The 72,089-nt window shown below is 43.1% G+C and overlaps 1 protein-coding gene across 1 annotated transcript; it reads right to left on the reverse strand.

Moving 5' to 3' along the window:
* Nucleotides 1-27,725: 27,725 nt before the first annotated feature.
* On the reverse strand, nucleotides 27,726-54,801 carry LOC106608084 (E3 ubiquitin-protein ligase pellino homolog 2). Its single transcript, XM_014205786.2, has 7 exons — nucleotides 54,467-54,801; nucleotides 38,372-38,501; nucleotides 38,157-38,258; nucleotides 35,590-35,787; nucleotides 35,167-35,352; nucleotides 33,550-33,755; nucleotides 27,726-30,294 (listed from the first exon to the last, which is right to left on the reverse strand). The coding sequence occupies exons 1-7, from the start codon at nucleotides 54,541-54,543 to the stop codon at nucleotides 29,895-29,897; spliced, it is 1,299 nt and encodes a 432-aa protein (XP_014061261.1). The 5' UTR covers nucleotides 54,544-54,801; the 3' UTR covers nucleotides 27,726-29,894.
* Nucleotides 54,802-72,089: the final 17,288 nt, after the last annotated feature.

Below are 72,089 nucleotides of genomic sequence, written 5' to 3' on the forward strand. Positions count from 1 at the left end.
ACTAGGAAATGTCAATATGACTCAGTCAACTTTTATGGGTTGACTTAGAGAATTTGTTAATGGTTTTCAAAATAAAGAAAAATCTCAAAGTTCTTATATTTTATCGATTTTCTGCTGCAGTCACCTCCCCTATAAGCCATAATACTGTAGCGTCTTCTGTCATTTGAAATTGACCAGTTCCAAGCAAACGCAGGTGTCTACAAGACCACCGTTAAAAATATACAAGTGTTCTTTTATAAAGAATAGAACCTCTTTATAAAATAAACCAACGGCCATGTTGTTTGTGAGAACTAAACTAAAGACTACTGTGTATTGTTATGCAAAAGGATGCTGTCCTACATTCCCAGGGATACAGGCAGTGACAGCAGTGTCTCTATCACATATCAACACAACAACACATACATAATTCATCTACATCACCAAACATGGAATCTCATTTGACTTGAGGAAACAATAGTTTTTCTGTGTTATATAAAGGACGTAGTTTTTGACGGTTGGGGAATATGGTAAATGGTTAATAACCATGGTACACACACACTGACACCCCCCCCCCCACACGCACACACCCACCCACACACACACACACCCACACACTGACACCCCCCCACACACGCACACACCCACCCACCCACACACACACACCCACACACTGACACCCCCCCCACACGCACACACCCACCCACACACACACACACACACACACACACCACACACTGACACCCCCCCACACACGCACACACCCACCCCACACACACACACCCACACACTGACACCCCCCCACACGCACACACACCCACCCACACACACACACACACCCGCACACTGACACCCCCCCACACACGCACACACACACACACACACACCCACACACACACACACACACACACACCCGCACACTGACACCCCCCACACACGCACACACCCACCCACACACACACACACACACACACCCACACACTGACACCCCCCCACACACACACACACTAACACCCACACACACACCCACCCACCCACACCCCCTCCACACACACACACACACACACACACACACACACACACACACACACACCCCATATACGAGTCAAACCATTTCATGTTTAGTGTGATTTCATCCAATGGATTACATGATTTTATGAGATTAAATGTACACTTTAATATGGTGTTTTAATGATGCAGAATGTGTCCTGATGTATTAATTAGACAAAGTGCTTAGGGAAAATGAGGACCAAAACAGCAATTGCAAAAAACAAAGAAGAATGCTTGGTTAGGTTGGTTATCATTGATGGTGAAGGAAATGCCTTCTACATTACACATTCACCAAGTAAGTATCTTTGTACATATGAGTGACATAAAACAAGGTACCATAGATTATATATAGTATAAGAGGCAGATGTACTGTCATATTATGGTGTGACATGACTGAAACTACATTTCAAACAATATTCCTCCAACAGGTCTGATAGGCTACACACAAAACCGACCCATAGTTTGGGTTGATTGGCGCTACAGGGGTGTTACTTAGTCACGTTTTCTCCCCTTGACTGTGACTTGGTTCTGATCCATTACAATTAATGGAATATTGCTGCCCATTCTATAAGGGTCCCAGGCTTCCAACATGGACCTCCTCAGTGCACTTCCAATAATAGCAGCGCACACCAAGGACGCTAACTGTTAGCGGCTCTGGATAAGAGTGACGGCTAACTAAATTGTAAATATGTACCATGTTGGGTGTAAAAAATAAAAACACCTCTAATACTATCATGTTAAACTGATGCTTGTTGTTTTCATTTCCCTTTGCGTTTGTCTGTGGTGATTTTGGTTACACTTTTTACATGAGAAAAAGGAATACTCTTAGTCCATTGATTTTCTTGGACATATAATATACTGTATACTCTTTCAATTCATAGAAAACTATGGTTTATATCATATTCTGTACATACATTTCGCCAATAATTATTCATTTTATATACATATAAGTAAATAGTGTACAAGTACAGAGAATTCTGACTGTAAATTGGAATGACTTTAGTTTAGGATTTGGTCTGTGTGGCGTTTTGAATCATATTGATGGGGTTACACATGTGAGCCAAATAAATCAACATCGTCTTCTTTATTCCAGAAATAAAAGACACAAAGCTGAAAGCTTATTACAGGTTTTTAACGTTCGGACATATGTAAAAAAATAAATACAAATAAAATACCATTTGAGTATCAGAATGGCTTTTGGGTGATGTTAATGGCTAGTTATTGTTCCTCATGCAGCTTCCATTTAGCTTGGAGACCTTTCAACCTGGATTATATAGACAGACTACAGGACAACCAGCCAACAAAACACTCCAGTCTTTATACCAATGCACCATTAGCATGAAAAAACACAAAGCTCCTTAAGAGCAAAATGGAGATGCTCTAATAACAGATTACATACATCTAATGGCACAATTTGAATTAGTTCATAAGCTTGTTGTGAGGCTAAAAGCATTTGGAACGGAATCTGAAAAGGCTGATAGACTGGTGGTGTGTTGTCAGGCACACTGTCCCTAGAAGGGTACACAGAACATCTCTATATGGTCTCTGGGACATATGATGGAGACTCATTGGCCCACCGCTCAGGTGTTTGAGTCTGATGATGTCAGTGAATATCCAACAGGCTCTCACCTGACCCAGTTAAGAGTGGGCTTTTTAAAGGCACCCTATTCAAAGCGGTGTCTAAAAAGGCACATTATAGAGTGGGCTGTGCTTTTAAAGGCACCTTATTCAAAGCTGTGTCTCAAAAGGCACCTTATAGAGTGGGCTGTGTTTTTAAAGGCACCCTATTCAAAGCTGTGTCTCAAAAGGAACCTTATTTAAAGAGTGGGCTATATAAGGAATAACAAGCTATTCGGGGCCCAGACAGAGAGAAAGAGACAGGAAAAGATGGAAAGGGAGAGAATAGAAAACAGTTTCTTTGTTCACACAGCAGTTTATTTGTTCAAACAACTACAATTAGTCCTGAGGGACAGTGACTAAAGTCTGAAGTCTCTTTACTTTAACTAGTGTTTGTTATCATTCTGGGTCAGATTTATGGTAGATCAGTGTCTAGGGGAAACAGACTCTGTTTTAATCATTCTCCAGAGCAAGGGTTAGGGTTAAAGATCAAAGGTCAGAGGGCCATCCCAGCTGTCAGCTGCCAGTCGTCTCCTACCATCAGCTAACTACTATAAGACTGGATCAGGCAGAGCAGGGACACGGGGTATCATCCACACCAGCACTGTAATGTCCCCCATCAACTAGATGTGGTACAATCAACCTCTGTTTACATGGCATCCATCTCTATGAGGGACAGCTGGGACCATCTCACCCTGAGTCCGCAAAGGGACACAAAGGAACGGCACATTTCAAACCTAGCTGCTCACGCTAATGACCTGTACACCATCTCTCATCTGACTCTAGACTCTAGAACAATGTGTCTAGAACACTCTACTAGAACACTATTCATGGATTGCACGTTTTGTCACAATATTGTTTTGAACATTGGACTGATGCCCAAATCAGCATTCTACTCAATGCATTGTCATTGAGTGCTGATGAAGATTTAATCAAAAGTGCATTACAGTGGCTTGGAAATACAATGCCATTTCAAAAGGAGGCAAATAATTAGTAGGTAAACCTTTTGTCATCATTTTGGTGCCGACAAATTGACTTTAGATGCAGTATACATTTAGCTAGCTAGCTAAGATTGAGGGGAGACCACCAGATTTAGCTAGCTAATGTTATTATGGCTAGCTATTTTTTACTAACTTTTCTAGGTAATGACAACATTGACATCTGTCTAAAGTAGGAATTTGACGACATGATAATGATGGATAATGAAGTTGTTTCCTACTAAATAGTTGCCTACTTTAGCAACATAATCGTACTTCCAGGACACTATAGTGTAATTTAGAATAAACAGTCATTAGCCTCCGTCTAGAATGACTGGGCTTATCACGACTTTTGGGCACCACTATGGCGCCGATGGCAGAGGGCGGCTTGAGAACGTTTATAACAATGGTACGACACGACCGAGTGATGGAGGTGCAACCTATGAATAGCCTGCATCCATCAAGGACACCTGACCAGTCTGGATGATATAGGCTGAATGAAGACACCTGATCAGGCTGGATGATATAGGCTGTATGAAGACACCTGATCAGGCTGGATGATATAGGCTGTATGAAGGACACCTGATCAGGCTGGATGATATAGGCTGTATGAAGACACCTGACCAGTCTGGATGAAATAGGCTGAATGAAGACACCTAACCAGTCTGGATGATATAGGCTGAATGAAGACACCTGATCAGGCTGGATGATATAGGCTGTATGAAGACACCTGACCAGTCTGGATTGTATAGGCTGTATTAATTAAGACACCTGACCAGTCTGGATGATATAGGCTGTATGAAAACACCTGACCAGTCTGGATGATATAGACTGTATGAAGGACACCTGACCAATCTGGATGACATACTGTAGGCTGTATTAAGACACCTGACCAGTCATACTGGCTGTATTATGACACCTGACCAGTCTGGATGATATAGGCTGTATTATGACACCTGACCAGTCTGGATGATATAGGCTGTATTATGACACCTGACCAGTCTGGATGATATAGGCTGTATTTTGACACCTGACCAGTATGGATGATATAGGCTGTATTATGACACCTGACCAGTCTGGATGATATAGGCTGTATTATGACACCTGACCAGTCTGGATGATATAGGCTGTATTATGACACCTGACCAGTCTGGATGATATAGGCTGTATGAAGGACAGCTGACCAGTCTGGATGATATAGGCTGTATGAAGTACCAGATGGCGAGGTGGTCGAGGAGGATGCTAGTTATTTGACAGATGCCCTCCCTCCCTCCCCCACCCTGCCCTGAGTCATGGGCCTGGCCCACCTGTTTAGGCCAGCAGATAGGCCCTGAAGCGTGCATGGCTGTGTGGATACACACAAGGAGAGGTGGAAGGGGAGCTGGGGTATATCAATTCTGGCACGTGCGAGTCTTTGGAATAGTGTGTATATCTATTTGTGTGTGTGTGTGTTTGTATGAATGTGTGTTTTTTGTGTGTCCAGTCCTTGTCTCAAGGCTCAGTCACAAAGTGGAGCACTTGTGTGTGTGTGTGTGTGTGTGTGTGTGTGTGTGTGTGTGTGTGTGTGTGTGAGTGTATGTGTTTGTGTGTATTTGTGTTTGTGTGTGCATACGTGTGTTTGTGCGTGTGTATGTATGTGTTTGTGTGTGTGTGTGTGTGTGTGTGTGTGGTGTGTGGTGTGTGGTGTGTGTGTGTGTTAGGCGAGGCAGGAGGAGTGTGCCTTCTCTGCACCCCCACGGACACCACACGCCAGGCCACCTGCTCGTGGATTAGGGAGCATGCGGATTACACACGTCACAATGGAGACACACTAACACAAATTCACCAAACACCACACACCACCCGCACAACAAAGGATACACAGCATCGCCTGTCAACATGACCCCACAACAACTATAGCTTTTGGCATTTTCATTAGTTTTAAATAAGGAGACATTTCATTGGTCTATTGTATTGAACTGGAGAGAGGATTCTCTAATCCATAGCATATGTCCCCACATGCTTCAAGAGGGCCACCATTGTCCTGTTCCCAAGAAAGCTAAGGTAACTGAGCTAAATGACTACCGCCCTGTAGCACTCACTTCCGTCATCATGAAGTGCTTTGAGAGACTAGTCAAGGACTATATCACCTCCACCCTACCTGACACCCTAGACCCACTCCAATTTGCTTACCGCCCCAATAGGTCCACAGACGACGCAATCGCCATCACACTGCACACTGCCCTAACCCATCTGGACAAGAGGAATACCTATGAAAGAATGCTGTTCATCGATTACAGCTCAGCATTTAACACCATAGTACCCTCCAAACTCGTCATTAAGCTCGAGACCCTTGGTCTCAACCCCACTCTGTGCAACTGGGTCCTGGACTTCCTGGCGGGCCGCCCCCAGGTGGTGAGAGTAGGTAACAACATCTCCACCCCGCTGATCCTCAACACTGGGTCCCCACAAGGGTGTGTTCTCAGCCCTCTTCTGTACTCCCTATTCACCCACGACTGCGTGGCCATGCACGCATCCAACTCAATCATCAAGTTTGCAGACGACACTACAGTGGTAGGCTTGATTACCAACAACAACGAGATGGCCTACAGGGAGGAGGTGAGGGCCCTCGGAGTGTGGTGTCAGGAAAATAACCTCACACTCAATGTCAACAAAACAAAAGAGATGATCGTGGACTTTAGGTGTCACGTCCTGACCCTAGTAAGATGTCATTTTCTATAGTAGTGTAGGGCAGGGCGTGACAGGGGGTGTTTTTGGGCTGATCTATGTTTTCTAGTTCTATGTTTAAATTCTAGTTTTCTATTTCTATGTTGGATTGTTTGGGGTTGATCTCTAATTGGAGGCAGCTGATCCTCATTTGCCTCTGATTAGAGATCATATTTAAGTAGGTTTTTTTTCTCATTGTGGTTTGTGGGTTATTGTCTTTTGAGGAGTGTGTTGTCCTCTCTGCGTCACAGTTTGTTGTTTTGTATTTTCAAGTATTTCTGTGTATTGCACTCAGTTTCACTTTTAATAAATATGTGGAACTACGAAAACGCTGCATCTTGGTCCACTCCTTTGAACAGCCGTGACATCAGGAAACAGCAGAGGGATCAGCCCCCTATCTACATTGACGGGACAGTAGTGGAGAGGGTGGAGAGTTTTAAGTTCCTCGGCGTACACATCACGGACAAACTGAAACGGTCCACCCACACAGACAGCGTGGTGAAGAAGGCGCAGCAGCGCCTCTTCAAACTCAGGAGGGTGAAGAAATTTGGCTTGTCACCAAAAACACTCACAAACTTTTACAGATGCACAATCGAGAGCATCCTGTCGGGCTGTATCACCGCCTGGTACGGCAGCTGCTCCGCCCATAACCGGAAGGCTCTCCAGAGGGTAGTGAGGTCTGCACAACACATCACCGGGTGCAAACTACCTGCCCTCCAGGACACCTACACCACCCGATGTTACAGGAAGGCCAAAAATATCATCAAGGACAGCAACCACCCGAGCCACTGCCTGTTCACCCCGCTATCATCCAGAAGGCGAGGTCAGTACAGGTGCATCAAAGCTGGAACCGAGAGACTGAAAAACAGCTTCTATCTCAAGGCCATCAGACTGTTAAACAGCCATCACTAACATTGAGTGGCTGCTGCCAACATACTGACTCAACTCAAGCCACTTTAGTAATGGGAAAATTGATGTAATCAATTTATCACTTGCCACTTTATATTATTTATATTAGATAATGTTTACATAACCTACATTATTAATCTCATATGTATATACTGTACGCTATACCATCTACTGCATCTTGCCATCTTGATGTAATTATATGTATCACTAGCCACTTTAAACAATGCCACTTTATATAATGTTTTCATAACCTACATTACTCATCTCATATGTATATACTGTACTCCATACCATCTACTGCATCTTGCCATCCTGATGTAATTATATGTATCACTAGCCACCTTAAACAATGCTACTTTATATGTTTTCATACCCTACAATACTCATCTCTTATGTATATACTGTACTCCATACCATCTACTACATCTTGCCTATGCTGTTCGGCCATCACTCATTTATATATTTTTATGTACATATTCGTATTCATTCCTTTACACTTGTGTGTACAAGGTAGTTGTTGTGGAATTGGTAGATTACTTGTTAGATATTACTGCATGGTCGGAACTAGAAGCACAAGCATTTCGCTACACATGTATTAACACCTGCTAACCATGTGTATGTGACAAATAAATTTGATTCGATTTTTATAGTGCCAATGTTTGACATTCGATACTGTATGTATGTGTTGACCCAATGTCTTTGTGTAAGGATAGTTGTGGATTGTATTCAAGTATTATGATGGTGTAAATATTTACAGTTCATAGTAACCATGGGAGATGTGGTTTTTATATGTATTGTGTTTTTGTGTTTGTGTATTCCTGTGTTTTAACTTGTCATGTGTTTATCCTATACGATCTGGTGTGTTATCTGGGAAAGAGTGGGATTGTGTTTGTGGGAGTGTGTTGTTACAGGGAGTGTGTTTTCCACGCAGGGAGGGAGGAGATGACGCACTCTGACCCACTACAGCCCCAATGTCCTAGTTTAACCAACAACAACATTGTGATGTCACCATCCTAGATCCCGCAAGCTGGCACGACCCAGGAAAAGAGGGTCAAGTGAAGAAATAAACACAACAACAATAATCCAAAAGACAACAACATACAGTAAGCAACAATGACCATTCAAAACAACAACACCTTTGAATTGCCATGTTTGTCCTTCCATACAAAGCACTTGTTATGGACAATGAGTAGGCCTAGCTAGCCTACTGTGACATGGGGGAGATTCTTTTGTGACCAAATTTTGTTTTGTTATTTTTTTGTTTGGAGGGTTATGATAAATTGTATTACAATCATTTCAAATTGTAATGCGTTTATGTACCTGTAGGCTGCCACTCAAATGAAAGAAAAAAACAGTAAGAAATACATACAGAGTTTAAAAATAAATAATAAAACTATGAGGATAAAAAAAAATAAGTGGACCTCCACCCTCGCATCCCATCCCATTCCACCAACCCCAACCAGCCAACATGTGTCCATCCACATTTTTCTATACTACAAAAGGCCGCCTTTCAGATCGCAAGGCATTATTGTGAAATATTGGACTATGGGCATGCCATTTTGATTCCCAATTATATAGTTTTTCAAATTTGCGTCAAACAGAAATTGCGGGAGCAATTTTTTATTTATTTTTATTTAACCTTTATTTAACTAGGCAAGGCCATATACAGTGCATTCGGAAAGTACTCAGAACCCTTCACCTTTTCCATCTTTTTTTAAGTTACAAAAATGTATTAAATGTATGTTTTTCCTCATCAATCTACACACAATACCCCATAATGACAAAAGCGAAAACAGGTTTTTAGAAATGTTTGCGAATGTATTAAAAATAAAAACAGGAATACCTTATTTACATAAGTATTCAGACCCTTTGCTATGTTTCCATTGATCATCCTTGAGATGTTTCTACAACTTGATTGGAGTCAACCTGTGGTCAATTCAATTGACTGGACAAGATTTGGAAAGGCACACACCTGGCTATATAAGGTCCCACAGTTGACAGTGCATGTCAGAGCAAAAACCAAGCCATGAGTTCGAAGGAATTTTCCGTAGAGCTTCGAGACAGGATTGTGTTAAGGCACACATCTGGGGAAGGGTACCAAAAACTTTTTGCGGCATTGAAGGTCCCCAAGAACACAGTGGCCTCCATCACTCTTAAATGGAAGAGGTTTGGAACCACCAAGACTCTTCCTAGAGTTGGCCGCCCGGCCAAACTGAGCAATCGGGGGAGAAGGGCATTGGTCAAGGAGGTGACCAAGAACCCGATGGTCACTGACAGAGCTCCAGAGTTCCTCTGTGGAGATGGGAGAACCTTCCAGAAGGACAACTATCTCTGCAGGACTTTATGGTAGAGTGGCCAGACTGAAGCCACTCGTCAGCAAAAGACACATGACAGCTCGTTTAGAGTTTGCTGAAAGGCACCTATAGGAGTCTCAGACAATGAGAAACAAGATTCTCTGGTCTGATGAAACCAAGATTGAACTCTTTGGCCTGAATGCCAAGCGTCACATCTGGAGGAAACCTGGCACCATCCCTACGGTGAAGCATGGCGGTGGCAGCATCATGCCTTGGGGATGTTTTTCAGCGGCAGGGACTGGAAGACCAGTCAGGATCGGGGGAAAGATGAACGGACCAAAGAACAGAGAGATCCTTGATGAAAACCTGCTCCAGAGCACTTTGGACCTCAGACTGGGGTGAAGGTTCACCTTCCAACAGGACAACGACCCTAAGCACACAGTCAAGACAATGCAGGAGTGGCTTCGGGACAAGTCTCTGAATGTCTTTGAGTGGCCCAGACAGAGCCCGGACTTGAACCCGATCGAACATCTCTGGAGGGACCTGAAAATAGCTGTGCAGCGACGCCCCCCCATCCAACCTGACAGAGCTTGAGAGGATCTGCAGAGAAGAATGGGAGAAACTCCCCAAATACAGGTGTGCCAAGCTTGTAGCGTCATACCCAAGAAGACTTGAGGTTGTAATTGCTGCCAAAGGTGCTTCAACAAAGTACTGAGTAAAGGGTCTGAATACTTAGGTAAATGTGATATTTTTATTTTTAATAAATATTTTTTAAATTCTAAAAACCAGTTTTTGCTTTGTCATTATGGTGTATTGTGTGTAGGTTGATGAGGGGAAACGATAATTAAATCCATTTTAGAATAAGGCTGTAATGTAACAAAGTCAAGGGGTCTGAATACTTTCCAAATGCACTGTACATACCTTGCCATATACATTTTGAAACCGCACTATGGATTTTATCCCAATAGCCAGAAGGGGGAGACAAGTGAAGCATTGGCTTACCAAAATTCAGCCGTGGCAATGTATTCATTAGATATTTGGCCGGCGAAAGCAAGTGGGACATTAGTCCATCTACTGAGGTCAAATTGAATTGATTTGAGCGTTCTGTTAAAGATTCTGACAATGGTTTTATCAAAGGAAGGAAATATATCTATTTCCAAATATTTTAAATGGGAAACTATTGGGATTCCATAAGTAAATATGGAGTCATCCATCGGGGTCTTGAGAGGAAGTAGGGCAGATTTGGTTAGATTTATTTTATAACTTGATATATAGCTGAATTTGTCTATGATCTTCAAAGATTTTGGGAGGGATTGAGATACATTGTCTAGATATAGTATGATATCGTCGGCCTATAATGAGATGACGTGATCTGTAAAATTGAGAGATATTGGTGTAATTGGGCCTGGGCCAGGGGCAGGGGCTTCATAGACAACAAAAATAGAAGAGGTGAGATGGAATCACCTTGCCTGCTACTTTTAAAAATGTTTATTTAACATTTTTATTTCACCTTTATTTAACCAGGTAAGCTAGTTGAGAACAAGTTCTCATTTACAACTGCAACCTGGCCAAGATAAAGCAAAGCAGTGTGACAGAAACAACAACACAGAGTTACACATGGAATAAACAAGCGTACAGTCAATAACACAATAGAAAAAATAAAGTCTATATATAGTGTGTACAAATGGCATGAGGGGGTATGGCAAGAAAAAGGCCATAGTAGCAAAGTAATTACAATTTAGCAGATTAACACTGGAGTGATAGATGAGCAGATGATGGTGTGTAAGTAGTGATACTGGTGTGCAAAAGAGCAGCAAAGTAAATAAAAACAATATGGGGATGAGGTAGGTAGATTGGGTGGGCTATTTACAGATGGACTATGTACAGCTGCAGCGATCGGTTAGCTGCTCAGATAGCTGATGTTTAAAGTTAGTGAGGGAAATGTAAGTCTCCAGCTTCAGCGATTTTTGCAATTTGTTCCAGTCACTGGCAGCAGAGAACTGGAAGGAAAGGCGGCCAAAGGAAGTGTTGGCTTTGGGGATGACCAGTGAGATATACCTGTTGGAGCGCGTGCTACAGATGGGTGTTGTTATCGTGACCAGTGAGCTGAGATAAGGCGGAGCTTTACCTAGCATAGACTTATAGATGACCTGGAGCCAGTGGGTCTGGTGACAAATATGTAGCGAGGGCCAGCCGACTAGAGCATACAGGTCGCAGTGGTGGGTGGTATAAGGCAATTTGTTAACAAAATGGATGGCACTGTGATAGACTGCATCCAATTTGCTGAGTAGAGTATTGGAAGCTATTTTGTAGATGACATCGTCGAAGTCGAGGATCGGTAGAATAGTCAGTTTTACTAGGGTAAGTTTGGCGGCGTGAGTGGAGGCTTTGTTGCAAAATAGAAAGCCGATTCTAGATTTGATTTTGGATTGGATATGTTTGATATGAGTCTGGAAGGAGAGTTTACAGTCTAGCCAGACACCTAGGTATTTGTAGTTGACCACGTATTCTAGGTCAGAACCGTCCAGAGTAGTGATGCTTGTCGAGCGGGCGGGTGCGGACAGCGAATGGTTGAAAAGCATTCATTTGGTTTTGTTAGCGTTTAAGAGCAGTTGGAGGCCACAGAAGGAGTGTTGCATGGCATTGAAGCGCGTTTGGAGGTTAGTTAACACAGTGTCCAAAGAAGGGCCAGATGTATACAGAATGGTGTCGTCTGCGTAGAGGTGGATCAGGGAATCACCAGCAGCAAGAGCCAAAATCGTTGATATATACAGAGAAAAGAGTCAGCCCGAGAATTGAACCCTGTGGTACCCCCATAGAGACTGCCAGAGGTCCGGACAACAGGCCCTCCGATTTTACACACTGAACTCTGCCTGCGAAGTAGTTGGTGAACCAGGCGAGGCAGTCATTTGAGAAACCAAGGCTATTGAGTCTACCGATAAGAATACGGTGATTGACAGAGTCGAAAGCCTTGGCCAGGTCAATGAAGACGGCTACACAATACTGTCTTTTATCGATGGCGGTTATGATATCGTTTAGTACCTTGAGCGTGGCTGAGGTGCACCCGTGACCAGCTCGGAAACCAGATTGCACAGCGGAGAAGATACGGTGGGATTCGAAATGGTCAGCGATCTGTTTATTAACTTGGTTTTCAAAGACTTTAGAAAGGCAGGGCAGGATGGATATAGGTCTGTAACAGTTTGGGTCTATAGTGTCACCCCCTTTGAAGAGGGGGATGATCGCGGCAGCTTTCCAATCTTTAGGGATCTCAGACGAAACGAAAGAGAGGTTGAACAGACAGGTAATAGGGGTTGCAACAATGGCGGTGGATAATTTTAGAAAGAGAGGGTCCAGATTGTCTAGCCCAGCTGATTTGTACGGGTCCAGGTTTTGCAGCTCTTTCAGAACATCTGCGATCTGGATTTAGGTGAAAGAGAAGCTGGGGAGGCTCGGCAAGTAGTTGCGAGGAGTGCGGAGCTGTTGGCCGGGGTTGGGGTAGCCAGGAGGAAAGCATGGCCAGCCGTAGAGAAATGCTTATTGAAATTTTCGATTATTATGGATTTATCGGTGGTGACCGTGTTGCCTAGCCTCAGTGCAGTGGGCAGCTGGGAGGAGGTGCTCTTGTTCTCCATGGACTTTACAGTGTCCCAACATTTTTGGGAGTTAGAGCTACAGGATGCAAATTTCTGTTTGAAAAAGCTAGCCTTTGCTTTCCTGACTGACTGTGTGTATTGGTTCCTGACTTCCCTGAACAGTTGCATATCGCGGGGACTATTCAATGCTATTGCAGTCCGCCACAGGATGTTTTTGTGCTGGTCAAGGGCAGTCTAACTACTTCTAGTTATTCTGTACGGAACAGAGCATGTATTTTCTGCTATTACTATGGCTGAGGGATTGGTATATAGTATTTTAATTATATCAATGAAATTGGAGCCAAGTCCAATATGTTCCAAAACTTAGCAAAGATATGAACTTTTTAGTCTATCAAAAGCTTTTTCTACATTGAAATATACAACTACCCAAGGAGCTTTAGTTTCTGATGAAGCATCTAAGATAAGTAACAGATGACGGAGATCATCTGAAGATAATCGTCTTTTAATAAACCTACTTTGGTCCAGATGTACCAATTTGGGTACATTTCGAGACTGGATGACAGAATTGTAGAAAATAGTTTATTATCTGTGTTTATCAACAATAGAGGGCGATAGCGAGAGCACTGGGTGGCGTCCTTACCTTTTTTTTTTACAGAAGTGAAATTAGTGCTGTATTTACATCCTTTGTGAACCTCTGTGTTATTAATTTCAATTAACAGTGGATCTAATTGGTTACAATATTTTAAACAGACCTCAGGAGGAGTACTGTCACAACTAGGTGATTCAATGCCGTTTTTTATTCATGGAGAGAGATGTGGGGTTCCAGCAAGCCGGCTTCTTCAGTTGAGAGAAGAGTTCTTATATCTTTAAAAAATGACTTAATCTGACTTGGTGTGGATTTACGATCAGTGGTGTACAATTCTTTATAGAAACGGGAGAATCTTGTGTTGATTAATCTTGGCTCTGATATCAATTTACCTGATTCAGATTCAATAGTTGCAACATCTGCTAAATGATAATTACTGCGAAGCTTGATAGCCAGTCGACGACTGGGTCGATTGTCATGGAAGTAATAGCCGAGTCTAAGTCGATGGATGGCAAATTCTGCTCTCTGTCTTATCAATAGATATAGTTCTGTCTTGACTTTGAAAAGAGTTGTCACTACCTGGTCTGAAAAAAGTGTTTGCTGAGAACGCTCTAATGTCGTTAACAACTTTTCCAATTCTGATATCTTCTTTAATTGTTATTTATTTAGCCCAGATGCAAATGTAGTTGCATTATTTATAATAAAACCTTTAGTGGCCCCCATCAAATCTGATGTTCATCAAATACATTTTTGTTAGTCAATATAAATTAATTCAATTCAGTTTCAAATTATTCACAGAAAGTAGGATTTTGTAGCAAGGAGATATTAAACCACCACCTTGAGGTTCTTTTAGAATATTCTGAAAGTTGTATCTGGCAGTAATAAGCATGATGATCAGATATGCTCATATGTCAAATGTATATTTTCTTGATTATTAAAGAAAATAAAGGAGTAGCTAATAGCACGAAACCGATTAGGGATAATATTTTGTGCCTATTTGAATACTACAGTAATGTCCACAAAACACCAGTAAATACTACAGTATACTACATCTGCAAAAACACTACAGTAATTTCTATAGTATGTACTACTGTTTTTTTTTAATATCCTATAGTAAACTGTAATACTAGAGTATACTACAGTCATGTCTGCAAAACTACAGTGAATACTACAGTATTCACTGTAGTGTTTTGGTGAACTTTAGTCTCTCAAAAACACTACAGTGAATACTACAGTAAAGTCTGCAATAGTATTTAACCATAGTATGTCACGCCCTGATCGTTTTCATCTGTCCTTGTGCTTGTCTCCACCCCCTCCAGGTGTCGCTCATCATCCCCGGTGTATTTATACCTGTGTTTTCTGTCTCTCTGTGCCAGTTCGTCTTGTTTGCCAAGTCAACCAGCGTTTATCTCCTAGCTCTTATTTTCACCAGTCTCCTGGTTTTGACCCTTGTCTGTCCTGACACCAAACCAGCTTGCCTGACCTTTCTTCCTGCCCTGACCTCGAGCCTGCCTAACGCCTTGTACTGTTTGGACTCTGACCTGGTTACTGAACCCCTGCCTGTCCTGACCTCGAGCCTGCCTAACGCCTTGTACTGTTTGGACTCTGACCTGGTTACTGAACCCCTGCCTGTCCTGACCTTGAAACTGTCTAACGCCCGTACTGTTTGGACTCTGACCTGGTTACTGAACCCCTGCCTGTCCTGACCTCGAGACTGTCTAACACCCGTACTGTTTGGACTCTGACCTGGTTACTGAACCCCTGCCTGTCCTGACCTCGAGACTGTCTAACGTCCGTACTGTTTGGACTCTGACCTGGTTTATGAACTCTCGCCTGTACCCAACCTGCCTTTTGCCTAACATTTGTGTTATAATAAATATTGGAGCTCAACCATCTGCCTCCTGTGTCTGCATATGGGTCTCGCCTTGTGCCCTTATATAGTATCCTATAGTATTTTTTCATACGGGGAGGAGAGGAAATGTGGAAACAAATGCACTTGTATGAAATGAGACTCTCCACTCACGTGTCATCAAGCAAATTATGTTTACAGGGTTGCAATCCCAAATGAGTAAAAATACATTTCGATAGTTGTGCTAGACATTTTATGGATAAAAGGATAAGTAGCATATTGTTTTATGCATGCTTTTCTCCTCCGAGTAAACAACAGCTGCTTCAAAGGAGGTGTGTCAGATATCAAAACTATTTGGCGGGGAAAGGCTAGAGGAGGTAGGACACTCCTCCGTTCGCCTACTAACTAATTGACACTCTCCTTGACCACTCAATCACTTATCGGTTTCCGGGTCACGGAGGAGAGATGACGGCGTACGAAGAAGTCGAGGAGAGGATGGTATTTTGCCCAAATGTAAATCTCCCATAGTGTCCCTCATGCTCCACTACCATGTAATGACAAGGGTCATCCCAAGTCCCCAAGCCCATCCAGGGTCTCCTCCAAGGGCCTCTTTGTGGATATGAGAGGTCTTGAGACCAGAGATGACAGGAAGGCAGTGAACCAGGTGGTTCTTCACTTGCTAGACAGACATCATCTGTTAATATGTTAGTGGTGGAGGTGGAAGATAACTATTCCTTTAGCTCTGGTCCAGGGTCAGTTAATGGTTAAATAATGTTGCGTTTAAGGTATTATTACATGGAAGTCAATCTTTTGTCCTCATACTGAACACTGAACCCACCATTATGGTCCATCACAGTGCCACCAAGAGGTTTGAGGATGTAGTGCATGGAAAGGAACTGACGTAAAAGGTGACAAGTACAGTACATTAGCTTAGTTTAGAGATTTTCTTAGAAATCGGAGAAGGGCATTCTTTATAGTGATGTCACACATTTCTATCCTACTAATTAGATGAGGAATCTCACTCAGTAGTGATTATTTCTCCCCCTTTTGGGGCTTGTTGTGTGGGGTTGGGGTCGGCGAGAGCAAAGTTTGGGGGAGTGTGTGAGAGAGGGGAGATTGGGGGAATTGGGGGTAACTCTACTGTCCCCTGCCACCCCTACCCACCTCCTCCTCCAGGGTTTATTTTGTTAATGACATGGTATTACCTCTGTTAATTGGTGGCACACTGACACGATGTTGTCCTCCAGGAGGGCCTACTTCTATCAGTCTCTCACGTCGCTGTGGAAGAAATTCTAACATTTCCTCACAGCGATGTGAGAGACTGATCAACAACCAAAGGAAGCATTTGGTTGGAGCCATTGCAGCTAAAGGTAGCACAACCAGTTAGAGTGTAAGGGGGCAATTCATTTTCTCTGCTTTTGCATATTTGTTTATAGCGAATATTATCAGATCTTCAACCTAAATCTAATATTAGATAAAGGGAACATGAGAAAACAAATAACACAACAATTACATACTTATTTCATTTATTTCCTAAAGAAAGTTATGCAACACCCAATGGCCCTGTGTGAAAAAGGCAAGTACTTTTTCACAGCACTATGTGTCATCTAATGTGGCACAAAATTACCCTCCTGAGGTGTTGAGAGGAGCGCCACCTTGACCAGGAGAAATGTCCACTCTGGCAACCCCTATAATTTTTATAATCTGGCAACCAGGAACATTCCCATCGTTGCCCATCTTCCTCTGAAAGCAGGCAGAAATATTATTGTTAGAAACGCCCGTGGCCGTCTATGGCCATGTGTCTGTTTACACTCCATTACTCAAATGGGTCTAGGGTGTGTCTGTACGAGAGACGGGGGAGAGAGAGAAAGACACGGGGGGAGAGAGAAAGAGAGGGGGAGATAGTGTGTCTGTGTGTCTGCAAGGAAATGTGCCACCCATGACTTCAGAAAGTCCCGCAGTGGTTATCGCCTATCAGAAAGTTTGTGCGTGTGTGGCTGTGTCTGTGTTTGTGTGTGTGTATGTGTGTGCGTGCGTGTGCACACATTAATTGAGTAGCCTTTTCACACATATTCAATATAGGTGCTCCACATAACATGTCAGATATGATCATAATGCATGTGATTCAAGACTGCAAATGTTCCAGCCAGGTCACACCTGATACAAGTCAGTATTCGACGTCCATCACTGTCTGAGGACGTTGGGAGATTCCATGGAAACCAGACACTAGGGGCAACAGTGAGCGTTGTTACCTTCAAGTAAGTTTTAGTTTTGCAAGGGCATTGTGGATGGGAATGGCAGATGGGATCTGCCTCTGATTCCAAAGGTTGCTAGTTTGAATTCAGTGATAGAATGTTTTTTGGAGATTTTTATTTTAACAAACCTTAACCCTTACCTTATCCATTTGGAGTTAATGCCTAACCTTAAGATTTCTGAGTTAATGCCTAAACTTAACCATAAAAACCTTAAACAAATTTGTCATTTTGCAACAACTTCAAAATTGGATGAACATGGACAAACATCTAATTCTGATGTGAGACTGTGAGAGCTAGTTGAATGTTCGGTGCATCAGAGTCTATAGTGTTGTTGGCAGGTGAACACTGAGCAGACTACTGAAGTAAGGCAGGAGGATAAAGATGAGAGAAGAGGGAGGAGGAGAAGGACGAGTAGGCGGGAGGAAGAGAGGAACAGGGAAAAAAGAGATGGAAGGAGAGGTAAAAGGTAATTTAGCTTCATCCTCATTTAAAGGTTTCAAAGTCCTGCCCTTGAGTTGTGGCACAGCCTCACAGTAGGCCAAAAACTAGCAGAGGTACCAGTCTACCTGCTACATGTGAGGGTTTTCTCATCTAAACAGATGGACCTATGGTGTTACAAATACGCCATGCTTGAAGGTGAGCACCACTGGGACCCAAGACAGGTAAGAGGATTTTAGAGGATTTCATTCACTTGTTCATTCACACACATACACTTACAGAGTGAAGCGCGCATACACACACACACACACACACACACACACACACACACACACACACACACACACACACACACACACACACTTCCTTTTCACACTCGGCGGGTGGCAAGTAAAGTCATATTTGCAGCTCCCTCTCTTCCTGCCTCTCTCCCCTTCTCCCTCCTTCCCCCGCTCCCTCCTTGCATCCCTCCCTCCACTCCAGCCTCTATCACATCGGCCAGGGTCTACTTAGAGCAGTGTGCCACCACAGAGAATAGGTAGAGAATGGGTATTATGACAGTGGGGAGAGAAAGAGAAAAGAAAGGCAGACAGGGTATTATGAGAGAGAGGGATGAGAGCAGTGAAGGCATTTGGAGTCTTTATTCTCGGTTCTAAGCTGCAGGTTCTGCTCTGCAATCCGATTGGTTGATACAGCCAGGCATGTAAATTAAATGCAAAGCAGAGTGAGGCTGACTTTTCCTTCGCCAATTTATGGCCCCCTTCTTCTTTCTCTCTTAAAGAGAAAGGGGGAGAGTTTAAATGTGTATCACTCTCTTTCTCTCTGTTTCCCCCTCCACTGTTCTATTTGTTGTTGTTCTCCCCCTCTGTATCCTTCTATGTCTCCCTCAACATCTGTCGCTCTCTCCCTCCTTTACTGGCTCTCTAACGCTATCTCTCGCTCTCTCTAGCTCTTTCTCTCTCTTTCTGAGGAAATCTAATCATTTGCCTTTTCAGTGGGAGCTGAACTGTGCACTTCTCTAATGTTCTGCTCTGAGGGTTTTAATCCACAGAGGCTTTTTGAGTTCCTGGGAGACTCCAGTGGTGATTAAGCACATGTACTAGATTTATCTCTCTCTCTCTCTCTCTCTCTCTCTCTCTCTCTCTCTCTCTCTCTCTCTCTCTCTCTCTCTCTCTCTCTCTCTCTCTCTCTCTCTTTCTCTCTCTCTCTCTCTCCCCCTCTCTTTCTCTCTCTCTCTCTCTCTCTCTTTTTGTCTGTGTGTGTGCATGCTTGTAAGTGTGTAAATATGAGCCCTTTGTTTCGACTGTACTTTTACTGCTGTGTATGTGACAGTGAAGTCAAGCTGCTCTGCCAGGCCAGTGTTTGTTCAACTGTCTGTCTGCATGATTACCTGTCCAAGCATACCAATGTGGCCAACTGTATTTGGCTATCACCATCCAGAAACAGATAGGTAGATATGATGCAGTGTGCCACATCACGTGGTTGGCCTAGGGTTTTGGCTATCCCCTAAGAGGGTACAGTGTGCAGTCCGAACACTCACCAGGGGGTAGAGTGGTGTTAATGGGGTGTCTGGCTGACCATAAAGCCCCCAGTTAAAAAAAGCCTGATCAGCCCTAGCAGTGTTTAGTGCACTAACAGGACTAGGCTGGGGGGGGGCAAGGCACACACACACAACAGACACACACACCACACACCACACACACACAGGGGGTAGTCAGTGGGACTGTTTTTAAGTGCAGATACACACAGACAGGGACAGTCTGTGCCAGATTAAATACTAGCACCACTGTAATCCCTGGCCTGTCCCTCAGCCAAAATATAAGCTTTCCTTTACCCCTCGGAGAAAAAGAGAGAGAGGAGGGAGAGAGAGAGAGAGAGAGAAAGAGAGAGAGAGAGAGAGAGAGAGAGAGAGAGAGAGGAAAATCAAAGAAACAGACATGCAGATATATAGACAAAAATAAAGAGGGGTAGAGGGGGATTAGTCAGAAAGAGAGAGAGAGAGAGACGAGATGTGTTCTCAACTCAACTCAAATGCCTTGGGTTACTCTGTTACTTTCCATTTAATTCCCATGTTCATTCTCAACTAACCCCTCAACCCCTCCAGGACATATTCACCTCCACATGCATGCACCCCAAACTGTAATCCCTGTGTGGTAGTGTGGTTGTCTTGGTTCAGTGTGGTCCTCTGGTTGCAGTGGAGAGTTCTCCAAGCAGATACTGCCCTCTGCAGGACACTGGTATATGGCCTACAGGGTTGGTCCAAGTTGACCTCAAGAGTATATCATCCTAACAACACTAAAGTATGATCCTGTTTGCTTATTTAGTCTTTTCATGTCACACACAGGGTGAGCTTCCCAAAGCCTTTGTTGTTTGTTTTGCGTGGCTGCGTGCAGTGTGTGTGAGTGTGTGTTTGAACGTTGTGACTGTCTATGCTGTGTGTGCCAGGGCAGAGAACTCTCTCTCTCTATTGTGTGATGAAGCTTAGAGAGCTCTCTGCAGACTATCAGTTCACTGACAGACAGGGAGGAGAGGAGAGAAGGCCTGCTCTATTCACACACTACTGATACACCCTATGGGCCAAAACAACACTTGGGTCAGCTCCCTCATGACCCCACAATGCACTCCTCTCTTCAACCCCTCTCCATCTCCTCCTCAGCCACCATCTCCTCCCCCATCTCCTGAATTTCACTCCTTCTCCTGCTCTTCACCTTCCCTTTCTTTCCTTCTCCTCTTCTTCCTCTCCCTCCTGTCATCTTCTTCTTACTTCAACCCCTCTCCCTCTCCTCCTCAGTCCTCATCTCCTCCCCCCATCTCCTAGCTTTCTTTCCTTCTCCCTTTCCTCGTCCCCCACAGCCCACCAAGCTGACAGCTCCAAGCTCCGTGGCAAATGAGTCTCGCTCGCATTACAATCGCGCGGGACAGATTCCATTAGCGCTATCTGAAATTGAGTGTGAGGAGCAGGCAGGCGGCAGCGCAAGAGGCCGGTTATCAGAAAGGGAAAGAGAGTGCTTGAGTTGTAACCGACGACCTCATTAATCTGGCGGGTGGGATGGAAGAACGCACAGAACGAAAACGAACAACCTCGCGTTTCCCGCTCTTGTTGCGACAAAAGGAGCCGTGTTGAGACTCAGACATTAAGGGAGAGAAAATGTTGAGAACAAATGCCATATGAAGGAAATAGTGATGAAACTGAGGAAAAGAGGGAAGAGATCAACTCTTTCTCTCTTTTACACACACACTCCATTTGTCTCTTATTTCTTTCAACCCTCTTATTTTCTCTCCCCATTCACCAACCTGATTTTCACTCGGTCGGGAGTGGCGGTTAGGACAGTGATATGGAATTGTCAGGGGATTTGTAATGTGTTAGTCAAGAGGTTGGGAGTCTCTCCTCTCTCTCTCTCTCTCTCTCTCGCTCTCTCTCTCTCCTCTCTCTCTCTCTCTCTCCCTCTCTCTCTCACACACACCACTTGAACCCCCCTCCTCCCCAATATACTCATCCTTATAGTTATGAACCCTTGACACGTAATCCCAGGGTATGCGGTATTAGGTATGGGGGTGGGGGGGTCATCTTTTATGTAGAGAGCTCTTTCACACAAGATCACTCAATTTAAATAGACCACCACTTTGATGTCTCTCCTCCCTTCTGTCTCTTGAACACACTCTCATTTCCATCTTGTAGCCCTCCAGTGCTGCTATGATAAGGTGTAATGAGAAATGTTTTCAAATGACTCATAGGCATAGGACGCCGACCTGTCTAACAGGCTAATTGAGCCTGTAACTGATGCCCAACCTCACTGCTGGCTACTTCATATCAAGAGTGCCAATGTCTACTCTGGGGACTCCACTATATTACACCCTATTCTGGAGCCAGGATCAACAAGGAAGGAGAGTTAAAGAGAAGAGTTTAAATATTCAACACAAGTGGAGAAAATCTTGGCCCGTGGGCAAGTAAAGTAGCCTAAATTGTGATGGATGAGGCACACACACACACACACACACACACACACACACACACACACACACACACACACACACACACACACACACACACACACACACACACACACACACACACACACACACACACACACACACACACATTGTAATGAGGAAATAAAACATGTTCATTAGGCATCATTTACAGTGTATTATGGTGTGGTCCCTGAGGGCTGTATCGTTCACATTGTACCACGCTGACAGTGGAGACGTTGGGGAAGAAAAGATGGCTGTTCTTATACTTGTATCCGCCATCTTCATTTGTCCTCTATTTTGAGTATAATCTCACATAGTCTTATAATTGTTACCAAGCTTGAGAGAGCGGTGTTCAAGTGGTTATGTCGATACTCAATTCTATATTATTGAAAGTAATATGTGGACAACTGTTTAGTCCTACTGTAGTCATGGTATGAAAATCAACGAAAACAGACTTGTGCCCAGTTAGACATGAACAGTCTGGTCTGAACAGTCACATATATATGCCTAGAGTCAGTTAGGTCTAGAGGACAGGACACAGATATTTTCTTAAAGGCCAAGTGCAGTCAAAATCGTGATTTCCCTATGTTTTATACATATATTTCCACACTCTAAGGTTGGAATAATACTGTGAAATTGTGAATATTATGGTAATGTCCTTTTAGTGTAAGAGCTGTTTGAAAAGACCACCTAAAATTTCAGCCTGTTTAGGTGGGATGGAGTGACATCACCAGGCGGTAAATTAGTTAATAGGCCAATAAGAAAGAGAGTTCCAAACATCTCTGCCAATAACTGCTAGTTTTCAGTTTTTCCTTCCCCACTCAGACCACTCCCATACCGCCCTGGCAAAATTCTTGCTTGGGAAATTGCTCTTTGCTAAGGTATTTGTGTTTCTTTTTGACCATTTTAATGGAAAAATATCACAATAAGGTATTTGATAATGATATTGAGATAAAAACGGCTGCATTGGACCTGTAAAAAGAAAAGCACACAGACACCGGCAACAGGCTGGGTTTTTAAAGAGACCACTCAGAGCGATGGGAGACAGGATTACCACAACACCACCTCCCTAATAGGATAACACAGCATAATAAACTCCTTTCAATAACCAAACTTATTATAACTGCTAACCCTATTTAATACATTATTCTCCGGCTTACACATACACACACTGGTTGTTCTACCCACATAAGAGGATATTATTATAGCTAAGACTATGCACGGGACAGCTTGTGAAGCCTTACTATTGACTTTAATTGGATTTGTAAATTGTGTGGCTAAGTTAGTGCATTCTGTAGCATCCCTGACTTAGGAAACGAAGTGTACAGGAAAGAAAAGAGGAAGTCAAGTCTTAAAGTGAATTAATTGCGGCAGGCCCCATGCTTAATTAAAGTTGTAGTGCGTTAATGAGTGAATTGGTTGAACAATAGAGAAAATGGCCTCTGCTGCTCTGATCATCGCTCCATCGGGACACAAAGAGAGGAAGAGATATTATAGAACCCAGTGATTACCACTGAGACACACACAAGACAAACGAACACACAAACACACACGCACACACGCACACACACACACACACACACACACACACACACACACACACACACACACACACACACGAACACACACACACACGTACAGAGTTACTGTCATGAACACACATACCCAGTCACACACACACAGTCTGGCCATCAGTATTGTACATGAAAATAAAGGTAATTACTGTGCAATTATATATGTTACTGTTATACAATAAAATAATTGAGTTCAGCTTGTATCTGCACTGTATTATAGAACAGTATTAAGGTTTCTGCTCTCTCAGTTCAGTTCTAATTAAAAAGTTTGCTGACACAATGACAAGAGAAGAGGGCCGTCTCCTGGAGAATTTTGGCAAACCAGTTCATATTTGGAATATACACTGAGTGTATAAAACATTTAGAACACCTTCCTAATAATGAGTCCCCCCCCCCCACCAAAATAGGCTATAGTCAATATGAATGTGTACTCAAGCTGCTTCCCAGGAAATTACCCACCAACAAACTCTGAACAGCTAGCTAGGTTCTCACAGAAACTCTTTTCTCTCTCCTCTCCCTCCCTCCTCTCTCTCCTCTCCCTCCATTCTCTTTCTCTCTCTCCTCTCCCTCTCTCCTCTCCCTCCTCTCATCTCCCTCCACTCTCTTTCTCTCTCCTCTTTCTATGGAGGATGAGGTGAAATACTCTGTGTCACTAAGATACCCATGAAATAGGCTTCATAATCTTTTTAAGGGTAAAAAAAACAGTCTCTCCTCTTCAGTTGAAGAGTGAAATAATTTCTGAACCAACTTTTAAGTAACAGTCAGCAGGTTTTCTTTCTGAGTTTTCGGACATCCAGAGAACAAACTGTCTCAACTCTTCCTAAACCTTTATCTTCATATCAAGGTAGTTCTATTATTACGAGTAAAGTAGCATAGCGTCTTATCTGGGTTAGGGTTGTATACTTAAGGCAGTCAGAATGACTCATTCTAATCAGTGAGATGAGTTGAAGAGGTGATGCAACGCAAGAGCAACCCTTATATGATGGAGATTGTGGATGCATTCCTCTACCCAAGAGTTGCTGACGCCTGTCAGATCTTAAGGTATTTTACATATCAGCTAACCACATCATATGTTATGGCAATTTGTCAGTCGATGACACGACATGCAGCCATTGGTTGATGCATACAACCGCTAAGCAGACGAACCCAACCGATGAGCTGATGGCCTCAGTCGGAGTTAGCAGGGGCTGCCCCCTGGTGGTCTGGGTGGAAAACACATCTAGGGTCACCATTTGACGTCTCAGGCACAAACTTCATCCTCAAAGTCATCCTCAAATATTTTCTTAATAGTCATATCATCCCATTTCCACTATCAATATAATTAGTGCAGACAAAGACAGTCTCGCTCACCAGAATCTGGGAGCTCCACCCCATGTGATACAAGAGTAAAATAATGATATTGAAATGAAAAGGGGAGAACAGCTATTGCTTTTGACATTCATGACCCCCTAAACCTTAATCTCATCCACTTCCAGCCAGTAAACAGACAGTCTAGTTTTAAAACAGGTTTATTGACGTGTGTACAGTGATTGTCTGTGCACCCCAGGATTACAGTAAAGTAAGAGGCAAAGCACCTCATAAGCATTTAGAGTTTTGGTCGCTCCAGAGTAATAGTTGTGAGGTTATCAGGACCTTACAAGTCAAAGGTCATCTGCGAGGTGGGGATAAATGGATAGAAAAATGGTTTAATGTAGTAGAAGTTCCTCTCAACAGATCTAGGATCAGATTATGCTCAATTCCAGAATGAAGCATTAGAGGGACTGAAACGATATCTGACCATGGACCCGTCTTTAGGAGTGACTTATACAGACTCTGGGGCGCAATGGGAGAATAAATCAGAGGAGAAAAAACTAACTGAAAAAATAACCCAAAACAAAAAGGATATAAAACAATATAATAAGACAAAAGGCCGGGCAAACATTATTTCATTCACCTGCTATATCATAATAATAGGCCTACATTTAAGAATTGGCACGTTCAATAGCAGAATATCCCGTGGACTGGGGCAAATGGAGATTTTGGCTATTTTAATGGGGTAGGTAACAGAAATGTAACTGACATTAAAAAAAAAAAAAAAACCTGTACTGTGTTTCAACCTGACTAGTTCCACCCCAACCCCTGAGGGACTGGGTAACTGTATTATTACCCAGATATGGAAGTCATCAGACTGATCTCAGACCTGCTCTGAGATCACCTGCCCCTGTACTGAGGACTTGAGAAATATTGAAAGGTGCAGTAACTGGGGCCTATTAAAAAAGGTAATAATGTTTTACCGAATGTTGCAAACAGAAATGGACTTTACTGACTGACGTGACTCACTATTCATGTATTTTAAAACAATGTATTCTTATCGGAATGTTCTCTAACGTTGCAATTCTTTCAATGTGGCCATGAAATAAATGACCATCCAAAATCTTTTCTACTACTAGCTTAATGTAGCCGAGGGTCCTGTGCTGCCCCGGGGGCAAACTCTGGGTATTCTAAACCTGAGCTAATAGACAATCGGTTTGGTGAAAACACTGGCACTGAGGAAGAGAAGGTTGTTCTTTTAACAACTGAACTCGGAAGACGTCCTGATTGGATGTAACATCCTGAAGTGCTTCTATCTTTACCCTTGGTAATATTACCCATTACACACTACACTACCAAAAGTATGTGGACACCTGCTCATCGAACTACTCATCCCAAAAACATGGGCATTAATGTGGAGTTGGTCCCTCTGCTGTTATAACAGCCTCCACTCTTCTGGTAAGGTTTTCCACTAGATGTTGGAACATTGCTGCAGGGACTTCCATTCAGCCACAAGAGCATTAGTGAGGTCAGGCACTGATATTAGGCGATTAGGCCTGGCTCGCAGTCGGCGTTCCAATTCATCACGAAGGTGTTCGATGGGGTTGAGGTCAGGGCTCTGTGCAGGCCAGTCAAGATCTTCCACACCTATCTCAACAAACCATTTCTGTATGGACCTCTCTTTTTCATGCTGAAACAGGAAAGGGCCTTCCCCAAACTATTGCAACAAGGTTGGAAGCACATATTCATCTAGAATGTCATTGTATGCAGTAGTGTTCAAATTCCCCTTCACTGGAACTAAGGGGCATAGCCCAAACCATGAAAAACAGCACCAGACTATTATTCCTCCTCCACCAAACTTTACAGTTGGCACTATGCATTCGGGCAGGTAGTGTTTTCCTGGCATCCACCAAACGCAGATTAGTCCATCGGACTGCCAGATGCTGAAGAGCGATTCATCACTCCAGAGAACGCGTTTCCACTGCTCCAGTCCAATGGTGGCGAGCTTTACACCACTCCAGCCAACGCTTGGCATTGTGCATGGTGATCTTAGGCTTGTGTGCGGCTGCTTGGCCATGGAAACCCATTTCATGAAGCTCCCGACGAAGACAGTTCTTGTGCTGACATTGCTTCCAGAGGCAGTTTGGCAATCGGTAGTGAGTGTTGCAACCGAGGACAGGCGATTTTTACGCACTTCAGCACTCAGCGGCCCCCAAATCCACTAATTTCAAGGTGTGTCCACATACTTTGTATATATAGTGTATGTCAAATACGGCATGGTAGTGCGCGGAGGACTGATGGCTGTAAACCTGAAACAGTTAATACATCATAGAAAGGTAATATAGAGCTGACACAATTATCTCTATTCTACATAACAGTATCATGTCGGTTCTGCTGCATGTTCTCTGTCCCTGAATAGCAGCTGAGTAGGCGTATACATTTCTTATATGGGAAAGAACATGTTTAAATTATAGATTTCTGTTGGACTGCTCGCAAGCATTTCTTTTCACTTGAGGCATTTAGTACCGTGTATAATTAACATGTAACACTGTGTACAATTTAGCATAAATGCAAGGTTTGGCAATCCACAGTGCAAGAGTGTGTGTGTGTGTGTGTATTCATGCAAGATAAACAAGAAGTAGTGTAGGTATGTTATTTAACGGGTTCATCTTCTTGAAGCAATTTGAAATGTTCCAGCTACATCACAATGTTTCGATAAAAAAATAGTAGCATAAAATAGAACAATTCAATACGAGCACATTGGAAGGCTAAGCTAGTATAGCCTGAGTATTTGGCTACATTCATTGTCTGGGCAATTTTTTATGGTTGTGTGACACAGTGTTGGCAATTTTCTCACACTCACAAGCTCTCCCAGTTTCATCGAACACACATAATAATAATAATATTCATACACATACAGAAAACGCTTACATTGACAAATCACATTTAACTAAAAACAATACTCAAGATAAAAAAATAGTTGTATCTTAACATCTAAATAAAATCCTAACCCATCCCACACCAAACATCCCCCTTTTTAATAAAATAGTTACATTTTAATTGAAAAACTGTTGTCTTATGAGGTTACCTTAGGTCACGCCCTTTGACCTTGCCGCTATATTGTCACATGACAAAGACCTTGTCTGTCTGATTGGTTCCCAACCTGAGGTGTGGTCAAACTGCAGAATGTTCACAAACATCACTTATCTTTGCTACTATAGAGTAAGTTATTGGTCATTTGTGGTGTGGTCAAACTGCAGAATGTTCACAAACATCACTTATCTTTGCTACTATAGAGTAAGTTATTGGTAATTTGTGGTGTGGTCAAACTGCAGAATGTTCACAAACATCACTTATCTTTGCTACTATAGAGTAAGTTATTGGTAATTTGTGGTGTGGTCAAACTGCAGAATGTTCACAAACATCACTTATCTTTGCTACTATAGAGTAAGTTATTGGTAATTTGTGGTGTGGTCAAACTGCAGAATGTTCACAAACATCACTTATCTTTGCTACTATAGAGTAAGTTATTGGTAATTTGTGGTGTGGTCAAACTGCAGAATGTTCAGAAACATCACTTATCTTTGCTACTATAGAGTAAGTTATTGGTAATTTGTGGTGTGGTCAAACTGCAGAATGTTCACAAACATCACTTATCTTTGCTACTATAGAGTAAGTTATTGGTAATTTGTGGTGTGGTCAAACTGCAGAATGTTCACAAACATCACTTATCTTCGCTACTATAGAGTAAGTTATTGGTCATTTGTGGTGTGGTCAAACTGCAGAATGTTCACAAACATCACTTATCTTTGCTACTATAGAGTAAGTTATTGGTAATTTGTGGTGTGGTCAAACGGCAGAATGTTCACAAACATCCCTTATCTTTGCTACTATAGAGTAAGTCATTGGTAATTTGTGGTGTGGTCAAACTGCAGAATGTTCACAAACATCACTTATCTTTGCTACTATAGAGTAAGTTATTGGTAATTTGTGGTGTGGTCAAACTGCAGAATGTTCACAAACATCACTTATCTTTGCTACTATAGAGTAAGTTATTGGTAATTTGTGGTGTGGTCAAACTGCAGAATGTTCACAAACATCACTTATCTTTGCTACTATAGAGTAAGTTATTGGTAATTTGTGGTGTGGTCAAACTGCAGAATGTTCACAAACATCACTTATATTTGCTACTATAGAGTAAGTTATTGGTAATTTCGAGGTGAACTGCTTCGTAATATTACAATGTTTTGTTTTCAGAAAAATTCATATTTTGTCAAATGGAATATTCAATCAAAAACTTTGGAAGCGTCATTACAATATTGGTTCAAAATTAGGCTGAGAGGGAAACCATTAACCAGGAAACCATTAAATATGAACATCCAGTGACTTCAACATACCCCAGGTTTAGCCCTTGAGCTGCAGACAACATTCAGCCATGTCTGAAGAGACTGGAAACATGGATGACTAATGGAACAACTAGCTTATCTATGAGTGTATTGCTTTGCTATAGTGGAGTTCTTATTGCTTTTGAAGTGAGGTTCTGTTAAGGACAAAATCTTACCTTGAGAGAAATGTGCGTCTAACTTAAACTTCCACATAGATCCTAAACTGACATCAACGCATGATTTACACATGTTTGAGTTACACACACTTGTCTAAAATCATACATCAAGGATGCAGTGTAAATGGAAGAAATATTCACGTTAGTTCTGCACTATTATCTCAAGTTAGGATTGGGCCCTTGGCTTAGTGACGTGGATGGTTCCACGTTTGCGTAGTAGTTGTGGTCTGGATCCCCGGGGCCCGAGCTAGTCGATAGGGCCCTGGAAGATGAGGCGTGTCCAGCCCTGTGGGGTGCTGCTGAGAGGAGCAGAGCAAAAGGGACATGTGGGTCGGAAAGCATGTGTCCCATGAGGCAGTGGGGTATCCGCCCAGTACTTGGCTGTCCTCTCCGAACACACGTGGCCGCAGGGTACAAACGCATATGTGGGAGCTCCAGCATCCACGTACACGGCGGGCTCACACCCCAGCCACAGGGGCACGTAGGGCCCTACGCTCCTGCATAGAGGGCACTCCCGGCGGACCGTTGTGATCCCTTCCTCCCCCTCTCCTCCTCCCTCCTCCCGGCGCTCGGGACGCTGGCCCCAGTCATGGTGGCCGTGCACGTGTCCACAGGTGAGGTAGACCCAGGGCTGGCGCTCCTCCAGACTGGGGGGTAATGAAAACAACTTGGTTTTAGCTTTTATCAAACTCAAAGCATAATTATGATTATTTTTTGGTAGTAGTTATATTATATTGTAAAATAGCTATAAATAGATTACATGGGATAAAAACAGATTTAGAATCGGGTCATGTTGTGTCGTGCTCAAGGTTGAATTTGCCCCTGATCACTGTAACAGTAGATAGGGGCAACTTATGAACAGGTATAGCTCCTAGTGTACCACTGTTAGTAGCTACCCATCTGTGTCTGCTTACTGAGGCCTACTGGCCAGGAAGTGTTGAGCTCCTAGTGTACCACTGTTAGTAGCTACCCATCTGTGTCTGCTTATTGAGGCCTACTGGCCAGGAAGTGTGGAGCTCCTAGTGTACCACTGTTAGTAGCTACCCATCTGTGTCTGCCTACTGGCCAGGAAGTGTAGAGCTCCTAGTGTACCACTGTTAGTAGCTACCCATCTGTGTCTGCTTACTGAGGCCTACTGGCCAGGAAGTGTAGAGCTCCTAGTGTACCACTGTTAGTAGCTACCCATCTGTGTCTGCTTACTGGCCAGGAAGTGTAGAGCTCCTAGTGTACCACTGTTAGTAGCTACCCATCTGTGTCTGCTTACTGAGGCCTACTGGCCAGGAAGTGTAGAGCTCCTAGTGTACCACTGTTAGTAGCTACCCATCTGTGTCTGCTTACTGAGGCCTACTGGCCAGGAAGTGTAGAGCTCCTAGTGTACCACTGTTAGTAGCTACCCATCTGTGTCTGCCTACTGGCCAGGAAGTGTGGAGCTCCTAGTGTACCACTGTTAGTAGCGACCCATCTGTGTCTGCCTACTGGCCAGGAAGTGTTGAGCTCCTAGTGTACCACTGTTAGTAGCTACCCATTATTTTCTGCTTACTGAGGCTACTGGCCAGGAAGTGTAGAGCTCCTAGTGTACCACTGTTAGTAGCTACCCATCTGTGTCTGCTTACTGAGGCCTACTGGCCAGGAAGTGTTGAGCTCCTAGTGTACCACTGTTAGTAGCTACCCATCTGTGTCTGCTTACTGGCCAGGAAGTGTGGAGCTCCTAGTGCACCACTGTTAGTAGCTACCCATCTGTGTCTGCTTGAGGTACTGGCCAGGAAGTGTAGAGCTCCTAGTGTACCACTGTTAGTAGCTACCCATCTGTGTCTGCTTACTGGCCAGGAAGTGTAGAGCTCCTAGTGCACCACTGTTAGTAGCTACCCATCTGTGTCTGCTTACTGAGGCCTACTGGCCAGGAAGTGTAGAGCTCCTAGTGTACCACTGTTAGTAGCTACCCATCTGTGTCTGCTTACTGAGGCCTACTGGCCAGGAAGTGTTGAGCTCCTAGTGTACCACTGTTAGTAGCTACCCATCTGTGTCTGCTTACTGAGGCCTACTGATTTGGCTCATTAATCTATATTGTCCAAATAATGATGATCGAAGCTTCTTAAAAATGCATTAATCAAGCCTACATGCAATACAAGAGTCTGTTATTACGGTGTGAGACTATAATACGGTTTTAAATACCTTTTTGGGCTGTAAGAGAAATCACACTACAAACGATTACCCTCATGTACTTAAGGAAATCACAAAATACCATGGATATATTGGAACTAGTGGATATATGGAGGCTTAAATATGCTGACCTACAGTACCAGTCAAAAGTTGACACATTTACTCTTTCAAGGGTTTTTCTTTATTTTTACTATTTTCTACATTGTACAATAATAGTGAAGACATCAAAACTACGAAATAACATGTAGTAACCAAAAGTGTTAAACAATTGAAAATATATTTTATATTTGAGATTCTTCAAAGTAGCCACCCTTTGCCTTGATTACAGCTTTGCACACTCTTGGCATTCTCTCAACCTGCTTCATGAGGAATGCTTTTCCAACTGTCTTGAAGGAGTTCCCACATATGCTGAGCACTTGTTGGCTGCTTTTCCTTCATTCTGCGATCCAACTCATCGCAGACCATCTCAATTGGGTGTAGGTCAGATGATTGTGGAGGCCAGGTCATCTGATGCACCACTCAATTACTCTCCTTCTTGGTCAAATAGGCTTTACACAGCCTGGAGGTGTGTTTTGGGTCATTGTCCTGTTGAAAAACAAATGACAGTCCCACTATGATGGGATGACGTATCGCTGCAGAATGCTGCAGTAGCCATGCTGGTTAAGTGAATTCTAAATAAATCCCTGACAGTGTCACCAGCAAAGCACCCCCACACCATCACACCTCCTCCTCCATGCTTCACGGTGGGAACCACACATGCAGAGATCATCCGTTCATCTACTCTGCGTCTCACAAAGACACGGCGGTTGGAACCAAAAATGTCACATTTGGACTCATCAGACCAAAGGACAGATTTCCACCGGTCTAATGTCCATTGCTCGTGTTTCTTGGCCCAAGCAAGTCTCTTCTTCTTATTGGTGTCCTTTAGTAGTGGCTTCTTTGCAGCAATTGGACCATGAAGGCCTGATTCACACAGTCTCCTCTGAACAGTTGATGTTGAGATGTGTCTGTTACTTGAACTCTGTGAAGCTTTTATTTGACTGACCTTCATGTTTTAAAGTAATGATGGACTGTTGTTTCTCTTTGCTTGTTTGAGCTGTTCTTGCCATATCATGGACTTGGTATTCAACCAAATAGGGCTATCTTCTGTATACCACATTGTCACAGCACAACTGATTGGCTCAAACGCATTAAGAAGGAAAGAAATTCCACAAATGAACTTTTAACTAGGCACACCTGTTAATTGAAATGCATTCCAGGTGACTACCTCATGAAGCTGTCTGAGAGAATGCCAAGAGTGTGCAAAGCTGTCATCTAGGCAAAGGGTGGCTACTTTGAATAATCTAAAATATATTTTGATTTGTTTAACACTTTCTTGGTTACTACATGATTCCATATGTGTTATTTAAAAGTGTTGATGTCTTCACTATTATTCTACAATGTAGAAAATAGTAAAAAGAAAGAAAAACCCTTGAACGAGTAGGTGTGTCTAAACTTTTTACTTGTACTCTATATGCAAAAGAAAGTATATGGGGAAATTGGAAATGATGCAGGCAATTACATTGATAGAAGCCACAATCTATCTGCAATATTAAAGATGATCTACCCACTAAATTGAAATAAATAAACACTCCCTATACTTTCAATGTATTTTCCCACAAATCGTGGGTAAACCCCAGCGCCAAAAAAAAGGTGTGTGAACTCCATTTACCCTCCACTACATCACTGTGCATATTACTAACCTATGGCTGCGTGGCAAGCTGGGGAAGGCCAGGGTACTGAGGCCTACAGGACACTGTGGCCGGGCAGCGTTGAGCTCCTGTCGCAGTGCCTCCAGGTGGCGGAGGGTGGGAGCGCGGAGCAGGCCCTCTCCAGTACGCCACAGCAGAGTGGCTCCACACAGGTCCACCAGAGAACCATCACGAAGGGCACTGCTTTCTCCCTCCGCCTGAGGGCCAGCAGACACACACAGGGAGGACATCTGACTACTACTAATACACACTAGAACATATAAGAATCAGAGAAAATGACACGTTCACAGATACCGGCGTCTATTCCCTACATAGGCCCTGGTCAAAAGTAGTAGCAGCACTATAGGGCTAGTAGGCTAGTAGACCACTATATGTGTCTCGTTTCAGGAAACTAAGCGTATGTCGCGCTTCACTACTTCACAGGAGCACCATTTGAACATTAACTTTTTTTATTTGATCAAAATGGGTTTTTTCGGCAGAAATGCCTTCTGGAACATATGAACTTTCATGTTCTTTAATAACAAACTTGTATGCCATCTGTAAATACTAATAAAATTGTTAAATTACGAGCCTAGTTGGTTTAGCCACAGAAAAGAACAGCAACCTTCCCGCTAGCCATGATTGGCTGAGATAATGAGTGGGCTGGACATGCTAAGAGATGAGTTCGGATTGGTCTGCCATGTAACACGCTTCTGTCTATAACATGAGCTGGTCAGTATGTGTAGGTAATCCTTTCTAACACGGCTTTTTGGAAAGCTATCATGTAGTAGAACTGCATAAGTGTTGCTCTCCACTTTCTGGAGGACCGAGTTATGAAATCAGTGAAATTAGAGTATGATAGCTAAGGAGATGGAGAAAATTCTGCCATTTGAAAAGAGAACACCCGTCTCTGGATTACATCTTCAAACTAAGGGCAACCATGGCATCTGTGACAGAAGGAGAAGCGTCCATCCATGTATACGGGTAAGATATTTTGTGTTAAATGCTCGACAACAAAGCTGTCTTAGTGTCCAACAAGCTTTCTCTACCCTTAACCTTGTTCTGACCATCTACTCCAATTTCAGAGCACTCTCATCTGAGTGTGCCAGAGTGCAGAATAACTGATGAATTTACGAACGCTCAACACCCATTGAATATGGCTGGTGTCAGTAAACGTTGGCAAAAAAGCATAAGTAAATTGTTGCCAGCAGCACAGTTGCAGTCACCAACACTCTGGATAACATAAAAACAGCCTAACCAGCTCTGCTAGGGTGAGTAAAATGGTCAGAGATGGATGGGGCTAAAGCTTAAGAGTGTGTTAACGATGCTAAATGGGTGTAGACAAAGAAGAGCTCGCCAGTAGGTACCAAAACACTCAAGGGCAATTTTCTCAAAAGTGAGGTTACAAGTTTATCAACTTTCAAAGCATAATTACTTTCCCATTTTTTCTCAACTGTAGTCTATGATATACCATTTTGTAGCTCTAAATCTCTACTTTTATCCAATGTAAAAAACAGAATTTCAAATTTTGCTACATAAGACCAAATCGAGCCGGTGGGTCACATATATGGAATAGGGTGCCATTTGGGGCAGAGTTCTGGTTGTGCCTCTTGTAGCTTAAGTACTGACCAGTTTTCCTCGGCTGGGTCCGGAGCGTGTCTCTCGGAGGGCATAGACGTCCCCACATACAGAGATCTCCCTCCATAGACCCTGTCTGCTGTCTTCAGGGAAGCCCTCAGGGTGCATCACCAGCACCCCGTTGGTGGTCAAACCATCCATGTGGCCGTCCGGGTTCTTCCACTTAGTGGCTTTCTCCTGAAGGAGGAGGAGATGAAGAAGAAAAGGAAGAAAACCGAGAGAGAACAGAAGATTGGTTATTTGAGTCTATTGTGTTCAGTAGGTACTGCTGGCACCTGTCCAATAGGAACACACCCGTTTGTGCCTATTGAATGTGGCCATAACGAAGTGTGATTCTTCTCCAACTCATTTTCAAATGACATCATTTACATCTCTCCATTTGGTCTCTCTACCGAGCCTGTGCTACACACTAACCCCTAGGAAGATGTTTTTGGAGGAGTCAAAGCCAGCGGCGTAGATGCGTGCGGTGTAGGGTGGGTTGCGTTCACACACCACCCTGCAGGCGAAGCGGGAGATGGTGCTGGGGGCCACCGAGGGGTCCTCGCCCTCCTTCCCCTCTCCTGAAGTATCCGTCACAACAAAGTCTATTGGACTTTCTGTAGAGCGCCCAATCTGCAGGGAAACGGTGAGACGGAGAGAAACATTACATGGGATCTTTGTGTTCAGAACAGGGTTCAATTGGAAAGCAATTTTAAGGCCCTTTGCTCCACTAGTAGCTAAAAGTAATATTTTATGTCAAGTCATGACTTTGGTTTTATTGATGATTTGAGCTTTTCATTAGCTTGTCAATTAGGCCAGGACTTGAAGGATCCTGTTGTGCTTATGACTTACCAATACTTTATCTTTCACACAAAAATAGCAATAACATCCAGCACCATTTATTTTCAAGCTTTGTGTAGTTACTCATATTAAATTAACCACCTGTGATAAAACACTTAAGATACAAGTACATGTACAGTGAGGGAAAAAAGTATTTGATCCCCTGCTGATTTTGTACGTTTGCCCACTGACAAAGAAATGATCAGTCTATAATTTTAATGGTAGGTTTATTTGAACAGTGAGAGACAGAATAACAACCAAAAATCCAGAAAAACGCATGTCAAAAATGTTCTAAATTGATTTGCATTTTAATGAGGGAAATAAGTACTTGACCCCTCTGCAAAACATTACTTAGTACTTGGTGGCAAAACCCTTGTTGGCAATCACAGAGGTCAGACGTTTCTTGTAGTTGGCCACCAGTTTTGCACACATCTCAGGAGGGATTTTGTCCCACTCCTCTTTGCAGATCTTCTCCAAGTCATTAAGGTTTCGAGGCTGACGTTTGGCAACTCGAACTTTCAGCTCCCTCCACAGATTTTCTATGGGATTAAGGTCTGGAGACTGCCTAGGCCACTCCAGGACCTTAATGTGCTTCTTCTTGAGCCACTCCTTTGTTGCCTTGGCCGTGTGTTTTGGGTCATTGTCATGCTGGAATACCCATCCACGACCCATTTTCAATGCCCTGGCTGAGGGAAGGAGGTTCTCACCCAAGATTTGTACATGGCCCCGTCCATCGTCTCTTTGATGCGGTGAAGTTGTCCTGTCCCCTTAGCATAATGTTTCCACCTCCATGTTTGACGGTGGGGATGGTGTTCTTGGGGTCATAGGCAGCATTCCTCCTCCTCCAAACACGGAGAGTTGAGTTGATGCCAAAGAGGTCCATTTTGGTCTCATCTGACCACAACACTTTCACCCAGTTGTCCTCTGAATCATTCAGATGTTCATTGGCAAACTTCAGACGGGCATGTATATGTGCTTTCTTGAGCAGGGGGACCTTGCGGGCGCTGCAGGATTTCAGTCCTTCACGGCGTAGTGTGTTACCAATTGTTTTCTTGGTGAATTGGTTCCAGCTGCCTTGAGATCATTGACAAGATCCTCCCGTGTAGTTCTGGGCTGATTCCTCACTGTTCTCATCATTGCAACTCCACGAGGTGAGATCTTGCATGGAGCCCCAGGCCGAGGGAGATTGACAGTTCATTTGTGTTTCTTCCATTTGCGAATAATCGCACCAACTGTTGTCACTTTCTCACCAAGCTGCTTGGCGATGGTCTTGTAGCCCATTCCAGCCTTCTGTAAGTCTACAATCTTGTCCCTGACATCCTTGGAGAGCTCTTTGGTCTTGGCCATGGTGGAGAGTTTGGAATCTGATTGATTGATTGCTTCTGTAGACAGGTGTCTTTTATACAGGTAACAAGCTGAGATTAGGAGCACGCCCTTTAAGAGTGTGCTCCTAATCTCAGCTCGTTACCTGTATAAAAGACACCTGGGAGCCAGAAATCTTTCTGATTGAGAGGGGGTCAAATACTTATTTCCCTCATTAAAATGCAAATCAATTTATAACATTTTTGACATGCATTTTACTGGATTTTTTGTTGTTATTCTGTCTCTCACTGTTCAAATAAACCTACCATTAAAATTATAGACTGATCATTTCTTTGTCAGTGGGCAAACGTACAAAATCAGCAGGGGATCAAATACAGTGAGGGAAAAAGTATTTATAGTTCTACACCCCTCTCCATGCTTTGAATGTATCTGGGTCCCTGTTCTCAGCTGGCCAACACCAGACATCTTTTCAGAACTGAATCTTCATCACGTTCCCCTGCGGTTATAATGTGTGATGTGGTTCTTTCAGTACAGTAAGGGGTTTGGTGTGGGATTGGCTGATTCATTAATTCTGTATTTCAGTGTCTCACGAACACCCGTGCCAAGCCCATTGGTGGTTCAGAGCATACCCAGCATGCGAGTCAAAATTAAGCATCCAATACTCAAACTCTTGAGGACATGGTATACACATAGCAGAAGCAATAAATAATAACCAAGTCCTTTGACTATTCAAAAAGGGAAAGTGGTAGCAACACCTCTTTCTGTTCTTCCTGGTTCTCTAGATAAGCTGGCATCATTCTGGTATTTAGCCTAAATAAAACCCTTGTTGTGGTGTTTACCTGGAACATGTCAGTGTCGTTGTCGTGGCAGTACTCCACCACCACTGTCTGGTTGCGGGACAGAGTGAAGGAGATGCTGTGCTGCCCTCTGCTGTGGACTGCCTGCAATCACACACGGACACAGACACACAGCAACAATAATTTTACCCTGTCCACTCTTACTGTAGGTTACCATGAGGACAGCATTTCCCACCAAATGAAGACTATGGTAACACCTTGCTGTCGTGTGGTGTGTTGAGGATGTGAACAGTGCTGGGTTTGACTCCGTTGGCCTTTGTCCTCCGGTACAGAGCGAAGCGGCTCTTCCTCCTCCCCCTGTCTCCACTGGGCAGAGAACCATTGTACCTACAGAGAACACAAAAACAAACACACAGAGAGGCTAATACCCCATGTATCCCATTCACCTCATGTGATCATTGAAGACAGTTGATATCGCAAATCAATACTGATCATTAAGCCCTTTGTTTTGGCAGTTGGATGCCTGTAGGCATACAACTGCCACATAATTAAACATCCCTTTTATTATGCTAGCCTATCACACCCACCACTCATTCCTCACAGACAACTAATGTATTATACAACTGCCTGCTCACCCATTGGTAAGTACCACATGAGCCCAATTCACTGACACGCCGCTTAGAATAGTGCGCTTACTGTGTGAACCCTCTTTACACTGAAATACCAATTAAACTATATTCAGTGTGTGTGTGTCTGTGTAAGCAAGCAAGAGACGGAAAGAGAAAGAGCGGATGAGTAAGCGTTAGTTTAAGTGGAACGGTGCTGTCATCTCTGCTGATTGTTCAAACCTAAACTCTTTTGTGTCTCGTCTCTAGCTTCCTGGGCAACAGAGTGGAGCTGCGCTGTCATACTAGGAGTTCACAGACAGGGCTGCATGCTGGTTTTAGCTTTCAGCTAATTAGCGGTATTGTACCTATTAAAGACTATTCGGATGATGCCCAGTGGGTACAAAGCCCTTTGTGAGGGGACATCAACTCTGCTTCCAAATCAGCTCTCCCGCTCTCTCTCCCTTCGTCCCTAAGCTGTAGCTGCTCTTCCTGGACGATTAGAATAATTTAAGTTCTAAACCAGACCTGACTAGAAAAGCCAAGATCGTTCCCTTTCCCAGTGTTAGACCAGACAAGCCAATATCGTTCCCTTCAACAGTGTTAGCCCAGACCAGACAAACCAATATCTTTCCATTTCCCAGTGTTAGAATAGGGTGGAATAGACACAGGCCCTGTCATGAGATCTGAGGAGAGGAAAGCTGAAGGGAACACACTGCTACCTGTACAATTACCCTGTGTCACATTAGGACAGAGCTGAGGGAGAAGAGAGAGGAGGAAGAGGGCAGGGAGAGAGGGCAGAAAGAGGAGAAATAGACCAGAAAGAGCCAGAGCAGGAAGAGAGGGCAGAGAAATACAGGGAGAGAGAGCAGAGAGAAAGGGGGTGGGCATGAGGGAGAGAAGGGGGGGCAGGAGGAGAGCAGGGCAAAGGTCATGAAGAGAGTGATACAGAAAGACTGCGGTCCAAACACTTAAAAAGACACACCCTCGTCCACTTACCCTCGCCTTATGCCTTTGGGGGAATCCCCGTCGCCATCTTGGACGGCGGTCCAAATGATTAGCCAAGTTTTCAACGTAAGCCCCTCAGTCCTCGTTTTTAGTCGGCTTTGCGAGTGCACAATAATGTTCACTCCAGGGCCTGAAACTCCCCATAATTCAATTTGCGACGATTGTAAATCCGCCAGGAAAAGTCAGTGAAAACTTAAAAACAACATGAATGGAGAAGTCAACATACTAGTTTAAGTAAAAACTAATGTAAATAAGTTAGAAATGGTGCTACTAAATGCACATGACGGCACAAACACGTCTCGGAAAATGTTTTTGTTTGGTTATTGTTTGGAAATTGTAGAAATAAAACATTTTCCTTCTTCAGAAGTTCCAGCTAGGCAGGCTAACGTTAGTTAGCTAATTAATTTGCTAGCTATCATACAGTTGGCGTATATTAATAATTACATATTTAATATAAGTAGACATGCACTCATAATTGACTGTAGTGCATATAAAGCACCCACAAGCTACCGGTGGCTGAAAACACAATCATCGCGGGATGAACCAGTGACGGATTTCCGGCTAAGGGTGGTCAATTTAAAAATCATTCCTTCCTCCCTCGCCCCTTGCCCTGCAAGTATAAACTCGTCAGATGTAATGATACGTCATCAGAAGTGTCCACTTAATTTGGGGGCTGAAGGGATAGGGTGTCTTTTAAGTGTTTGGACGGCAGCCAAAAAGATGAGAGAGGGTCGAGATGCGATGTGACACATTTCACCTGGCCAGTTCTGGTCCGACAGCTTCACGCATATGCACCTTGGCAGCACAGCGTATGCAATATGAAATATTCACTCCCTCTGCTGAGAGAAAGGCAAGCGACAGCAGCAAAGTCTTGTATGGTAATACTTTGAGAAGTTAAATGAGAAGAAAATGCTAACTTTACGAGATGAGATTGAGGTACAGTAATGGTAGAACAGTTGCAATGCTTCACCATCCAGAAGGGACGCCAGTGAGACCCAAACCGTTAAGTGTGAGAGAGAAAGAGAAGACACAGGCTAGCACACAGAGCCCACTCAGCCCAGTGTAACTAAGGTAATGAAGGAGAGATAGCAGACAGACAGGGACTCACTGCAGAACAGACATCACATCACCTCACATGCCCTGCACTGAGATAGACAGGCAGAGACTGCAGAGCATGTTATCCTTAAGGTGGACCTGGCAAATCATGCCATCGCAGCAGGATATAATCAAATCAATCTTTATTTATACAGCACATTTCAAATATGGAATGCAACGCAATGTGCTTTACACGAAAAAAACAAAAAAACTGAAAAGAAAAGCTGAAATATTTATTCCAGAACAAACATAATATAAAAAAACAAACTATGATAAAGTGAACAACTAAAAAGCACACTAAGGAAAAGCAGTTTCAGCCCCCCTCTGCTTCTCAGGCAGGTAATTCCAGAGCCTGGGGGCATAATAACTAAAGGCTGCCTCTCCATGCCTCTTGGTCCTAGGCTATGGGATAGTTAAAAGGCCAGTGCCAGAGGACCTGGAGGGACCTATTGGGTACATAACCTAATAGCATGTCTGACATTTATTGGGGTGCACATTCATGGATTGATTTAAAAAACCAATAGAATAATCTTTAAATGAATTCTAAAACTCATTGGCAGCCAGTGCAGAGACCTTAAAACCAGACCGTGACTGGGACGGGGACAAGGGGTTCGAGGCCGAGTCAAGACAGACCAGAAAAATGCGAGTCCAATTCAAGACCATGATTGTAATTTTGTCAAATCAGCACCATAAGAGTTGAAAATGTCAAGTATTTCAGAACAACATATAGATTCTTTAGACATTCAAAATAGTGCAAAAGGGCATGCTGAAGGAAAATAGAGCCGGTCTACAAATTATTACTAACCCAAACACAGTGGTAAACAATGGACCTTCTACGCCTTCAGAGAAGGTCTAAGGATTTAAAGAAATAATGATTATAATAATATAATAACGGTAATAATTATGTTATTTTCAAAGATGTTCTGATTTAATCTCGGGGGTTAACACTAAAGAGAAAGAGAAAAAAAGGAACAGAAAAAAAAAGGTCCAATCAGTACTTTTCTTTGCTGGTCTCTGTGGAGATAAATCTAAATTCAGCAAAAAAAGAAACATCCTCTCACTGTCAACAGTGATTATTTTCAACAAACTTAACATGTGTAAATATTTGTATGAACATAAGATTCAACAACAGACATAAACTGGACAAGTTCCACAGAGACGTGACTAACAGAAATGGAATAATGTGTCCCTGAACAAAGGGGGGGTCATCAAAATCAAAAGTAACAGTCAGTGTGGCCACCAGCTGCATTAAGTACTGCAGTGCATGTCCTCCTCAAGGACTGCACCAGATTTGCCAGTTCCTGCTTTGAGATGTTACCCCACTCTTCCACCAAGGCACCTGCAAGTTCCCGGATATTTCTGGGGGAATTGACCCTAGCCCTCTCCCTCCGATCCAACAAGTCCCAGATGTGCTCAATGGGATTGAGATCAGGGCTCTTTGCTGGCCATGGCAGAACACTGACATTCCTGTCTTGCAGGAAATCACGCACAGAACGAGCAGTATGGCTGGTGGCATTGTCATGCTGGAGGGTCATGTCAGGATGAGCCTGCAGGAAGGGTAACACATGAGGGAGGAGAATGTCTTCCCTGTAATGCACAGCATTGAGATTGCCTGCAATGACAACAAGCTCAGTCCGATGATGCTGTGACCGCCCCAGACCATGACGGACCCTCCACCTCCAAATCGATCCCGCTCCAGAGTACAGGCTGGAGAGCCTGTACTCTGTAATGCTCATTCCTTCGACAATAAACGCAAATCTAAACCACGACTCATCAGTGAAGAGCACTTTTTGCCAGTACTGTCTGGTCCAGCGATGGTGGGTTTGTGCCCATAGGCGACGTTGTTGCTGTTGATGTCTGTTGAGAACCTGCCTTACAACAGGCCTACAAGCCCTCAGTCCAGCCTCTCTCAGACTATTGTGCGTTCCTGGTGTAACTCGGACAGTTGTTGTTGCCATCCTGTACCTGTCCCGCAGGTGTGATGTTTGGATGTACCCATCCTGTGTAGGTGTTGTTACACGTGGTCTGCCACTGCAAGGACGATCAGCTGTCCGTCCTGTCTCCCTGTGGCGCTGTCTTTGGCATCTCATAGTACGGACATTGCAATTTATTGTCCTGGACACATCTGCAGTCCTCATGCCTCCTTGCAGCATGCCTAAGGCACATTCACGCAGATGAGCAGGGACCCTGGGCATCTTTCTTTTTGTGTTTTTCAGAGTCAGTAGAAAGGTCTCTTTAGTGTCCTGAGTTTTCATAACTGTGACCTTAACTGCCTACCGTCGGTAAGCTGGTAGTGTATTAACGGCCGTTCCACAGGTGCATGTTCATTAACTGTTCATGGTTCATTGAACAATCATGGGAAACAGTGTTTAAACCCTTTACAATGAAGATCTGTGAAGTTATTTGGATTTTTATGAATTATCTTTGAAAGACAGGGTCCTGAAAAAGGGCCGTTTCTTTTTTTGCTGAGTTTAGATATCTAAGTCAGCCATTGGCTAGGCCATCATAAGCTAGATAAAGCCATCTGCCATTCAACTGTATTAGGGCAAAATGTTGGCGTGACATTAGAATCAACCAATTACATTTTGACTGAATGGGTGGAACCGTTAACAAAAACCTATGGAAACTTCTGAATTCTTGAAGGCCAACAGGTCACGACGGCAAAAGCGAGCAGTAGTTTTCCAACGGTCTAGCTATCTAGCTAGCTTTTGTTGTCGGCTAGTTTGCAGCGGCTGCAGCAGGTGTTATCAAAGATTAAGTTGCTGCTAATTTTTTAGCTTCTTAATTTTCAAGAATAATGTTCAACAAGAAGTTACGTTTCAAATGATCATGACCTGGTGAGTGAAACTGTGTTTTTTTTATTGCAGTGCGCTTAGTCATCTGACAGCATTTTAGCAACATGACATCTTATTAAAATCTGTTCATATACACCTCCAGGAAGAATATGGCACTTCTTAAAAACAAGCGACCACTTAGATATGGTCATTTTCACAATTTCATAAATTCTTAGAATGTTTGTTAAAATTCTTTAACAATATATAGTGGGAAAGTGTCCATGCGTTTGGACAATTAATAGACACTGCAGTAAATAAATCAGAATAAAATCATCTGTCTTGTCCAGGACCGGAGTCTACATAGACTGGTGCGCTGTTGCCAATCAGAGCAACAGTAGGCCTTTATACAAACAAGCCATTTGCCGCATGGCCCTGCCATCATTCACTTTGAACTGGTCTTTACAGGAAGTTGCAACACAACTTTAGATCATTAGAACGCATTCGCCAAAAGCCACCTGGATGAATTTCTGCAAATATGTAAACACCACGGGAGTCCTCTTACATTTTGAAACTTCTTCTGCAGCTTGCCTGCCAATGCATGCTTGTCCCAATCAAGCACCCAAGCTAACTGGCTAAAGTTGGCTAGCTTGCTAGCTAGCTAGCTACTTCCAGACACAAATGAGAGAACACCTTACTTTACTCGCCGTAGCAGAGCTGGTTAGCCTGTTAACATGTTTTCTAGAGCATTCCTGACTCACTATTACTTTTTTTTTGTCTACGTTTACACCGGCCACATTCAGCGGGTGTTGCACATTCGTAAATTCATCAGTTGTTCTGCGCACTGGCACGCTCAGATGAGAGTGCTCTGAATCGGAGTAGATAACATATCTTTTGCACTTCCAAATTCACTCTGGCTAACTGCATAACAATCATTTAAGTTCTCGCTAGCTAACCAAATGACACCTGCATCTCTAGCTGTATATAGCTACCGAAAAACGATATGAGGGGAAAAAGTAAGTCACTAACCCACTCCTCCAATGGCATGACATCCTCCTAACAGCTAGCTAACGTTAGGCTCTATGTTTTTATCTTGCTACATAAATAGATACCCTAGCCTATTAGCAACGGTATGACTGACTTATGATCATTGCCCTTGCTAGTTTGATTATATTGACATTCCCAGCCTTAGTTACATTTGTCGGTTTTTGTCCAGAATATTGAGTAAGTGCAACCCGAATGGAGGCAGCAAACAATGTACCAGCCCAGCTGTGATTTACAACCTCATAGCAATATTTTTGGGACTACCAAGAAATGTATTGGTGAATTATATTAATCATGCATTGAACTGCATCCATCTATTCTGCCAACAATGCTTAGTGTACGTCATGGAACGTTGAGTCAAATAGAACCTATTTTTAAAACCTCTTATAAAGTTGGTTTTGTAGCATAAACTGGGAATTGTATATTTTTGACTGATATGATTGTCTGTTTGTTCCATATCTGCAAAGTAGTTAAAACGCTGTCACTTCCACTTTAAACGTTAGGTCACCGGTTACTTTTTTTTGCAATGGGAAGTAATAGTTGTACATTTCGATTGGGAAATGCTCAATGGTTGTTTTTGTATTCTTATGATTGGCACCTAGTGGCTTATTATGTCCGAGTTTATGGACCGCTTATCCTTTAACATCATGCTGTATGTTACTGCTGTCTTTCCATTGGCCCTATGCAGTGGTGTAGGGAAAGGGGGATACCTAGTCAGCTGTACAACTGAATGTATTCAACTGCAATGTGTCTTTCGCATTTAACCCAACCCCTCTGAATCAGAGGTGCGAGGGGCTGCCTTAATCGACAGCCACGTCGTCGGCACCCGGAGAACAGTGGGTTAACTGCCTTGCTCAGGGGCACAACGCCAGGCTGGAGAAGTGGGTATACTCAGATTTTGCCAAAAAGTTCCCAAATGGCCCGCCCAGCGAAGGAAAGGCACCCTGTGTGAAAATCCTATATTTTCCAATGTTTTAATATGAGTTTTTCCAGATTATTTTTTTTAATGCAAAAATTCGATGGTCTAAGTCAACAACAATGCTTAAATCACATTGTTGCTCCCTCCAGTAACCACAACACAACCGTTCCTTGATTATAACTGGTGGCTTTATTCTGTAGTTTAGTCAGAATTATCACCTTCCGTGAGAACTATAAAGTAAATGAAAATACAGTTAAGCACACTCTTACAACCTTCTTATCTTACGAGTGACTTATTAGCTTGGTATAACTCTGAAGTGCTTACATACATAAACAGTTTAGCCGGAGCTATAACAGTATCAGATTAAACACATGAATAAAGTAAAAATACCTCATTGGCTGCTTATTACAGAAGGGAGGAAATCAAACTTCACACTTATTATTCCTGGCATGAATTCACACTTCATCCTTAATTATTATAGCGTTACCATCCTAACACACACTTCAACCTTTACGAACTACACCCGATGACATGAAAACTTAGCTAACACAGCGCGGGATTGCCTTCCCTCCAAAGGTGTGTTGCTACAATAATGATCCCCGCTATAACAGTTATTAGCTACGTAGTTCCTGTCACGGTCGTCGTAATGGATGGACCAAGGCGCAGCGGGTATGTGAATGCTCATTTTTATTAAACACGAAACAAGAATACGATGAACGGACGACAAACAGTCTTGTAGGCTCACACAGCAATACAAAGAACAATCTCCCACAATCCCCAAAACAAACAAACTCCTAATTATAGGACCTTCAATCAGAGGCAACGATAACCAGCTGCCTCCAATTGAAGGCCCCAATCCCAAATACTAAACATAGAAATAAACACCCTAGAAACAGACATAGAACTGTACAACATAGAACTAAACCAAAAACCCCGGAAACATAAATAAAACGCCCCTCTACATACACACACACTCAAAACCATATAAAACAAATACCCCCTGCCACGTCCTGACCAAACTATAATAACAAATAACCCCTTTATTGGTCAGGACATGACAGTTCCGCTTGTCTTATCATTTCCCCCGCATAGCGAACACGTAAACAATTCAAACAAAAACAACGACATAGACTTACAGGTTAATTGTCAGTTACACACATCAATGTGATTTGGTGGGCCTGTTAGGGGCTGGCTCCCCAGTGGACGGGCCACTGTCCACCCAGGCCCATCCATGTCTACGCCCCTGATGCAAACAGTGCATGATGACAATTGCACATCACAAATAACCAACACTTTGGACTAAACTTTTGAAATACCTGGTTTGCATACTCATTGTTGCCTTAGTTAACATTTACTGGTAGATATCTTAAATTGTAAACGTCTTTGCGACCCCACCAGCTACTGATGTCATTCTTCTGTGAGCCATCCATGCCAAAACCAGTTGAGCGCTGCACTTTCCTGCTGCATGCAGATGATATTCTGCTGAAACTAGGCTGTGTGCGGCACGCATGTGAATATATTTCACGTGCTTTGCGATTGTGTAGACTACGTTGGGCATGACTTCTCTACTGTACTACATACTTGATAAGTCGTATACCTCCACTACACTACTTTGTTACGCATCAGTAGGGGTTACGAAGTGAGTATACACAATGCCCATTGAAAAAAAAGTGGGTATATGGCTCCACTACACCACTGGCCCTTTGTGTTTTACAAAAAGTGCACTCTCCTATATGAGTGCGCTGGTATTACGGTTGCTGTCCTTTCAGAATCACCAACCTGTCACACACTGAAGGCCTATTAGGTTCGCCACTGAGCAAACATGTCTATAATAGATATTAAGGCTGTTAAGAGACTGTATTAATGTTTCAAGAAAGGAGTGTATATATTTGGCCTGGCGAAGCAGTTTTATGCGCTAACGGAATGGAAGCTGATAGAGTTTTTTTTACTCTGCTGGTCTCGGGAAGAAATTAGTACAAATGTATTCAAATCATATCTAATTTTATTAGCCACATGCGCCGAGGTGTAGACCATACAGTGAAATGCTTACTTACGAGTCCCTAACCAACAATGCAGTTAAAAAAAATATGAATAAGAAATAAAAGCAACAAGTAATTAAAGAGCAGCAGTAAAACAATAGCTAGACTATATACAGGTGGGTACCGGTACAGAGTCAATGTGCGGGGGCACCGGTTAGTTGAGGTAATATGTACATGTAGGTAGAGTTATTAAAGTGACTATGCATAGATGATAACAACAGAGAGTAGCAGCGTAAAAGAGGGGGGAGGGGGCAATGCAAATAGTCTGGGTGGCCATTTGATTAGATGTTCAGGAGTCTTATGGCTTGGGGGTAGAAGCAGTTTAGAAGCCTCTTGGACCTAGACTTGGCGCTCCGGTACCGCTTGCCGTGTGGTAGCAGAGAGAACAGTCTATGACTAGGGTGGCTTGAGTCCTTGATCATTTTTAGGGCCTTTCTCTGACACCGCCTGGTATAGAGGTCCTGGATGGCAGGAAGCTTGGCCCCAGTGATGCTCTGGGCCGTACGCATTACCCTCTGTAGTGCCTTGTGGTCGGAGGCCGAGCAGTTGCCATACCAGGCATTGATGCAACCAGTCAAGATGCTCTCGATGGTGCAGCTGTAGAACCTTTACAGGATCTGAGGACCCATGCCAAATCTTTTCAGTCTCCTGAGAGGGAATAGGTTTTGTCATGCCCTCTTCACGACTGTCTTGGTGTGCTTGGACCATGTTAGTTTGTTGGTGATGTGGACACCAAGGAAGTTGAACCTGCTCCACTACAGCCCCGTCGATGAAAATGGGGGCGTGCTCTGTCCTCTTTTTCCTGTATTCCACAATCATCTCCTTTGTCTTGATCACGTTGAGGGTGAGGTTGTTGTCCTGGCACCACACGGCCAGGTCTTTGACCTCCTCCCTATAGGCTGTCTCGTTTTTGTCAAGGATCAGGCCTACCACTGTTGTGTCATCGGTAAACTTAATGATGGTGTTGGAGTCGTGCCTGGCCATGCAGTCATGAGTGAACAGGGAGTACAGGAGGTGACTGATCACGCACCCCTGAGGGGCCCCTGTGTTGAGAATTAGCGTGGCAGTTGTGTTGTTACCTACCCTTACCCCCTGGGGGCGGCCCGTCAGGAAGTTCAGGATCCAGTTGCAGAGGGAGGTGTTTAGTCCCAGGGTTCTTAGCTTATTGACGAGCTTTGAGGGCACTATGGTGTTGAACGCTGAGCTGTAGCCAATGAATAGCATCGTCACATAGATGTTCCTTTTGTCCAGGTGGGAAAGGGCCGTGTGGAGTGCAATAGAGATTGCATCATCTGTGGATCTGTTAGGGCGGTATGCAAATTGGAGTGGGTCTAGGGTTTCTGGGATAATGGTGTTGATATGAGCCATTACCAGCCTTTCAAAGCACTTCGTGGCTACTGACATGAGTGCTATGGGTCGGTCGTCATTTAGACAGGTTACCTTAGTGTTCTTGGACACAGAGACTATGGTGGTCTGCTTAAAACATGTTGGTATAACAGATTCAGACAGGGAGAGGTTGAAAATGTCAGTGAAGACACTTGCCAGTAGGTCAGCGCCTGCTCGCAGTACACGCCTTGGTAATCCATCTGGCCCTGCGGCCTCGTGAATGTTGACCTGTTTAAAGGTCTAACTCACATCGGCTGCGGAGAGCGTGATCACACAGTCGTCCGGAACAGCTGGTGCTCTCATGCTTGTTTCAGTGGTATTTGACTCGAAGCGAGCATAGAAGTAGTTTAGCTCGTCTGGTAGGCTCGTGTCACTGAGCAGCTCTCGGCTGTGCTTCCCTTTGTAGTCTGTAATGGTTTGCAAGCCCTGCCACATCTGACGAGCGTCGGAGCCGGTGTAGTACGATTCAATCTTAGTCCTGTATTGACGCTTTTCCTGTTTGATGGTTCGTCGGAGGGCATAGCAGAATTTCTTATACGCTTCCGGGTTAGAGCCCCTGGCAGCTCTAGCCTTTAGCTCAGTGCGGATGTTGCCTGTAATCCATGGCTTTTGGTTGGGGTATGTACGTACGGTCACTGTGGGGACAACTTCGTCGATACACTTATTGATGAAGCCAATGACTGATGTGGTGTACTCCTCAATGCCATCGAAGGAATCCCGGAACATATTCCAGTCTGTGCTAGCAAAACAGTCCTGTAGCTTAGCATCTGCTTCATCTGACCACTTTTTTTATTGATCGAGTCACTGGTGCTTCCTGCTTTAATTTTTTCTTGTAAGCAGGAATCAGGAGGATGGAATTATGGTCAGATTTGCCAAATGGAGGGCGAGGGAGAGCTTTGTATGCGTCTCTGTGTGTGAAGTAAAGGTGGTCCAGAGTTTTTTCCTTCTGGTTGCACATTTAACATGCTGCTAAAAATTTCATAAGACGGATTTATGTTTCCCTGCATTAAAGTCCCCGGCTAGTAGGAGTTAAAAAGAGGATTCTGACAGTCCGTGGTGAGTAATCGCTGTTCTGATGTCCAGAAGTTATTTTCGGTCATAAGAGACGTTAGCAGCAACATTATGTACAAAATAAGTAAAAAAATAAGTTGCAAAGAAACAAACAAAAAAACACAATTGGTTAGGAATACGTAAAACGTCAGCCTTGTTCTCTGGAGCCATCTTGTCGACACTGAGACAAAACAGAGACACTCAATATGTGGTCTTGAGACCGGACTCGAGACCGTACTACTAAACAGCTTGAAACCAGTGTAATGTGTGATCTCCGTCTGGTCTTGGTCAGTACCCGTGCTGTTGCATTCTGTATGTTTTGCAGTTTACCAATGGCTTTCTTGAATACACCAGACAGGAGAGCATTACAGTAGTCAAGCTTGGTTGTAATAAAAGCATGGATGAGTCTCTCTGTTATCAGCTTGAGAGAGAAACGGACGCACCTAGGCTAGTGAAAATGTACACATGATGTCTGATAGCAACGAGGAGAGGGTTCTCTCAAGATTAAACTGCAGCTAGTTATCCAATATAGAGAATAGAGAAGAACATTCAGCATTTCATAGAACATCATTGGGTCTGGGGTGTGTGATGAATATTGTAAGAGTGTTGGGTCAGTAACCAAACGGTCGCTGGATCAAATCCCAGAGCCAGCAAGGTGGAAAAATCTGCCGTTCTGCCATTGAACAAGGTAGTTAAACCCCAACAACAACTGCTCCTTGGACGGCGATGACGTGGATGTCGATTAAGACAGCCCCTCCCACCTCTCTGATTCAGAGAGGTTGGGTTAAATGCATAAGACACATTTCGGTTTGAATGCATTCAGTTTTGCAACTGACTAGGTATCCCCTTTCCCTCTCACTAAATCATTACAGTGTAATTACAGGCCTATTCTCACTACAAAAGAGAGGAATATTCCGATAGCATTTCTGCAGAAGACTGAGTACCTTGTGTCAGCCATGGCTGTTTTCTCTCTGTCACTGTCTGTCTTTTAGCTACATCCAGTTAATCATTATTCAAGTGCCCATGATGGTCAGCAGCATATGTATGGATAGCATTGTCACGGGGGCTAGGTGGAGATTTGACCATACCACTAACACCTATCTATAATTACTAGACAATCTACAATTACTAGAGCTAGTAGTCAGTCAGTTTATTTTATTTTCAAATGAGTGGAACTACCATCTCCTTACATATTTTTTGCACTTTTTTGAGACAGTACTGAAACGAGAGGGGAAGACAGTCCAGTGTGAGAAGGGAGGATGCAAGGATTGAACCCCGGTCTCTGGAGGGGAAAAGCATAATGTGGTTACAGCTGGGAGCGTTAGTTAACACAAGACTGTATCAACCCCTAGCCCCTACCCTTATGTTGTGTTATCTGTGTAGGTCTGAGAGCATTGGAGAGGTACATGCAATATGCCAGAAGTTCCACCCTGGCCTATCAGAAGACAAGTGGTAGGCTAGATATATTAACCTAACGTAGCAGGCGTAAAAAGACGCCTGAATGGAGTCCCCACACTCATTTTTACCATGTCAGCTTGGGGATTCAATCTTGCAACCTTACGGTTAACTAGTCCAACGCTCTAACCACCTGCTTTACATTGCACTCCATGAGGAGCCTGCCTGTTACGCAAATGCAGTAAGAAGCCAAGGTAAGTTGCTAGCTAGCATTAAACTTATCTTATAAAAACTATCAATCAATCATAATCACTAGTTAACTACACATGGTTGATGATATTACTAGTTTATCTAGCCTGTCCTGCGTTGCATATAATCAATGCAGTGCGCATTCGTGAAAAAGGACTGTCGTTGCTCCAACATGTACCTAACCATAAACATCAATGTCTTTCTTAAAATCAATACACAAGTATATATTTTTAAACCTGCATATTTAGTTAATATTGCCTGCTAACATGAATTTCTTTTAACTAGGGAAAATGTGTCACTTCTCTTGCAACAGAGTCAGGGTATATGCAGCAGTTTGGGCCGCCTGGCTCGTTGCGAACTGTGTGAAGACTATTTCTTCCTAAAAAGCACAATCGTTGCACGACTGTACCTAACCATAAACATCAACGCCTTTCTTAAAATCAATACACAGAAGTATATATTTTAAACCTGCATATTTAGCTAAAAGAAATCCAGGTTAGCAGGCAACATTAACCAGGTGAAATTGTGTCACTTCTCTTGCGTTCATTGCACGCAGAGTCAGGGTATATGCAACAGTTTGGGCCGCCTGGCTTGTTGCGAACTAATTTGCCCAAATTTTACGTAATTATGACATAACATTGAAGGTTGTGCAATGTAACAGGAATATTTAGACTTAGGGATGCCACCTGTTAGATAAAATACAGAACGGTTCCGTATTTCACTGAAAGAATAAACGTTCTGATTTCGAGATGATAGTTTCCAGATTCGACCATATTAATGACCTAAGGCTCGTATTTCTGTGTGTTTATTATATTATAATTAAGTCTATGATTTGATATTTGATAGAGCAGTCTGACTGAGCGGTGGTAGGCACCAGCAAGCTCGTAAGCATTCATTCAAACAGTACTTTCTTGTCTTTTGCCAGCAGCTCTTCGCAATGCGTCAAGCATTGCGCTGTTTATGACTTCAAGCCTATCAACTCCCGAGATTAGGCTGGTGTAACGGATGTGAGATGGCTAGCTAGGTAGCGGGGTGCGCGCTAATAGCGTTTCAAACGTCACTCGCTCTGAGACTTGGGAGTAGTTGTTCCCCTTGCTCTGCATGGGTAACGCTGCTTCGATGGTGGCTGTTGTCGATGTGTTCCTGGTTCGAGCCCAGGTAGGAGCGAGGTGAGGGACGGAAGCTATACTGTTACACTGGCAATACTAAAGTGCCTATAAGAACATCCAATAGTCAAAGGTATATGAAATACAAATCGTATAGAGAGAAATAGTCCTATAATTCCTATAATAACTACAACCTAAAACTTCTTACCTGGGAATATTGAAGACTCATGTTAAAAGGAACCAACCAGCTTTCATATGTTCTCATGTTCTGAGCAAGGAACTTAAACGTTAGCTTTCTTACATGGCACATATTGCACTTTTACTTTCTTCTCCAACACTTTGTTTTTGCATTATTTAAACCAAATTGAACATATTTCATTATTTATTTGAGGCTAAATTGATTTTACTGATGAATTATATTAAGTTAAAATAAGTGTTCATTCAGTATTGTTGTAATTGTCATTATTACAAATACATATATTTTTTTAATCGGCCGATTAATCGGTAGCGGCTTTTTTGGTCCTCCAATAATTGGTATCGGCGTTGAAAAAGCATAATCGGTCGACCTCTAGTTCATACCTATCCAATCCTTTCAGATCTGTGCCAGGGTCAGGGCTAGGGGTTGATTTTAGATTGGGCAATGGTCTAGTCCAGGAGGGCTGCAGAGGGGAAGAGAGGGGCATTATGGGGTCACCACATCACAGGCGTGTATACAGGAAGCAGGACGGAAGTGTGGGTATAAGAGAGCGCATAAGAGAGTAGTTAACCCACTGATCCTCTGGACTATAGACTGAGCAGAGGTGGAAACGCTGAATGTCTGTCTCTCTCTTATGCACATCCTGTCTGGTATGTGTTGGGATAATATGTTTTCAGCCTACATGCAGGAGGCATTTGTGAATGCTCCAATAGGCCAATGTGTGTCTGTTGATTTAATTCCCCTATGTGAAACACGAAAGTGAGCTATATATATACACACATCAATGGTGGTGGCATATGTTAGGCTGAGTTTTATCGGTTGGTTTGGTTTCATCCAGTGTCCCACATTCTGCGATCTTCACAGATCCAGAATAGTATGACAGAGATTTTCAGCCTGAGCAATCGAGTGCTGATTTTACACCCACTCAGACATCCATTGAAAAAAAAGGCTACATTCTCCTTACTCATTTCAGTATGGGCTTATGATGATGAAATGTAACGTTAGTAGACTGCTTATTATAACTTATTATAACAATTATCTTCAGGCGCTGTTACAAAGTAACCACGTCCCCAGGCTATTGTGGTCAGCGCCTTTGGGCGAAAGTGTCGATTAGTTACAAAGTAACAATATGTTGTTGATGTAACCACCAGTGTATCAAATCTGTCCTAAAGTGTTACAAAGTTACTGTAACGTGTCCTTAGCGCTCGTTCTCCTGAAACGTCACAATAATTCTCCCACAATGTGTGGGGTAAATATGTTACAAAATAACAATAAGTTAACATTTTATGTACAGCACAGTAAATGATAACGTTTTTCTGTGTAGAACAAAACCAACCGAACTCAACTGCCTCACACGTCATCCTTTCCATTTTTTCGTAGTAGGCTAACATAGTAGACTTGTAGCCTAATTGCCCTACTACGACTATTATCTCAGTTTCGATCCAGTGATATGAACTACAATTTATCGGTATAGCCTACCGTTACTCACCCCAATATGACCAACTCTCCGTATTTTACCGGGTCTTTAACGGGCACATCATCTTCGTCCTGGTTTGGTGAATTCATCAGACTGGCGCAAGCTTGCTCTTGTAAACCTTCGAGAGCGATAGTAGTGGAAAAAAGAAATAGGTTACACCTTTCAAACTATGAGGAAGTTACTTGAATGTTAGTTTATCCGAGTTTGGATAGAGGCAATTGTTCTTGTTCTTCGTTTTATTGTTTTAATTCCGTGAGCTACCATCTTTTGGAAAGATTGTTGCAAAGCTATCGATTAAAGGCCCGAGCGACACGAATCTGTTCTGTAGCAGAGAGTACAAAAACATCTCGCGGCAGGGAGTCGACTGACCCATTTCTTTACGGGGAAGGACAATAAACATCTCTATATTCAAAAATATATATAATACAGTCCCTATACGACCATAATAGTATTTATTTTTCATATGTATTATTATAAATAAGAAATACTGTGTGGGAATAAAACTGAAATACAATTTTGTGTTTTATGAGAATTATTCAGTGACCACAATCTCCCTTTGAAACCATTCAGAGTGATGAGGTCTTGATGAGACGCTTGCTACTGACTGTTATGTAAAATAAAAAGGCGGTTTCAAATTCTGGAGGAAAAACACTCGCTTTGTAGCCTAAGCCAATTTATACAAATTTTTCAAAATTTACAGAAAAGCGTGAAGAATTGTTCAATGTCTCTGGTGCCAGTCATTATAAAGTATGACGTAATGAAACAGTTTGCCTGCTTCTCTAATTGACTATTTCGATTTCGTTAGGATTACATTTACATTTTAGTCATTTAGCAGATGCTCTTATCCAGAGCGACTTAGAGTTAGTGTATTCATCTTAAAATAGCTAGGTGGGACAACCACATATCACTGGCATAGAAAGTACATTTTGCCTCAATAAAGTAGCTGGGGGGAGGGGGTGTCGAGGCGAGGAGGAGGATGGATTATTTAAGAGACTGTTTGAAGAGGTAGGGTTTCAGATGTTTTCACAAGATTGTCAGGGACTGCTGTCCTAGCTTCAGGGGAAGCTGATTCCACCATTGGGGTGCCAGGACAAGGAATTGCTTGGACTGGGCTAAACGGGAGGGCCAAGAGACCTGATGTGGCAGAACGGAGTGCTCTGGTTGGGATGTAGGGTTTGAGCATAGCCTGAAGGTAGGGAGGGGCAGTTCCTTTTGCTGCTCCGTAGGTAAGCACCATGGTTTTGTAGTGGATGCGAACTTCGACTGGAAGCCAGTGGAGTGTGCGGAGGAGCGGGGTGACATGAGAGAACTTGGGAAGGTTGAAAAACAGGCGGGATAAGTTGCAGGGGTTTGATGGCACAAGCGGGGAGCCCAGCCAACAGCGAGTTGCAGTAGTCCAGACAGGAGAGGACAAGTGCCTGGACCTGCACCGCTTACTGTGTAATGTAGGGTCGTACACTATGCATGAGGGCGGCAGCGTAGCCTAGTGGTTAGAGTGTTGGACTTGTAACCTTCCAAAAGGACAACCATCTCTTCAGCACTCCACCAATCAGGCCTTTATGGTTGAGTGGCCAGACGGAAGCCATTCTTCAGTAAATGGCACATGACAGCCCGCTTGGAGTTTGCCAAAAGGCACCTAAAGACTCTCAGACCATGAGAAACAAGATTCTCTGGTCTGATGAAACAAAGATTGAACTCTTTGGCCTGAATGTCAAGCGTCACGTCTGGAGGAAACCAGGTAAAAAAAATAGACTGCCTGGTTTCTATACCCATTCAGTCACAGGTCCAGTAGGGTCTAATCACTGCAACGAGCCATGCTGTCCTTCGTCTCTCCTTGTGTGTTGTTGTATTGCGCTCTATGACCAGGCAGAAAGTGAGCCGTGTGCTGCAGGTTTTGGATGAGACCCAGCCAACCGGGCCATGGTGTGCCACTATGTCTGTAAGGGTATATGTTTGGCCTCCACAAGGTCAGAGACTGGCTCTAAGGCTGAGGCATCACCTGTGGCTATGCTAGGGTTAGGTTGGGTTGCCAACTGGGATCAAACTCCTTCTGGTATGTCATCAAAGTCCTTCAGGTATGTCATCAAAGTCCTTCAGGTATGTCATCAAAGTCCTTCTGGTATGTCATCAAAGTCCTTCTGGTATGTCATCAAAGTCCTTCTGGTATGTCATCAAAGTCCTTCAGGTATGTCATCAAAGTCCTTCAGGTATGTCATCAAAGTCCTTCTGGTATGTCATCAAAGTCCTTCTGGTATGTCATCAAAGTCCTTCTGGTATGTCATCAAAGTCCTTCAGGTATGTCATCAAAGTCCTTCTGGTATGTCATCAAAGTCCTTCTGGTATGTCATCAAAGTCCTTCTGGTATGTCATCAAAGTCCTTCTGGTATGTCATCAAAGTCCTTCTGGTATGTCATCAAAGTCCTTCTGGTATGTCATCAAAGTCCTTCTGGTGTATCATCAAAGTCCTTCAGGCTTTAGCACTGTGTACATTTGACAGTATTCATTTCAGTCTGGCATTAGAAAAAATCTCCCAGAATAGCTCCACTGCTCCCTGGGAGGTAAAGGGGTAAAGGTAATTTCCAGGAGACTTGGAAACCCTATTCAGAGTGAAACGTCTAAATCTGCTGGTTTACAAGGGCCAGCCTGAGTCAAGGTGCTGGTCAGATGATCTGATCTACAAATCACTTAAACTTCTAAACAACTGGGGGTTGACTGGTCCTTATTATGGAAAGATTAGCTAATCTCAACAATGCTTACCTCTAGCATACCTTAGAGAACAAGCAGTATGACTTATGAATGAACTTGACTCTATGTAACCCTAACCACATCCTCATTTAGTGAAGTAGTAGGACACCATGTCTACAGTAAGCCTAATAAAAGGCTGGATTCACTGAAAAGGTTATTGTGGTTTCACTTTGTGGCTGGATAGTTTATGTAAAGCAAAAACAACCAGTTTACTTTATTTATCTACAAGTCGCTGTCACAGAGAGAGACTGTCTAGGAACCATATTTGGTGTGCTGATTTGAGATCTGACTGTGTGCCTTATTATCGTGATAGTGCGGAATGCATTACTCTCTGCTATCACTATGCAGCCTGCCGTTGATGCAGATTTATTTCAGTGCTAGAACAAGAGCACAGAACAGCCAGTACAGAGTTTGTTTTTGGAAACACACACATTTATATACACAGATATACAGACACATAAATGCACATACACAAAGCATACACTCACAACTACTAAATGTTTGAACTACCAGTTCCATAAGCACACATTTCCCTCATTCCCACTCTCACTGAAACATTCTTTCTTTCATACTGTCTCTCCCTCTCTCTTACACACACACACAGTAATTATGTCATGGCTCTGGAGAGAGGGGTGAAGTATTTGGGCTGCGGATCATGCTCCACATGCAGCATCAAGATGTTTCCTTGTCACGACTCCTACCGAAGGTAGCTCTCCTTCCTGCTCGGGTGGTGCTCGGCGGTCGTCGTCACCGGCCTACTAGCTGCCACTGATTCCCTTTTTCCCCCTTTCTGTTTATTGGTTTCACCTGTTTTGTGTTAGGCTGATTAGTCGGGTTATTTTAGCCAGTAGGCCCGCCCGCTCTGTGTGCGGGATTGTTTTGTGTTGCTACTGTGCACGCTTGTGTCTGACGTGTTTTCAGTTGTGGGTTTTCTCCGGACCGTTTCAGTCCCCAGTGTTTGGGGCATTTCTTTTGTGTGCACCCTGTATTTTTGTGGGGTGGCTTATGTTCGCCGTGTGTGCGAATAAAGCACTACCCTGTACTCTCTGCTTCCTGCGCCTGACTTCGCACCCACTACACCCAGAGCCTTACATTCCTGGTTGTGGTTAAGTTATCGGCTGCTAAGTCTGAGCTCAATGATGAATGTGACTTAATTTGGCAGACTATGGGAGAACACTCTCAATTTATAGTGTCTAATGCTCAACCCCCCCCTCTCTCTCCTGCCATATAGCTGGTGTCAGGTGGTCACCACGGACACAAGTGCCAACAAAGCAAAGGTATTTAACAGTGCAGTGATCTAACCTCCTGTGTCTGGGGGCTCACTAGTCTAGTAAAGCTTTGAATGCTTTTGGCATTGTCTAAGGTAAAAAAAGGTGAAGGTGTGTGTGTTCCTTCACACTTTACATGATATGAGGGTTATATGCTAGGCAGTGCTTGACTGACTGAAATAGGTGTGGATAATCATTTTGAGTGCCGGTACTCTCTATATTTAGGTACAGGAACTCCACAACACTTTTGAGCTAATATTCTGTAAGAGGTGCAGAGACTTAAGCAGTAGAACATTTGAGGTGCTGGTACTCAGTTCTGGTGAGTTCCTGCCTGGGTCAAGCACTGGTTATATGTGTGTCAGTAGATCAGTTGATATGATATAGAGGGTTATATGTGTGTCAGTAGTTCAGTTGATATGATATAGAGGGTTATATGTGTCAGTAGTTCAGTTGATATGATATGGAGGGTTATATGTGTCAGTAGTTCAGTTGATATGATATAGAGGGTTATATGTGTGTCAGTAGTTCAGTTGATATGATATGGAGGGTTATATGTGTCAGTAGTTCAGTTGATATGATATAGAGGGTTATATGTGTCAGTAGTTCAGTTGATATGATAGAGGGTTATATGTGTGTCAGTAGTTCAGTTGATATGATATGGAGGGTTATATGTGTCAGTAGTTCAGTTGATATGATATAGAGGGTTATATGTGTCAGTAGTTCAGTTGATATGATATGGAGGGTTATATGTGTGTCAGTAGTTCAGTTGATGTTATACGGAGGGTTATACTTACAGTACCAGTCAACAGTTTGGACACACCTACTCATTCCAAGGTTTTTCTTTATTTTTACAATGTTCTACATTGTAGAATAACAGTGAAGACATCAACACTATGAAATAACACATATGGAATCATGTAGTGACCAAAAAAGCGTTAAACAAATCAAAATATATTTTATATTTGAGATTCTTCAAAGTAGCTACCCTTTGCCTTGAAGACAGCTTTTAACACTCTTGGAATCCTTGGAAGGTGTGTGTGTGTCCAGCAGGTGTACATAGCAGGTGTTTGAGCTCTTGGGAGGGAGGTTATTTAAGGATAACGTGTCTTGTTGACAGAGAGTGGAGTGGCAGGCTATTTAAGGATGCAGTGTTAATGTGAGGGTCTGTCTGCGGCAAGTGTGTGTGTGTGTGTGTGTGTGTGTGTGTGTGTGTGTGTGTGTGTGTGTGTGTGTGTGTGTGTGTGTGTGTGTGTGTGTGTGTGTGTGTGTGTGTGTGTGTGTGTGTGTAGGATATGAGTCAGCTGATTATGCCGTTGCACATGGTCTTGCAGAATTCCTCTTAAACTCATCCAGATAATTGCAGTCGCTTTGCCAATTAACAAACAAACAACAGGATTGATATCTTGGATCAGAATCAAGTAATGTGTCTTTGATTGTTTTATTTTCGGATGTACTCAAGTGGATTAGAGAATGTCTGTGTGCTGTAGTAGAAGGGTTATTATCCCAGTAGGCCGGTGGGAGGAGTTTTTGGAGGACTGGCTGGAATAGAATTCAGTCAAACGTGTGGTTTCTATATGTTTGATACTGTTCCATTTATTCCATTCCAGCCATTACAATGAGCCGTCCTCCAATAGCTCCCCCCACCAGCCTCCTCTGCCTGAGTATAACAATCTGTGTCTGGACCGCACAGCAGCCTTTTTCACTCATTCTTTCGTTAGCATTGGATTGGTTGAATGCTTTAAACTGTATCCTATAGGTGGAGGGAACAACTGCAGACATCAGGAAGGAGGAGACTCAAGATTGGAATCTGCATAGAGGAACATAAAACACATAATTCCTTTTATATTTGGGAACTGTTACAGCACTTTTCAAAAACACATCCATTCTTTCTCCCTTCCCTGGAAGTAATCAATAAGCAATCAGCATGATTGGATAAGCCTTGCTTTCACCTAACCAATCGTGATCAGTGACTCCAAGTAATCTAGAAAGGAAGGATGCATTAAAAAAATGAACAGGGCTTGATTCCACTCATATTTATTTAGGTCTAGCAGCTCGCATCACATCCTGTTTAAGAGGGTATGAACACGCATCCCTCCCACAAAACACTGCTGCCAGATGCACTAGGCCCTCAAGGCCCTATAGAAGTGTTAGCATGTGGAAAAAAGCAGAGGGAAAAGCTCTCTGTGATATTTTCTAAAGAGGCTGGTTGCAGCCTCAAGGCTGAGCGACATTGTTGAAGCACAGCATGGCTGTTTTATAGAGCAGTGTAAAGCATCCACAGCTGACCAGACAGTGTGTGTGTGTATGTGTGTGTCTCATTAGACTAAAGTGGTTTCCTCTCCCATCAGCATTCATATGAAGGCACACTGGGTATATGTGAAATCTTTCTTCTCCCTCTTGACGATATTGTAAGATTCCATGCTCAAGTGTAAGGATAAATGAAAGGAGATAGGAAGCTATTTTGAGTACTGAGATGCATCCTGGGTGATGTCACACCTGAACAGGATGGCAGGTGAGTAGAAGGGGCAGATAATTACTACTCATTGATCAGAATACCTGAAAGTTCTACAGCTGCGCCATCGATTGGAAAGCTGCCACGGTCATCCCCATCTTCAAAGGGGGAGACATTCTAGACCCAAACTGCTACAGACCTATATCTATCCTACCCTGCCTTTCTAAGGTCTTCGAAAGCCAAGTTAACAAACACATTACCGACCATTTCGAATCCCACCGAACCTCCTCCTCTATGCAATCTGGTTTCCGAGCTGGTCATGGGTGCACCTCAGCCACGCTCAAGGTCCTAAACGATATCATAACCGCCATCGATAAGAGACAATACTGTGCAGCTGTATTCATCGACCTGGCCAAGACTTTTGACTCTGTCAATCAGCACATTCTTATCGGCAGACTCAACAGCCTTGGTTTCTCAAATGACTGCCTCACCTGGTTCTCAGACAGAGTTCAGTGTGTCAAATCGGAGGGCCTGTTGTCCGGACCTCTGGCAGTCTCTATGGGGGTGCCACAGGGTTCAATTCTCGGGCCGACTCTGTTCCCTGTATACATCAATGATGTCACTCTTGCTGCTGGTGATTCTCTGATCCACCTCTATGCAGACAACACCATTCTGTATACTTCTGGCCCTTCTTTGGAAACTGTGTTAACTAATCTCCAGACGAGCTTCAATGCCATACAACTCTCCTTCCGTGGTCTCCAACTGCTCTTAAATGCAAGTAAAACTAATTGCATGCTCTTCAACCGATCGCTGCCCACACCTGCCCACCCGTCCAGCATCACTACTCTGGACAGTTCTGATTTAGAATATGTGGACAACTATAAATACCTAGGTGTCTGGTTAGACTGTAAACTCTCCTTCCAGACTCACATTAAGCATCTCCAATCCAAAATTAAATCTAGAATCAGCTTCCTATTTCGCAACAAAGTATCCTTCACTCATGCTGCCAAACATTCCCTCGTAAAACTGACTATCCTACCAATCCTTGACCTTCGGCAATGTCATTTACAAAATAGCCTCCAACACTCTACTCAGCAAATTGGATGCAGTCTATCACAGTGCCATCCGTTTTGTCACCAAAGCCCCATATACTATCCACTACTGTGACTTGTATGCTCTCGTTGACTGGCCCTCGCTTCATATTTGTTGCCAAACCCACTGGCTCCAGGTCATCTATAAGTCTTTGCTAGCCTCTTGGGGCTAGGTGGGACGCTAGCGTGCCACCCGTGGTGCACTCCATCAACAGCAGGTGCATTTCAAGAGCGGCAAATTTGAATCCAAATAAATGTCAAAATTCAAATTTTTCAAAATTACAACTATTTTACACCATTTGAAAGATAAACATCTCCTTAATCTAACCACGTTTTACGATTTCAAAAAGGTTTTACGGCGAAAGCATAAATTTAGAGTATGTTAGGACAGTACATTTACAAGAGTTGTGTGTAATGTTTTGTCAAGTCAAAGACAGGGTCACCAAAACCATAAAACCAGCTAAAATGATGCACTAACCTTTTACAATCTCCATCAGATGACACTCCTAGGACATTATGTTAGACAATGCATGCATTTTTAGTTCTATCAAGTTCATATTTATATCCAAAAACAGCGTTTTACTATGGCATTGATGTTGAGGAAATCGTTTCCTCCAATAACCGGCAGTCAAGTCAGCGTCACAAATTAAATAATTAAAATTAGAAAACATTGGTAAAATATTATATTGTCATTTAAAGAATTATAGATTTACATCTCTTGAACTCAATCAACTTGCCAGATTTAAAAATAACCTTACTGGGAAATCACACTTTGCAATAATCTGAGCACTGCGCCCAGAAAAATACGCGTTGCGATACAGACTAGACGTCATGTTGGGGAGATCTAAAATCGAAAATACTATGTAAATAATCCATTACCTTTGATTCTCTTCATCAGATGTCACTTCCAGGTATCACAGGTCCATAACGAATGTAGTTTTGTTCAAAAAAGCTCATCATTTATGTCCAAAAATCTCCGTCTCGTTAGCACATGATGTAAGCCAGCCGGACTTCTCGTCATGAACGAGGGGAAAAAAATATATTTCCGTTCGTTCAAACATGTCAAACGTTGTATAGCATAAATCATTAGGGCCTTTTTAACCAGAACATGAATAATATTCAAGGTGGACGAATGCATACTCTTTTATAACGTATTGGAACGAGGGTACCCAACATGAACTCGCGCCAGGTGTCTAATGGGACATCATCGTTCCATGGCTCTTGTTCGGTCAGATCTCCCTCCAGAAGACTCAAAATACTTTGTAAAGGCTGGTGACATCTAGTGGAAGCAATAGGAAGTGCCAAAATATTCCTAAGCCCCTGTGTTTTTCAATGGGATAGGTTTAAAGTCAATACAACACATCAGGTATCCACTTCCTGTCAGAAAATGTCTCAGGGTTTTGCCTGCCAAATGAGTTCTGTTATACTCACAGACACCATTCAAACAGTTTTAGAAACTTTAGAGTGTTTTCTATCCATATATAATAAGTATATGCATATTCTAGTTACTGGGTAGGATTAGTAACCAGATTAAATCGGGTACATTTTTTTTTATCCAGACGTGCAAATGCTGCCCCCTAGACCCAACAGGCTAGGTAAAGCCCCGCCTTATCTCAGCTCAGCTCAATGGTCACCATAGTAGCACCTACCTGTAGCACGCACTCCAGCAGGTATATTTCACTGGTCACCCCCAAAGCCAATTCCTCCTTTCCTTACAGTCCTCTGACGCCAATGACTGGAACGAACTGCAAAAATCACTTCAGCTGGAGACTCATATCTCCCTCACTAACTTTAACCATCAGCTGTCAGAGCAGCTCACAGATCACTGCACATAGCCCATCTGTAAATAGCCCATCCAACTACCTCATCCCCATGCTGTTATTTATTTTATTTATTTTGCTCCTTTGCACCCCAGTATCTCTACTTGCACACCCATCTTCTGCACATCTATCACTCCAGTGTTTAATTGCTATATTGTAATTATTTCACCACTATGGCCTATTTATTGCCATAGTAGTCGATGTCACCAGCCTTCTAGCCATCGCCGATCCACTTTTCATTTTCCATTTGTTTTGTCTTTGTCTTACACACCTGGTTTCAATCCCCCAATTACTTGTTCATTTTTTAACCCTCTGTTCCCCCATGTTTATTTGTGAGTAATTGTTTGTCTTGTGTACGGTCCGTTATTGTGGGCTCGGTATATTGTGTGGTATTTCTATATACTTGAGTAAATACATTGATTACTCATATCTGCTGTCCTGCGCCTGACTCTCTACACCAGCTACACACAGGCCGATTACACCGCCAGATCAGATGCAGTAGGGATGACCAGAGCTTTTCGTGAATTAGACCATTTTCCTGTCCTGCTAAGCATTCAAAATGTAATGAGTACTTTTTGGTGTCAGGGAAAATGTATAGAGTAAAAAGTACATTATTTTCTTTAGGAATGTAGTGACGTAAAAGCAAAAGTTGTCAAAAATATAAATAGTAAAGTACAGATACCCCCAAAAAAGACTTAAGTAGAACTCTAAAGTATTTTTACTTAAGTACTTTACACGACTGGTAAATCAGGCCTACTACTGTGGTGTCTTCTGCAAACTTGATGATTGAGTTGGAGGTGTGCGTGGCCATGCAGCCATCGGTGAACAGGGAGTACAGGAGGTGGCTGAGCACGCACCCTTGTGGGGCCCCTGTGTTGAGAATCAGCTTTGTGGGGGTGTTGTTTCCTACCTTCACCACCTGGGGGCGGCCTGTCAGGAAGTCCAGGACAGGTAAGGTGGGGGTGATATGATCCTTAACTATCCTCTCAATGCACAGTTTGTTGTTTTGAAAGTTTTCAATGTCTCTGAAAAAGTGTTCTATTTAAAAAGTTTGGTTACTAGCTACCTTTAGAATTTTGATCCCGTGATGCGATTACCATCAGTTGCTGGGACCACTAATATCTGTCCAGGGATCCTGCAAACCAAAAGTCTGAAGAGCTGCTTGGCGAAACAGCTAGCCTACCAAGCTAGCAAGGTTTCCTGAAAGCTTGAACACAGCACGCAACGCGGTTAGACCTTTTGGCTGGGACCGCAGATTGTCCCTGGCTTGTGGCTGTCTAAATCCCTGCTGTTTGTTTTGGTTTCCATTGGCACTGTAACCTGCCCTGTCTGGAACTGCATGGAGTACCAGCGTTGGCATACATTCCTACCATGACATCCAAAACCAAAGCTGGTGGGAGTAACGGAGAAGATAGTGTTTCTCTATCACAGGTGAATGATCTTTTAAACAACAAAAAGGGTTCTACAAGCAGTTGTTACTACAGCTTCGTCCCAATAATGATTGACTCAACTAGCAAAAGAATGGACAATCTGAGTCGAGATGTCCAGGACCTTAAGAACAGTTTGCAGTTCTCCCAACGAGAGGTGGATGTCCTGAAAGAGACTTGCAGCAAGATGACAACAAACTGTAAGTCCACGCGAGATGACATAAGCACTGTCTGTGAATCATTATTAACAAAGACTGGGAAAACAGACTATCTAGAGCCCTCAAACTCAACTCTGGACCTCAAAGCCAGTTCCACTGTGTTTTTTCATTGTTCCCCTCCCACTAATCAGGGACTGATTTAGACCTGGCTCTGATTAATGATCAGGTAGAACAGAAAACCAGCAGGCTCCGGAACTTGTAGGGTAAGAGTTGAATACCCCTGATCAGGAGGGACAATCCATGAGGAATAACATCGTTGTGGATGGCATACCAGTCTTCGAGAACTGAGCCGAGTCTAAAAAGAAGGTAAGAAAAAGGATCACTGAAAAGCTGCAGATGGATCATAGGAGATTGAGGTGGAGCCACGCCCACAGGTCTGGAAAACCTGTAACCAGCCCAGGTGACAGACCCAGGCCGATAGTGACCAAGTTCCTCAGGTTTAAGGGTAATAGAAAATATATCTGTTCCGGAAAGCGTGTACAAGAGTGTACAAGAGATCCTACAAAACGTTTTGTACTGATTCCTATGTTGAAGATGCAAAAAATATTTGTTGGTCTGATGTGTGTAATGAGGAGCATCTAGACGCTGTACTTGATGTATTTATTAAATTGTTTCTTCCAGTTATTAATAAGCATGAACCTATTAAGAAACAAACTGTTAGAACTGTTAAGGACCTGTGTATTGATGTGGAATTGAAAAGCTGTATGGTGGGACAAGGCAAACGAAGTGGTGAATAAGTCTGGCTGCACATCTGATTGGCAAACTTACTGTGAATTGAGACATTATGTGACTAAATTAAACAAAATAAATTGTGTTATGAAACCAAGATAAATGACAAAGTATACTTTAACTAAAATTATGGGCAGTAAGGCTAATTCATCTCCGTCTTTCATTTAATCAGATTGCTCATTTATCACAAAGCCTTTTGATGTTGCCAATTAATTTAATGACTATTTCATTAGCAAAGTAGGCAAACTTAGGTATGAAATGCCAACAACAAATTGTGAGCCATCATTTTCATGCATGAAATGTCCTCAGACCTGGAGGGAAGCCAAAGTCATTCCGCTACCCATGAATGGTAAAGCACCCTTTAAAGGTTCTAACAGCCAACCAATCAGCTTGCTGCCGACTCTTAGCACACTTTTGGGAAAAAATGGTGTTTGACCAGATACAGAACAATGCTATTTCTCTGTAAACAAATGAATAAAAGACTTTCAGCATGCTTATATGGAAGGGCAATCAGCATGATCTGCACTGTCACAAATGATTGGTCTAATTACATTTATAATAAGAAGATTGTGGAAGCTATACTGTTAGATTTCAGTGCAGCCTTTGATATTATTGAGCAAAACTGATTGCCGAAAACGTTTTTTCAACCTTTTCCATATCGTGGATTCAGAGCCATCTACACTGAACAAAAATATAAACGCAACATGCAACAATTTCAAAGATTTTATTGAGTTACAGTTTATATAAGGAAATCAGTCAATTAAATTAATTAGGCCCTAATCTATGGATTTCACATGAATGGGAATACAGATATGCATCTGTTGGTCACAGATACCTTGAAAAACAAGGTAGGGCCGTGGATCAGAAAACCATTCAGTATCTGGTGTGACTACCATTTGCATCATGCAGCGTGACACATCTCCTTCGCAGAGAGTTGATCAGTCTGTTGATTGTGGCCTGTGGAATGTTGTCCCACTCCTTTTCAATGGCTGTGCGAAGTTGCTGGATATTGGCGGAAACTGGAACACGCTGTTGTCCATGTTGATCCAGAGCAATCACACATACTCAATGGGTGACATGTCTGGTGAGTATGCAGGCCATGGAAGAACTGGGACATTTTCAGCTTCCAGGAATTGTGTACAGATCCTTGAGACATGGGGCCGGCATCTCCAGCGTGCCAGTGGCCATCGAAGGTGAGCATTTGCCCACTGATATCGGTTACGATGCCGAACTGCAGTCAGGTCAAGAACATGGTGAGGACGACGAGCACGCAGATGAGCTTCCCTGAGACGGTTTTTGACTGTTTGTGCAGAAATTCTTTGGTTGTGCAAATCCACAATTTCATCAGCTGTCCGGGTGGCTGGTCTCAGACAATCCAGCAGGTGAAGAAGCTGGATGTGGAGGTCCTGGGCTGGCGTGGTCTCTAAAACAACATTGGATGTGGCTTATGATAGAGAAATTAACATTCAATTATCTAGCAACAGTTCTGGAGACATTCCTGCAGTCAGCAAGTCAACTGCACGCTCCCTCAAAACTTGAGACATCTGTGGCATTGTGTTGTGTGACAACTACATTTTAGTAGCCTTATATTGTCCAAGTACAAGGTGCACCTGTGTAATGATTATGCTGTTTAATCAGCTTCTTGATATGCCACACCTGTCAGGTGGATGGATTATTCTGGCAAATGGGAAATGCTCACTAACAAAATAAACAAATTTGTGCACAACATTTGAGAGAAATAAGCTTTGTTTGCATATGAAACATTTTTGGAATCTTTTATTTCAGCTCATGAAACATGGGACTAACACTGTACATGTTGCGTTTATATTTTTGTTAAGTATAATAGAACACAGTGTTTTCTTTAATAATGGAAGCTCCTCTAATGCTAAACATGTAAATTGTGGTATACCGCAGGGCAGCTCTCATGACCATGTACTCTTTTCTATTTTTACTAATGACCTGCCACTGGCATTAAAACAAAGCCTGTGTGTCTATGTATGCTGAGTATTCAACCCTATACGCGTCAGCAACCACAGCTATTAAAACCACTGCCACCCTAAACAAAGAGTTGCATTCAGTTTTAGAATGGGTGGCCAGTAATAAACCAGTCCTGAACCTCTAAAACTAAGAGCATTTTATTTGGTACCGTACAAATCATCCCCTAAGTTCTAGACCTCAGCTGAATCTGATAATGAATAATGTCGCTATTGAGCAAGTTAATGAGACTAAATTACTTAGTGTTACCTTGGATTGTAAACTGTCATGGTCAAAACCATATTGATTCAGTGGTTATAAAGACAAAGCAAGTCCTGCAGGCTATAGTTTTAGTTTCTGATCTTGATTATTGCCCAGTCATATGGTTAGGTGCTGCAAAGAAGGACCTAGAAAAACTGCAGCAGGCCCAGAACAGAACGACATGTCTTGCTCTTCACTGTAATCAGAGGGCAAATATCAATACTATGCATGCCAGTCTCTTTTGGCTAAAAGTAGAGCAGAGACTGACTCCATCACTTCTTTTTATAAGAAACGTGTTGAAAATTCAATTTTTTTGCATAGTCATCTTACACACAGCTCACACACACACACACCCACACGCCACCAGGGGTCATTTCAGTCCCCAAATCCAGAAAAAATCTAGAAAACGTGCAGTATTATATAGACCTATGATTGCATAGAACTCCCTTCTACAGTGAGGGAAAAAAGTATTTGATCCCCTGATGATTTTGTACGTTTGCCCACTGACAAAGAAATGATCAGTCTATCATTTTAATGGTAGGTTTATTTGAACAGTGAGAGACAGAATAACAACAACAAAAAATCCAGAAAAACGCATGTCAAAAATGTTCTAAAATGATTTGCATTTTAATGAGGGAAATAAGTATTTGACCCCTCTGCAAAACATGACTTAGTACTTGGTGGCAAAACCCTTGTTGGCAATCACAGAGGTCAGACGTTTCTTGTAGTTGGCCACCAGGTTTACACACATCTCAGGAGGGATTTTTTCCCACTCCTCTTTGCAGATCTTCTCCAAGTCATTAAGGTTTCGAGGCTGACATTTGGCAACTCGAACCTTCAGCTCCCTCCACAGATTTTCTATGGGATTAAGGTCTGGAGACTGGCTAGGTCACTCCAGGACCTTAATGTGCTTCTTCTTGAGCTACTCCTTTGTTGCCTTGGCCGTGTGTTTTGGGTCATTGTCATGCTGGAATGTTCATTGGCAAACTTCAGACGGGCATGTATATGTGCTTTCTTGAGCAGGGGGACCTTGCGGGCGCTGCAGGATTTCAGTCCTTCACGGCGTAGTGTGTTACCAATTGTTTTCTTGGTGACTATGGTTCCAGCTGCCTTGAGATCATTGACAAGATCCTCCCGTGTAGTTCTGGGCTGATTCCTCACCGTTCTCATGATCATTGCAACTCCACGAGGTGAGATCTTGCATGGAGCCCCAGGCCGAGGGAGATTGACAGTTCATTTGTGTTTCTTCCATTTGCGAATAATCGCACCAACTGTTGTCACCTTCTCACCAAGCTGCTTGGCGGTGGTCTTGTAGCCCATTCCAGCCTTGTGTAAGTCTACAATCTTGTCCCTGACATCCTTGGAGAGCTCTTTGGTCTTGGCCATGGTGGGAGTTTGGAATCTGATTGATTGATTGCTTCTGTGGACAGGTGTCTTTTATACAGGTAACAAACTGAGATTAGGGGCACTCCCTTTAAGAGTGTGCTCCCAATCTCAGCTTGTTACCTGTATAAAAGACACCTGGGAGACAGAAATCTTTCTGATTGAGAGGGGGGTCAAATACTTATTTCCCTCATTAAAATGCAAATCAATTTATAACATTTTTGACATGCGTTTTTTTGTTGTTATTCTGTCTCTCACTGTTCAAATAAACCTACCATTAAAATTATAGACTGATAATTTCTTTGTCAGTGGGCAAACGTACAAAATCAGCAGGGGATCAAATACTTTTTTGCGCAGTGCACACTGACACGGTCACCAGGTGGACGGTGTTTCCTCCGACACATTGGTGAGGCTGGCTTCCAGGTTAAGTGTGAATTGTGTCAAGAAGCAGTGCGGCTTGGTTGGGTTGTGTTTCGGAGGAAGCACGGCTCTCAACCTTCGCCTCTCCCGAGTCCGTACGGGAGTTGCAGCGATGAGACAAGACCAACTACCAGTTGGATATCACGAAATTGGGGAGAAAAAGGGGTAAAAAAATAAATATATAAATAAGGTGTGTCTTGTAACAACTGCTGCTATGTTAATGGTAGTGTGGCCTTCCCTGTAGCTCAGTTGGTAGAGCATGGTGTTTGCAACGCCAGGGTTGTGGGTTCGATTCCCACGGGGGGCCAGCACAGGAAAAAAAATGTATGAAATGTATGCATTCACTACTGTAAGTCGCTCTGGATAAGAGCGTCTGCTAAATGACTAAAATGTAAATGTAAATGTAGTGTTGGAGTTGGGTTAATGTGTGTATAGCTGTTTCATAGGTAGGCTTGAATGAGGCTGTCATGTGATGAACATCATTAACACTTTTATTAGTTACCCCAGTGAACACAACAAACATCCCGTTTACCAATACTGTGTGATTGTAAATGTACTGTCCATTAATAACCAAAGTAGCATTGCATTTGGTTGTGGTGTCTATAAATAGTTATGTTTTTTTCAAGAAAGAATTGTTGTGTGTGTGGTTCAACACAGCAGTACTAAGATTAAAAGCAGGGAGGGACGCCTGAGTAAACTAAATTACAGGGAACTGGCAACAAGGTCCATTAAACATTTTTGTTTTAGTTCACGCCTCCAAAACGAACACAATAGATCGGTCCACCCCCACCCTGCAGCAGACAATGGTCCGGCTGGGGGCTAAATCCACCCAGCAAAACCCAAGCAGGTTCTCTTTGCCTTTCATTCAATCATACTAACTATATGTGCCTCTAATAACTTTCTATTCTAAACCCTTCTTTAAGAAATGAGAGGAAAGGGAGCAATTCAATAGTAGTTCCCCTAATCTTGATGTAAAAATATTAGAACCAGAAAAGCAGGGAATACAACTTCAATGTGTGTGTTTCGCAGACCTACATGTGTCTACTAACTTTAAAAAGAGGTCTTTCAGACAGACCTTCATGATAAAGTTCAGAAGCTTTACACTGCAGAACACAAACTCTTTAACATGTAGCCACAGGTGAGACAGACAGCAGAGGATGTTAGCTATTGTCTATTGTACATCCGGCACAGAGTGCAGTGACAGCTGTCGAAAAGCCTCTGACACGTGTGCTTCTGAGCCTCTCTAATCAAACACTATAGGGCTGCGCCTCAACAGTCTAAAATGGCTTCCTGTCCTTGGGTCCTCTCTTTCGTCTGAGCTGATTTGGAGAGAAGTGGACTGGTAAAAGCAAATACCAACACAGTGCTTTCGCATCTCATATGTTGTCAGATTATTGAAGTTGAAAGATGGTAGAGAAGGAGAGGATACAAGGAGAGTAAGCCACAACAGTCGACTGTGACGTAGCCAGAGTTCAACTCCCCTCACCGTGTATGCTGGGATCTCTAGTGTGCATACCAGGCAAATGGAGACGCTGCTTATTCAAACATTTGCCATACAGCTATCGAGAGGGACAGCAGGGGGAAGTTTTACTTTGTCTTTCTACAATGTAGTTAAGCTTACAGACAGTTGCAAAGGCATCAGCGGTGAAAGCAGGTTGATTTGGACGAGACAGCAGGCGGCTGCATTTGATCTCCCTGGTGTGGACTTGAACTACACGTCCTTGGTCCAGACAGCCTGAGTCACTCAATCCTTTCAACACAGCGACACCCAGGTCAAACTCCAAACCAACAGACACAGAACAAACAACACAGCAAACACTGCAGCCATGCCTCCATTTAATCAGGGA

Source organism: Salmo salar, chromosome ssa06, assembly GCF_905237065.1.
Source record: "Salmo salar chromosome ssa06, Ssal_v3.1, whole genome shotgun sequence".
Classification (NCBI taxonomy): domain Eukaryota; kingdom Metazoa; phylum Chordata; class Actinopteri; order Salmoniformes; family Salmonidae; genus Salmo; species Salmo salar.

Bases quoted from the DNA above. Each gene is read 5' to 3' on its own strand.
- LOC106608084 (XM_014205786.2), bottom strand. From the start codon at position 54,543: ATGAATTCACCAAACCAGGACGAAGATGATGTGCCCGTTAAAGACCCG. The intron at 38,502-54,466 runs GTGAGTAACGGT...TGTTCTCTGTAG, and splicing joins GGAGAGTTGGTCATATTGGG to GTACAATGGTTCTCTGCCCA. The intron at 35,353-35,589 runs GTTAGTGTGTAG...CTCCTCCTTCAG, and splicing joins CCAAAAACATCTTCCTAGGG to GAGAAAGCCACTAAGTGGAA.